Here is a 72,089-nt window from a genome sequence, read left to right on the forward strand (position 1 = left end):
GGGATTACAAGCGTGTGCCACCACTCCCGGCTAATTTTTGTATTTTTAGTAGAGACGGCGTTTCACCATGTTGGCCAGGCTGGTCTCAAACTCCTGACCTCAGGTAATCTGCCCGCCTTGGCCTCCCAAAGTGCTGGGATTACAGGCGTGAGCCACCAGTCCCGGCCAGTGCTTAGCTTTTTGGATGTGAATCCACTCAGTGGGTGAGTACCATAAAATAAATATCCTCCTGTTCTTCCATATCGGTCTCTCCGTTCCTCAGTTTGCTGCAACAATAGTATTCCCTTATCCTAATATTATTTTTATATATTAGGATATATCATACTACATATGATATATAAAATATTATATTAATAATATGTTATGTTAATATTATATAACATAATTATAAAATATATTTATTTACATTATTATTTAACAAGTTATATATTATTTACTTATATTATTAGGATATACTATATCCTTATATATTATTAGGATATACTATATATATTTTATATATATATATATGTATTCCGAATAATCTTGAGGATGCTTTTCCTCCTTCATTTTTTAACCCTAGCCTGCCTGTTCCCTTTCCCCACCAGCTGGTGCTCGGCTCCTCTCCACCTTCTCTCTCGTTTATTTCTAAATGAACTTTTCACAAAAGTGCAGGGCACTCCTAGTTTCGTTTATGCACATTTTAAGCACTATGTTGAGATTTATATGTAGCTGCTATTTTAATTTCCACATCACTTTCCATTTTTTTTTTCCTTCTCTACGTGCTCGACTTGAAACATTTCTGCAGCACAGGCTGAGGCTGGGCCCAGTTGGGGAGAGATTCGAGGCCGGATAAACCTAGAGGAGAGAAATTTCTTTCCTGACTGGGAATGCTCCGACCTTACAAGGGGGAGAAAAAGGTCTGCGACGGAGTTTCGCTCTTGTTGCCCAGGCTGGAGTGAAATGGTGCTATCTTGGCCCATTGCACCCTCCACCTCCCGGTTCAAGCGATTCTCCTGCCTCAGCCTCCCAAGTAGCTGGGATTACAGGCACCCGCCACCAAGCCCGGCTAATTGTTTTTTAAATGCTGGGATTACGGGTGTGAGCCACCGCGCGCGGCTAAGTTTTTTGAAGGAAATCATCCAAAAACATATCCTTTTGATGTCAGCAGAGTCTATAGTGATATACTCTTTTTATTCCTGATATTGGTAATTTGTGTCATCTCTCTAAAATTTCTCAGTCTTACTAGAGGTTTTCTTTTATTGATCTTCTAAAGGAACTAGCTTTTTATTTGTTTTTCTTTTTTTGTTTGTGTTCAGTTTCATTGAATTTTGCTCTTATTTGCTTTGGGTTTATTTTGCTTTTTTCCCCACCTGGGTTCTTCAAATAAAAGTTTAGATGACTGACTTGAGACTTTTTTTTTTTCTAATGTATGCAGTTAGTGGTATATATTTCTCTCTCAGTGTTTTTTTTAGGTTGTCTTGAAAATTTTGATATATTGTGCTTTCATTTTTATTCAGGTTAATTTATTTTTTGATAGCTACCAAGGCTTTCTCTTTGTCCTGTGTACTATTTAGTAGCGTGTTGTTCATTTTCCAAGTGTTTGGATATTTTTCTGTTGTCTTTCTGTGATTGACTTTTTTTTTTTTTTTTTTTTTTTTGAGACGGAGTCTTGCTCTGTCTCCTAGGCTGGAGTGCAGTGGCGCAATCTTGGCTCACTGCAAGCTCTGCCTCCCGGGTTCACGCCATTCTCCTGCCTCAGCCTCTCCGAGTAGCTGGGACTACAGGCGCCCGCCACCACGCCCGGCTAATTTTTTGTATTTTTTTAGTAGAGACGGGGTTTCACTGTGGTCTCGATGGGCGGATCACGAGGTCAGGAGATTGACTTTTAGTTTGATTTCATTGTGGTCAGGGATCATACTGTATGAGTTAATTCTTTTAAATTTGAGGTTTGTTTTATGGCCCAGGATATGTTCTATCTTGACCCGTGTTCTGTGTGTTCTGCTTTTCTTGTGTGGAGTCTTCTTTAAATGTTGACTGACTTCTGTTAGCTGAAGATGATTTTGAGTTTTTCAATATCCTCGCTGATTTTCTGTTTAGTCGTTCTATTGATTATTATGAGAGAAGTGTTGAAGTCTCTAATGTAATTGTGGATTTGTCTATTTTTTTAAAATTCTTTTTTTCTTTACATTATTTTCAACTCTGTTTGGTTTATACATATTTAGGATTGTTATGCCTTCTTGGTGGATTTTTAAATTTTTTCTTTGTTCTAAAGCTTATATTAGGCCAGACGTGGTAACTCACGCCTGTAATCCCAGCACCGTGGGATGCCGAGGTGGGTAGATCACCTGAGGTCAGGAGTTAGAGACCAGCATGGCCAACATGGTGAAACCCCATCTCTACTAAAAATACAAAAATTAGCCAGCCGTGGTGGTACATGCCTGTAATTCCAGCTACTTGGGAGGCTGAGGCAAGAGAATAACGGGAACCCTGGAGGCAGAGGTTGCAGTGAGCAGAGATTGTGCCATTGCACTCCAGTCTGAGTGACAAGAGTGAAACTCCATCTCAAAAAAAAAAAGATAAATAAATAAAGTTCATATTATATTAATATACTCATTTTTGCTTTCTTTTAATTAACATTTCAATGTTATATATTTTTATACTCTTAATTTCAACCTGTCTGTATAATTATATTTGAAATAAGTTTCTTCTAGACAGCATGTAGTTGGATTATATTTTCTAATCTACTCTGTTAATCTCTGTCTTTTAATTGGTACCTTTAGACCATTTACATTTGATGTAATTATTGATATGTTAGGGCTTAAATCTAGCAGTTTGTTTTCTATTTGTACCCTGTTACTGCCATTTTCTGGGGATATGTATGTATGTATGTATTTATTTATTAAAGCCTTCTTTGTGGACTACTTGTATACTTTTTAGAATTTCATTGTCATTTATCTGTAGCGTTTTTTTTTGTGTGTGGTTTTGTTTTTTTTGTTTTTTTTTTTTTTCTCCTGCCTCAGCCTCCCAAGTAGCTGGGATTACAGGCATGCGCCACCATACCCAGCTAATTTTTGTAGTTTTAGTAGAGACAGGGTTTCGCCATGTTGGCCAGGCTGGTCTCGAATTCCTGACCTCAGGTGATCCTCCTCAGCCTCCCAAAGTGCTGGCATTACAGGTGTGAGCCACCTTGCCCAGCCTATCTGTAGTGTTTTTAAATGATCTTTTTATATAACTCTTTTAGTGATTTGTCTGAGTATTACATGATATTTATTTAATTTATCACGGTGTACTGGTATCATTATTTTATCAGTTAAAGTGACGTGTGTCATCTTTGCCTTCCTTTTTGTCACTTTGCCTCTCTCACTTGTAATATAATTGTCTTAAATTATTTCTTCTACATACATTTAGAACCACATCGGACCATGTTATACTTTTTTTTTTTTTTTTTTTTTGAGAGAGTGTCTCACTCTGTTGCCCAGGCCTGAGTGTAGTGGCGTGATCTCGGCTCGCTGCAACCTCTGTTTCCCTGGTTCAAGTGATTCTCCCGCCTCAGCCTCCCGAGTACCTGGGACTACAGGTGTGTGCCACCACGCCCAGTTAATTTTTTGTATTTTTAGTAGAGACGGGGTTTCACCATGTTAGTCAGGTTGGTCTTGATATCCTCACATCATGATCTGCCCGCCTTGGCCTCCCAAAGTGGTAGGAATACAGGCCTGAGCCACCGTGCCCAGTCATGTTACACTTTTTGCTTCAAGTGTTAAACATAATTTAGAAAGCTCAAGAGGAAAAGGAAAATGTATTGTTTTTACCAATTTTTTTTTTTTTTTTTTTTTTGCTTACCGTATTCTTTCTTCTTTCCTGATGTCAATTATTTCTTCTTGTATCATTTCTTTTCCGTCTGGAGAAATTTAACTATTTTTTAAAGGATAATTCTTCTAGCAGCTAATTATCTTAGTTTTCTTTGCTCTGAAAATGTCTTGATTTCTTCTTCAGTTCTAAAGGATATTTTCTCTGGATATAGAATTCAGAATTAACAATTCTTTTCTTTCGGTCTTTGAAAACTGTTGTGCCACTCTTTCTGACTTCTATGATTTCTGATAAGGTACCCACTGTTACGCAAATTGGTTTTCTCTATAGGTAAGGTGTTTTGTCTCTTTTGTTGCTTTCAATATCTCTTTCTCCGTTTTTAGAGTTTAGAAATTTTGATTGATTTTGTTTTCGGTCAACCGTTGACGGAGACTCTTCTCTAAAAAATACATAAAAATGCAAATCTCCAGGTCAACAGTCTCTAAAATAGTTTACATTTCTGTATTCTGTTGTTTGGAAAACAACTTCACTAACGCAATCCCTTAGGGCTGGTAATTTCATGATGTAAATCATTCCACATTTGTAAAGCATAAAGTAGCAAAGTTTTAGTCACTGTACAAACAAGTATCTGAACTTCTTCCTGTGCTTAATTGGTATAAACTATCTAGGGCGGCAGTTCCCCACCTTTTTGGTACCAGCGACTGTTTCATGAAAGACAGTTTTTTTTCATGGATGAGGGAGCAGGGGTTGAGGGGGATAATTTTGGGATGATTCAAGCACATTAGATTTATTGTGCACTTTATATTGTTATTACATTGTAATATATAATGAAATAAGTATCCAACTCACCATAATGTAGAATCACTGGAAGCCTTGAGTTTGTTTTCCTGCAACTAGACAGTCCCATCTGGCAGTGACGGATTGTCAAGCATTAGATTCTCTTAAGGAGCCCACAATCTAGATCCCTTTCATGCGCAGTTCACAATAGGGTTTGGGCTTCTATGAGAATCTGACGCCTCCGCTAATCTGGGAGGAAGGGGTGTTCATGTTCAGGCGGTCGCAGTAGCGATGGGGAGTTGCTGTATAAGTACAGATGAAGCTTCGCTGGCTCTCCTGCCGCGCTGCCTTGTACCTGGTTCGTTTACTGGAGGTTGGGAACTCTTGATCTTGGGTAAAACAGATGAAGAATCCGCCTGAACAGGGACTTGAACCCTGGACCCTCAGATTAAAAGTCTGATGCTCTACCGACTGAGCTATCCAGGCCCTCGCTTACCGCGACCCATGCAGTGTCTAATCTAGATTTCTGCATTTGTTCCGTTCGTTTTATGTTTCATGTTGCAATTTGTAAATCACGTTACTTGAATTATCCTCATTTCGAAGACCCTGCTTAAGAGAGACATTATAATCGCTAGGAATATTTTCCTTTTCTCTTTTTAAACATCTCCTTTCTGTAGATTTTCGTAACCTGAGATGGGGCGTCTTCTACACAAAGCACTGCGGAGTTGCTAGATACAGAGGATTTCATTCTCGCCAATTACCTGCAACCTAAACTTCTCAAGGCCACAGTGGAGCTACTTTTGTTCGTATCCCTCAGCATTGTCCTGTATGTCTTTCTTGAAGCCTTTGTAGGCAGAGGGTAAGAGAGACGAAGGAGGAAGAATTTGAAGATGCAAGAGAACATTCCATAACGGACCCCTTTCTGTTGGTGGATGAAACTGCCAGCCAGGCATCACTTTGGCAAGTGGACCTCAGACCGGCGGTCTGGCTGGCCAGAGAGGGAAAACCGCGTGTAACAGTGTCTTTTGGTTTAGTATCTAGTGCCGCTTTTGCTGGTCACAGTCTAAAGATTTTAGAAATAGTGATGTTAAACGCAGCAAGCATTTTTCTGCCAGATATTCGTTCTCCAAACACAGATAGACAAAGGCAGTAATTAATAATGGAGCTTTTATTTCTTTTTTCTTGTTTTATTTTTAAAGATGTTTTTTCTTCGTCTATGGATTTTTTTAAATTTTTAATTTTTATGGATGCATAGTATATATATGTATATATATGATACATGGGATATTTTGATGCAGGCATACAATGTGTAATAATCATATTGGGATAAACGAAGCATCCATCACCTCACTCATCACCTCAACACCTTATCATTTCTTTGTTACAGACATTCCAGTTATAATCTTTATTTTTAAATGTACAATAAATTTTTGTTGACTATTATCACCCTGTTGTGCTATCAAATGATAGATCTTATTCATGCTAACTATATTTTCGTATCCATTAACCATCTCACTGCCCCCTCCAATACCCTTCCCAGCATCTGGTAACCATCATTCTACTCTCTGTCTCCATGAGTTCAATTGTTTTATTTTTGGCTTCCACAAATGAGAGAGAATATGTGAAGTTTTACTTTCTGTGTATAGCTTCAAATAATGTCCTCTAGTTTGTGGAGGAAAAGTTACATATTAAATTTGAACTCAATTGAACGTGGACACAAACAATGGTCACCAAATCCTGAACAGGTTGTATGAACCCCTTGAGGTGTTCATCCAGTGCTGTTTCGGAGAAATCTCTATTTCAATCTATTCTTATACCTTAGTTATTGAAAAACAACAGACAATCGCAAAAACAAGTTGACCTTTTCTTGTTCCTTGAGCCCAGTCGCGAAGGGCTCTCGTGAGCTTCATGAGACCTCTCCTTCTCTGTGCACAGACGAGTGGCCGACTCTGGAGTCCGGGCTGTTGCTTCCCGGTGTGGTGATGAATCCTTCATAGTCTGGTGAGTGTAAATATATATATATCTTTTCCTTTCTCCCCTTCCCATTGCAATTTGCTTATTATATCATTTGTTTATTATATCTGCATTGCCATTTACGTGGGATAAATGTTATTTACCCTTAAAGGTATTGTGTGTGTGTCTTTTCTTCTCCCCTCTCTCATTTCCCGCACAGAACATAGTTCCATCCACTTTGCAAATGACAAGATCTCATTCTTTTCATGGCTGAATAGTACGCCGTTGTGTACACGTACCACATTTACTTTATTCATTTATCTGTTGATGGGCACTTAGGATGCTTCCCAATCTTGGCTATTGTGAATAGTGCTGCAATAAAGATGACAGTGTAGATATATTTTTGATATACGAATTTCCTTTCTTTTGGGTATATGCCTAACAGGGGGATTGCTGGAATATATGGTAATATTTTTAGTTTTCTGAGGAACCTCCATACTATTCTCCAAAGCGGTTGTACTAATTTACATTCCACCAAGAGTGTACTAGGGTTCTTCTTTCTCCACGTCCTTGCCTGTCTTTTGGATGAAAGTCATTTTAGCTTGGGTGAGATAATATTTTATTTTGGTTTTGATTTGCATTTATTTGATGATCAATGATGTTGAGCACCTTTTCATATATTTGCCATTTTTATGTCTTCTTTTAAAAGACATATAGACAAAAGAATGGTAAATAGATACGTGAGTAGAAAATCTTTACTTGCTGAGTTTTCTTTATCCTTTCCTTTCACAGTAGCCCCCATCCCCAACACACACACACACACACACACACACACACACACACACACACGTCAGGTCAATAACCAGACCATAAGTGCTGCAAATCTTAGTTCTTTCTGTGTGTGTGAGTGAAAGTTTGTTGTACACTGGATCACACCTCACAGGAAATGCTGAGTTTTCCAAATTCTAAAGTTAAGAAGATTATTAGGGTCATGCATTATGGGTTTCTGTAAAATGGCTAAAGTAGCTACATTGGGAGATTCTTTGTCTAAAGGTCTAATACATCCCCCAATTTGATTCGGGGCTTGGAAAGTTGTCTGGTTTCATCTAAATAAATAAATAAATTCTATTTTTTCAAATCCCAATTATAGAAGCCTTTATCTACAGACACCCTCCTCCATTCATTTCTTCAGTGAAATTATCTAGACAGATTGATATAGAGAGATTAAGAATGTCATGCTTTCAAATCTCTCTTGGATTCCTCCCAAAATACTTTTGTTAGAAATATTTAAAAATTTTAAAGGAATCTTGCCTGGAACACATCAGATAAAAATCAAAAGGCATCAGAGAAAACACTGAAAGGCTTTGGAAAGGAAATGCTATCACTGGTATAAACAAACATTTTATACAATTTAATAGTTTCTTAGCATTATTCTTTCAAATCTCAGTGCCAATCCTTTCTAGCATCTTCCTGAAGAAAGAAATTTCAGGCTACTTTGGACACACTTTCTATAGGGTAGCCCTGCTCTGCAAAGAGCAGGAAAAAATAAATAAATAAATATAACAATAAATAAATAAATTTCGATGGTTTTGCTCAGTCTGCCAACCTTACTAACTGTGCCAATTTTACTATCTGCTGCCTATGTCTGCCAGTTAACTTTTCCTCCTCCAGACTGAACAAAAAATGCCCGTTTATTTAAATGTGTTAGATTTTGAGATTTTGGATTGCTGTTCTTTGGGCACAAAATCCACTAGTGAGAAGATGAGGAACCAAAACTGAGAACAATCTCAAAACATGTGAATAAGTTTGAGTCTGTTGAAACATAAGTCCTGGTAGTGTATCTTGCCCAAAGTGGAGTTGGATTCTTCAGCATTGACTAGAGCAAGTAGCCTCCCCAAACTGGATCACACCAGAAACCATTATTCAATATAATGCTCCTCATAGGACGCTTTCCAAGAAAGAAAGGGACTTAACTAAATCAGTTTCATAGGAAACAGCAGAAGACATTTCTTTGGTCTACCCAGACTCATCTAGTCCGGCCCCAGAACTAGCGTTCGGTGGTCTCAAACATGGGTCATTACTTAATAAATTAATGTACATGGGATATGCCATCCAAAATATGGCCTAAAACAATTCTTGAGTTTTGACTGGAGAAACCTGTAGAAAATGGTGTACAAGGGATCCAGGAGAAGTTTAGGGCTGAGAGATGCATCTCTCTGGGAAAAGGAGACAGGACTGGGCACTGGAAAAATGAAATAGTTTCTTCCCAGTAACTCGTCATTTCCCACGAAGCCAAGACGATGCGAAAACTGAGGGAATCTGTGATTGGTTTACTTTATTATCAACATACGGGACATAGCTGGGGAAAGGGTCACAAAAAATCGCCCCAGATTGTTTTCTGGATCAATCCAAAGGTGAGCTTAGAGCAAGCAATCTTTAGGCAAAATACTTGGGGCTTTTCTGACAAGGGGGAGCTTTTTTTTTTTTTAAATTTCAACTTTTATTTTAGATTCAGGGAGTACAGTGCAGGTTTGGGACAAGGGTGTATTGCGTGTTGCTGATGTCTGGGGTACGATTGAACCCGTCACCCATGTGGTGAGCATAATACCCAACAGGCAGTTTTTCAATCCTTTTCCCCCTCCCTACCTCCCACCTCTTAGAGTCTCCAGTGTCTTTTGTTCCAGGGGAGCTCTTGTTTGAGCTTACAGGCTTTTCTTCCTGGAGGAAGCACCATCGTATCTTTGAGACGGAAAAGGTTAAAATATATCAAACAATGATGTTCCGTCTTGCCGGGCGCGGTGGCTCACGCTTGTAATCCTAGCACTTTGGGAGGCCGAGGCGGGCGGTTCACGAGGTCAGGAGATCGAGACCACGGTGAAACCCCGTCTCTACTACAAATACAAAAAATTAGCCGGGCGTGGTGGCGGGCCCCTGTAGTCCCAGCTACTCGGAGAGGCTGAGGCGTGAACCCGGGAGGCGGAGCTTGCAGTGAGCCGAGATTGCGCCACTGCACTCCAGCCTGGGTGACAGAGCAAGACTCCGCCTCAAAAAAAAAAAAAAAAAAAAAATGATGCTCCGTCTTACGCAGTCATGTCCACTCCTTCATTACAGACTTGAGTTCTTGGCTCATATTTCTGTACCCGAACTTGCATTATCATTATTAGTAACTTAGAGAAGAGAGCCTTCAAAGAAGGCAAAGATGTCACTTCTGATCATCTCGCAGTTTATAATTCTAAGGAATTACTATTAAGAATTTTAGATGGAGTTTTATTCCTTCTGCGCACCTCCTCCCCCGCCTCTCCCCGCCCCCCCCCTTCAAGTTGTTAAATCTCCAATTACGAAGTTAAAGGTTTGAAAACAGAGACTCAGCGTTTCCCCACTACACTTCAGTCTTGATGTGTGCAAACCAGCGCCAGCGTACGGCCGCATGGCCTAATAGACAAGGTGTCTGAGTTCAGATCAGAAGATTGAGGGTTCGAGTCCCTTCGTGGTCGTGTCCTTACTATTGTCAGGAAATATCTTAACTTTCTGCACATCTCCTTGAGCTTTCTGCAAGCCGGTTTAAAAAAAAAAAGAGAGACTTTGGGAACTTGAAATGAGCGAAGAATATTGACAAAAAAAAAGCAAGAACTCGGTAAGCAACCTGTGTATTGACTATTAAAGTGCACTTTGTCTCTGGCATAGGTACTACCGGAGGCATTCGTAATTTGGAATGGGCTTGGTTTTTCAATTTATGGTGTTGTCCTACTGGTTTCATGAATTTAACAAACACAACACAAAATCACCCTTTTCTTTTTTTCTTCTTTTTTTTTTTTTTTTTGAGACCGAGTCTCGCACTGTCACCCAGGCAGGAGTGCAGTGGCACGATCTCCGCTCACTGAAAACTCCGCCTCTGGGGGTCAAGCGATTCTCCTGCCTCAGCCTCCCGAGTAGCTGGGATTACAGGCCCCCGCCATCACGCCTGGCTAATTTTTGTACTTTTTTAGTAGAGACAGGGTTTCATCATGTTGGCCAGGTTGGTCTCAAACTCCAGACCTCAGGTGATCCGCCCGTCTCGGCCTCCCAAAGTGCTGGGATTACAGGCGTGAACCACCGTGCCTGGCATTTTATTTATTTATTTATTTATTTATTTATTTATTTTTGAGTCTCACTCTGTCGCCCTGGCTGGAGTGCAGTGGCACAATCTCTGCTCATTGCAGTCTCCACCTCCAGGGTTCAAGCGATTCTCCTGCCTCAGCCTCCCGAGTAGCTAGGATTACAGGTGCCTGCCACCATGCCTGGCTGATTTTTGTATTGTTGGTAGAGAAGGGGTTTCACCGTGTTGGCCAGGCTGGTCTCGAACTCCTGACCTCAAGTGATCCGCCCGCCTTGACGTCCCAAAGTGCTGGGATTACAGGCGTGAGCCATCGCGCCCGGCAGAAAAGTACCATCTTAATAGTAAGGACTATCATAATAGTAGGAGTATTGGGTGCAGTGTATATGGGAACTCTAATATCTTCTAAATTTTTCTGTAAGTGTAAGACTGTTCGACAATTATACTCTATAAAATAAAAATGATTTTTTAAAAGATACACAGTCATGTGTTTAAAAAAACTTAGAGCAAAGATCTTGCCCTAGAAAGCAAATGCAACTCTAAAGGGGTTCTTGTACTGGTTAACATCCGCATTAAAGATGATGGTGACTTACAGGGCCTATGCCATTCTCTCTGATTTCTACGATTTCCTTTTTACTCTCAACACAAGCTTAAATAAAACAGTAAACAGAAAAAATAAAATCGTTCCAGACCTTGGTTAATAAAAGCAGAAACAAGGAGGAGAACGAGGAGGAGAAGGTGAAGGAGAAAGAAAAGATGAAAAAGAGGAAGAAGAGGAAGAAGTCACAATCAAGGAGAGTATATTGCCAAGAAAAGGAAGTTTCTATCAAAAACTTTCTTTGGACTCTCAAAACTCGAGAGTCAAACATTGTTAATAAATTTCCACGAAAATCTGAAGGTCACAAGTCCAAATCCTAGTAGGAAAAACTTTCATCAAAATGTACTGATAAAGGCTCAATTACAACAACCTGGAACGCATGTGGTTGGGACACTCACTCAAGCTCATAGTTTTGAAGGATGGCCAGAATTTAAAAACAAAGTGCTCAAAGAATGCACTATTATCACAGTAAGAGTTTGGCAACCCTATCAGCAAAATGAGCCAGGGCCCTCTAAGAAATCTCACAGGACACACATATTGCTGAGGAAAAGAGGTATTTACTCACAACTGAAAAAACAAAACTGAATGTATGTCTTGCTTGAGCAGGGGTGAACTACAAGCAGAATTCAGTCTCTTAGTAAACAAACAAAACAAGAAACAAAACAAAAAGACAGGATATGCATAGGAGTTTAATTAATTCTCAAGTGAAATTAAAGTCACATAAATCAGCCTTTTGGGTGGTTCAAAGTAGAGACGGGTGTGAATTGTTCCTAGACTGACGTACAAACAAATTTTTATTTATTTATTTATTTATTTATTTATTTATTTATTTATTTATTGAGATGGAGTCTCGCTCTATTGCTCAGGCTGGAGTGCAGTGGTGTGAACTGCGATCTCGGCTCACTGCAACCTCCGCCTCCCGGATTCAAGCGATTCTCCTGCCTCAGCCTCCTGAGTAGCTGGGACTACAGGCGCATGCCACCACGCCTGGCTAATTTTTTTGTAATTTTAGTACAGACGGGGTTTCACCATGTTAGCCAGGATGTTCTCAATCTCGTTCGTGATCCGCCAGCCTCGGCTTCCCAAAGTGCTGGGATTACAGGCGTGAGCCACCGCGCCCGGCCTTACAAATCTCTTTTACTTAGGAACTACTGAGTTAAGATAAATGTGGGTGCTAAATTCCAATTTGGCCCAGGCATGGTGGCTCAAGCCTGTAATCCCAACATTTTGGGAAGCTGAGACGGGCGGATCACCTCAGGTCAGGAGGTCAAGACCAGCCTGGCCAACATGGCGAAACCCCATCTCTACTAAAAACACAAGAATTAGCTGGGTGTGGTGGCGTGCGCCTGTAATCCCAGCTGCTCGGGTGGCTGAGACACAAGAATCACTTGAACCCGGGAGGTAGAGGTTGCAGTGAGCTGAGATCACGCCACTGCACCCCAGCCTGGGTGGCAGCGTGAGACACCAACTCAAAAAATAATAATAATAATGAAATAAATAAATTCCGATTTGTTTCGTGAATTCATGGTTAATTATGCAAAAGTGGAATATTCTATTCTTAATTGACTCAAATTAAAATTTCATTTAAATGTTAAGTTTTAAGATACCAAGATTGAGTGCTGATAGTATTGCTATTACTTGAGCACAAACTCCTGGACTCAGTTCTCCTGTCTTGGTCTCCCAAAATGCTAGGATTACAGGCGTGAGCCACTCTGGCTGTCCCTTCAGTAATTTTTTTAAAGTAAAGTTTATTTTATTTATTTTTTGAGTTGAGGTCTCGCCCTGTCACCCAGGCTGGAGTGCAGTGGCACTGCAAGCATGGCTCACTGCAGCCTCAAACTCCTAGGCCCAGGCAATCCTCCTGCCTCAGCCTCTGGCGTAGCTGGGACCACAGGTGTGCACCTCCATACCTGGCTAATTTTTCTATTTTTTTGTAGAGACAGGCTCTCACTATGTTAGCCAGGCTGGTCTCCAACTCCTGCACTCAGTTGATCCTCCTGCTTTGGCCTCCCAAAGCACTGGGATTTGAGGTGTGAGCCACTGCTCCTGACCAATAATTTTTTTATGATATTAATAAATTTATGGCCGGGTGCTGTGGCTCACGCCTGTAATCCCAGCACTTTGGAAGACCGAGGCGGGCGGATCACCTGGGGTCAGGAGTTCGAGACCAGCCCGACTAACATGGTGAAACCCTGTCTCTATTAAAAATACAAAAATTAGCCGGGCGTAGTGGCGGACGCCTGTAATCCCAGCTACTCGGTAGGCTGAGGCAGGAGAATCGCTTGATCCCGGTAGGCGGAGGTTGCAGTGGGCGGAGATCGCACCACTGCACTCCAGCCTGGGCGACAGAGCGAGAGTCCGTCTCAAAAAAAAAAAATAAATATAATAAAATTTATGTTTACCAAAATAATTTATCTACATTATGAGCAAAATATGTCTATGTTTTGACTTGACACTTTTTGCACTCTCAACACTGTGCAATCCTCCTCATATCTTAAGTCAGCGTTTTGTTCATCCACTTCACAGTAGGGCAGAAAAGAGCCTTGAAGGAATATCTCTCTGCAAATCCAACTTTCCCCTTTCAAATCTTGCTCTTCAGAAACCCGCTGAGACAAGAGAGTATATAAGTAGCAAAACGCACCGCAAATACTCTCCCGGTTGCTCCAGGAGAAAGCTGGGTTCAGTAGCCTGTTGAGTATGAATCAAAAAGAAGTATGGGAAAATGAAAAGTATCTACATCAGAGCAGGATCGTGATTCCTAAATTTCCGGACTAATGGCTTGATGCATTTCCAGCTGAGCTAGCCCGACGTACGATGGTTTTAGTGGGTATCCACTCTAACCCAAAACGTTCAGTCACTACTTAACCTTTTTTCTCATTCTTTCTCTTGTATTTTAAACCCAAACACGACAAAATAAACAAACAAACAAAAAGAAGCACAAACAAAACAGTTGCTGCCTGTATCAAAGCTGCAGGCTGCTCCCACATGAGAACTGACACAACGTCCCTTTCCTCAAACCTCCAATACTAGGGGCTACTGCTCCACGAATACTCAACCACACGCCATCAAAAATGCTCAGCCTGTTTCCTGCGATGGAGAGTGCAGTGAGGCACTCTCAGAGTCACAAAATCTTGGGCAACACGAGCCGTATCCTTCTGTGGGATATACACTTTGAAACCACTCACCTAGAGCCTTCTCTCTTCCCCAGGGCCTAGAGAAAGCTTGGCAGAGACGCGGCGCTTGGCTGCTTTCTTCCTCCACGCTTGTCCCAATACTATCCGTCTTTAAAGACGTATCCCGGATTTTTTTTCTGCCTTCTCCGCTACTGCTTCTCTCCTCCACTCAGTTTCATCCCTCCTGGCGCCAAGAGCCCTTCCTGCCTTTTCAAACCCTTCCCTTGCGTCCACTCCTCAGCTCATTTCAGTTCCCAGCCACTTGCCTTTCTAGTGTAGTAAGAACATAATCTGTAGATTAGGGACAAACTTCTCCGTACTCTCCCTTACGCCCCTGCCGGGTTTACAATGTTCTCCAAAATTTGCATCTGGATTAAACAGTCGCACCACATTTTGGCTAAAGACGGGAAGAGTCTACTTTCTGCACTTCAGGGACTGATGAAATTTTCTCACTTGTGCGGGTGTAGGGAGGGTTTTACAAATGCTGAATTGGTTTTCTCAGGTTGAGACCAGCTTCGTTTGTGCTTTCCTCCTTGCTCAAAAAATTTGCTCTGACAGAGTCTTTTGTCTTCGGCTTTTTTTTGTGTTGTCTTTAAAACCAGAGCTAGCCAGGCTTGGCGGCAAACATCTGTAATCCCAGCACTTTGGGAGGCCGAGGCGGGAGGATCGCTTAAACCCAGGAGTTCAAGACCAGCCTGGGCAACATAGGGAGAAGACAGACCCGCCCCCCCCTCCCCGCATCCCGTCTCTATAAAAAATCAAGAACAAAAAAACCCAGAGCTGTAGAGTTGCCGATGAAGCCGCTGCCACATTTCTAAATCCAGATGTTGGACGCAACCTTGTGCAAAACTGCTACCTTTGTCACTCTTTGTTTTTGTCAAGTGTTGTGAATTAACTTCTTGTATTTGCTTGTTTGGTTGTTTTTCAGGAGTTATTAACAACTTTATTGAAGTACAGTTGATATATGCAAAACCCCTACACACGTTGAATGTAAGCAATTTATGAGTGAGGACATATGCTTACATTTATAATGCTTTTCCACAATCAGGGTAATAAACACATTTATCAACTCCAAAAGTTTCTTTGTGTTCTTTCATGTGCATGGATGGTAAGAAGACTTAAACATGAGAGTTATCTTTTTTTTTTTTTTGAGATGGAGTCTCGCTCTGTCGCTCAGGCTAGAGTGCAGTGGCGCGATCTCGGCTCACTGCAAACTCCGGGTTCACGCCATTCTCCTGCCTCAGCCTCCCGAGTAGCTGGGACTACAGGCGCCCGCCATCGTGCCCGGCTAATTTTTTTAAAATATTTTTAGTAGAGACGGGGTTTCACCATGTTAGCCAGGCTGGTCTCGATTTCCTGACCTCGTGATCTGCCCGCCTCGGCCTCCCAAAGTGCTGGGATTACAGGCGTGAGCCACCGCGCCCGGCCGAGAGTTATCTTTTTAACAAATTTTTCAGTGTACATTACAGTATTGTTAACTGAAGGCACTATGTGGTGCAACAGATCTCTAGAACTTATTCATGTTTCATAACTAAAATTTTAACTCACCGAGGAACAGCTCCTCTGCCTCTGGTCCCTGACAATCACCATTCTGTTCTCTGCATTTGTGAGTTTGACTATTTTAGATACCTCTTATAAGTGGAATCATGAAATATTTGTCCTTCTGTGACTGGCTTATTTCACTTAGCATAATGTCCTCCAGGTTAATCATTCATGCTGGTGCAAATGGCAGAATTTCTTTTTTATAAAAGGCTGAATAATATTCCATTGTATGTATATACCACATTTTCTTTGTCCACTCATCTGTCAATGGACATTTGGATTGTTGCCTTCTCTTGGTTATTGTGAATAATGCTGCAGTGAACATGGGAGTGCATATGTTTCTTTGAGATTCTAATTTCGATTTTGGGGGGACTTATACCCAGAAGTGGGATTGCTGGATCATATGGTAGTTCTGTTTTTTTTTTTTTTCTTTTTTTCTTTTTTGAGACGGAGTCTCGCCCTTTCGCCCAGCCCAGAGTGCAGTGGCGCAATCTCGGCTCACTGCAAGCTCCGCCTCCCGGGTTCACGCCATTCTCTTGCCTCAGCCTCTCCGAGTAGCTAGGACTACAGGCGCCCGCCACCGCGCCCGGCTAATTTTTTGTATTTTTAGTAGAGACGGGGTTTCATCGTGGTCTCGATTTCCTGACCTCGTGATCCGCCCGCCTCGGCCTCCCAAAGTGCTGGGATTACAAGCGTGAGCCACCGCGCCCGGCCGGTAGTTCTGTTTTTATCTTTTGAGGAAACTCCATACTGTTTTCCATAGTGGTGGCATCATTTTACATACCAACAGTGTAGAAGGGTTCCAATTTCTCCACATCTTTGCTAACACTTATCTTTTGAGTTTTTTCTTTTTAATAAGAGACATCCTGATAGGTGTGAGGTGGTATCTATTGTGATTTTGATTTGCATTTCCTTGATGATCAGTGATGTTAAGAGCACCTCTTCACATACCTAGTGGCTATTTGTATGTCTTCTTTGGAGACATGTCTATTCAAGTCCTATGCTCATTTTAAAAATCAGGTTATTTGGGATTTTAAATTGTGTGTGTATGTGTGTGTGTGTGTTTGGCTATTGACTTGTAGCAGTTTAAAAAATTTATTTTATATATTAACCCCTTATCAGATAAATGATTTGCAAATATTTTCTCCCATTCCATATCTTGCCTTTTTCCTCTGTTGATTGTTTTCTTTGCTGTGAAGAAGCTTTTTAGTTTGCTATCGTCTCACTTATCCATTTGTGCTATTGTTGCCTGTGCTTTTGGTGTCATACTCAAGAAATCATTGCCTAGACCAGTGTCAAGAAGATTTCCCCCTGTTTTCTTCAAGGAATTTTACAGTTTAGGGGCTTAAGTTTAAGTTTTAAATTCGTTTTTAGTCGACTTTTGTGCATTAACGTCTTATCTCCTCACCTGGATCTACGTTTCCTCTGCAGCACTCACAGAACTAGTCTTTATATTCTCTGGCACTACCGTGTATGTCTGTGTGTGTGTGTGTGTGTTTGTGTGTTGGCAGCTTCTTAGGCAGAGAAGGTTTTTTTAAAAAGGAGAGAATCTGAAGACATACCAGAAGATTCAATCTTGGGACTTCGCTCCAGGTGGACGGAAGCTGACAAACAAAGTTGGCTAAAAGCAGTCCTTGAAATAGATGACGGCTGTGGGAGGATCCAAGAGTCTTTTGATCCAGAATGCCTTTCTCCTCTTGACATAGCGTCAAGACAAGATTCCATTCAGAAGTTTCAGAAACAGGAGTTAAACATAGCGGACTTTAACCTATCATGCCTTAAGCCCTCACCTTTAGATAACAGTATATAATAAATCAGTAAGAAAAGGCTACTGGAAGTAAAAAAAAGGCTACCTTGAGTGGGGGTGTAGCTCAGTGGTAGAGCGCATACTTAGCATGCATGAGGTCCTGGGTTCGATCCCCAGCACCTCCACGAGTGCATTTCCTTATGTTTGAACATTTCGTTTCGTTCTTTGAATACTTCGTTCCAGTCTTTTCTTTTTTCTTTGCGCATACCCTAGCTTGTGTTTTTCCTACTCACAGCAAAGGTAAGCCATTTGGTACTCATTCATTTGTACTATGGGTCCTAACACTCCTTCAGCCTCCCAATCTGACTTTGTACTATGGGTAACACTCCTTCAGCTTCCCAATCTGACTTCTTCAGCACAGCTTTATAGTCATTTACTGAAATAGAGAAGCTGCTTTTTCAAGATCCCCTGATGGTGAAGCAACAGGCATGCCGGCCATAAAAGGCTCGTTCTCCTAGACCATCCTGGCTAACATGGTGAAACCCTAACTGTACTAAAAATACAAAAAAAAAAAAAAAAATTATCCGGGCGTGGTGGCGGGCACCTGTAGTCCCAGCTCCTCGGGAGGCTGAGGCAGGAGAATTGTATGAACCCGGGAGGCTGAGCTTGCAGTGAGCCGAGATCGCTCCACTGCATTCCAGCCTGGGCGACTGAGCAAGACTCCGTCTCAAAAAAAAAAAAAAAGACTCGTTCTCCTTTGCTGCCGTTTCTCATTACTATTAAGAAATCAGGGGGAACAAAGAAAGAGAAGAAAAAAAAAATCGCTCTTGGAAAACATCCATTAGATTTCTCTCCTCCCTCCCACCCCTACTCCACCCATATCTGATAGACTACAGAACTTTCTTCATTCTCCCCTACATTTCCACCACTGGCAGAATCTTGGTTGGGCGGCAAAAGGTGGGTTCAATCACTAGTCATGGGAGCGCTGTGATCCCAGCTTTCTCTAAAGAAGGAATGCTCAGAATTTTTTCCGAACGAAAGACACTTCTGGCGAAACTCCGAGGCTTTCAAAATCCACGGTTGAGAATATTATTTTCAGAGATGGAAAAAGCTGCTGGTCGCTCTCAAAGCGGTGTCAGTCTTGGACAAAAAGGGTTATGTTTTCCTGTGGAAGAGAAGCTTGTAGTTCACTTCGCTTGGGAGGGAAAGACCTGGTTTCCTACAGCCAAAGAGGAGCTGAGGGGCCGGGCTCGGTGGCTCAGGCCAGTAATCCCAGTACACTGGGAGGCCGAGGTGGGCGGATCACCTGAGTTCAGGAGCTCGAGACCGTGGCGGAAACCCTGTCTCTACTACAAATAGGAAAATTAGCTGGGCGCGGTGGCGCTTGCCTGTAATCCCAGCTACTTGGGAGGCTGAGGCAGGAGAATCGCTTGAACCCGGGACGCAGAGGTTGCAGTGAGCCGAGATTGCGCCACTGCACTGCAGCCTGGGCGACAGGGCGAGACTCCGTCTCAAAACAAAACATTATAGAGGAGCCTAGGAGACATTGGCAATGCGGGCACTTTCAGGGCCATCCAAATCTTAGGCCTCCGTAAAGATCTGGCTTCAAGCTGTCTCCTTCGTCCCTTCTTCTTCTGCAACCACCTGCCTCCACCTATCTCCCCACTCGTTTTCTTCACCACCTCTTGTCACCTTAACCTCCACTTTCTCCCATTCCCGTTGATTCGGTTCCACAGCTTCCTCCTACCTAAACGTCCTCCAGCAGCTCAGCTCACTACAGTTCCTGCAGCTCCACTTTCTAGGTTGGCGTTCTCAAACCTGAATGATAATCATCTGAGGGAGATCTTTCGGTTGTAAAGATCCCCATCTTTCCCCCTATCCGGTGATTGTCGGTCCACTATGGAGCTGTAAGTTACAAACACTTATACCAGTGAAGTTCTCAGGGCAGTTCCTCAGGCTCAGGAAACACTGCTTTCCAGTCTAAAACCTTTTGACTCTTTATTGGAGGTTGTTTCTGGTTGGCTATGTTATAAATGTCGCCTTGCCTCTAAACGCCCATCTCAGTGACTTTCCAGCCACAACTGAGCCTCACTCCGTCAATTCTAGCGGGGATAGGGAGAGGAGACAAAAGTTGGGAAGGAACCAAGAAGTTGATACATAATTTATTCACATATTCAGGAAGATACAGATTTTGCACAAATAAGAAAAATATTAGAGAGAAAGGTAAAAGTAAAAGAGAAGACACAATGGTTTAGGATTACCTCCTAAAATTTATGTGGACATATTTGGACACCCCAAAATTTAACAACAGGAGGAAAGTGTCTATTATTTGTGCCATTGTGATGGTTGAGGTTTCACAATCTCTCCAGGAGCACGGGGTAAGAATAAGGAGGTTGTAACAGAAGTTTAAGTCCCTTAAACTTAAATGCCTCCTATGTGTTTCTTTGTAGGTCTCAGGAACGGAACTGCAGCGTCCCTGAGACAAAGCCACTGCTGAGTTTCCTGATCATGATGATCCACTGAAGAGTTTGCTAGAGCAGTAACTGTGACAGCATACACTTAGGTTTTTCTTTTTTCTTTCTTTTCCTTTCTTTCTCTCTTTCTTTCTTTCTTTCTTTCTTTCTTTCTTTCCTTCTTTCTTTCTTTTTCTCTTTCTTTCTTTTTTTTGAAACTGTTATTTCCCGTCAGTGTTATTTCCATGCTGTCTAAGAGCCTGTGCAAGAATAGCTTAAGACCGTTCAGTGGTTGCTTCTACCCATTCAGTGGCCTGAGCAGTTTGAGCTGCAGATCAGTCTTCAGTGTCAGGCTGAGTGCTCCAGTCTTCAGTAGGTAACTGCTGGATAGGCACAGAGGGCACCTGCAGGCCTTCAGACCTGTCTGCAACCTCAGGCTGAGTAGCAGTGAACTGAGGAGCTGGAGCAGTCCATTCACCCTGAAATTCCCCCTTGGTCACAGCCTTTTCAGCAGCAGCCTGCTTTTCTTTCTCAATCTCTTCGGGATCTCTGTAGAAGCAGGGATCAGGCATGACCTCCCACGGGTGTTCACGGGAAATGGTGCCATGTATGCGCCGAACTTCCGGGACCAGCATCAACCACATCAAACCCACTGAGTGAGCTCCTTTGTTGTTGCATGGAATGGCGATGTCCACATAGCACAGAGGAGAATCTATGTTACACAGAGCAATGGTAGGTAGGTTAACATAAGATGCCTCCACTAAAGGCTGGTGGTCAACCCTGGGGTCAGTAACCACAGGAAGCCGTGGCTCCTGGAAAGCTGCCTGGATCTGGTTAGTGAAGGTTCCAGGAGTGAAGCAGCCAGCAATTGGAGTGGCTCCAGTGGCAGCAGCAAACTTCAGCACGGCCCTCTGGCCAATATTCCTGGGGGATATAACACTGACATCAGCAGGGTTTTCAATGGCAGCAATGGCACGAGCTGCCAGCAGAAGCTTCTCTTAGGTCCTTTTCAGATTTATGATGTAGATGCCATCGCTTTTCCTTTTATAGATGTACTGTTCCATTTGGAAGGAAAGATTGGTGCCACCTAAGTGGGTTCTTGCTGCAAGGAACTTAAGGACATCCTTCTCCTTCATTTGCAGGACATCAAGGGCTCCGAACATTGTGAAAGTTTCCCTTCAAGTTACAGCGGGAATCCAGAACAACGCACTATGGACCCCTCTGTGGGTAGCGCGGAAAAGCACACATGGGTTTTCATTTGGAACTTGTTTTCTTCTTCCATCTGGATCTAGATTTCCCCAGACAACTTTTTGAGTTCTGCTCTTTTGTACCCTCCTCCTAGTATTTATAATTGGGTAGACGGCCAGAAACAGTGAAAATTCAGGGGCTCTTGTGCAATGGTGTGGGAAATCTGTGACAGGGTGGAGACTGCCTGGAGAAAGAGAAACACACTGGAGCTCCAACCTGAAGCCAAGTGAGTTAACGTTGGCCAGGCTTGTTTGTGTGTGAAGCTTTGAGGTAGTGGGTCTTAGCTATTCCCTTTTCCTGGAAAGGGGTCTCCAAAATATGGATTCCCTCATGGACTACAATGGCCAGAGTTCTACTGCTTCATGGAGATGTTTTGTCTTTCATCGTTCTTGATAGCTGCCTGAGAGATATGTTGAGGGCTCCACACCAAATACTGTAGGGTTATAAATAGCAAGAGGTAAAAGATGCCCTGAGAATCCATGCTTGACAAAATGGAAGGTGGTCCAAGCTGTTTTTCACTGATTTGGCAACTCCGTGGGCCAGTCAGGAGTCAAGGAAATGAGGGTCAAAGAGAAAGAAGGTCTATCATTTTGTCTTTGCCCAGAAATAATTCAGACAGCAGCATGACCATAACATACCTGATGGGGATAGCCCTGCCAGGGGACTCTGTGACTTAGCTGGTTAAAACCTCTGTCCTGGGTTTGGATCTCAGAGAAAACTGAGCCAGTGATTCATCCTTGCTCCCCCTCCTGCTCCTTAAGGAACTAGGAGGAGCACACTCTTAGTTTTTTCAAACAAAGAAAATTTGACGTTATATTTGGAATTTCAACTTCACATTTAAAACATCCTTTTCTAATACAAAAGGTAGCATGCAAAGGCTTTGACAAAGAAAACTGGTATCGGTTTTGATACATTCACCAACACACGATTTGTATGGAAAAGAAAGTGCAGAACAATGATATACCATAGTTTTTACTTACTCTTTAACAAGTGTTTCTTTCTAGAAATTCAAGCAACTTTATCTAGTCGTATTCCTCATCCACACATCTTTGGCCACACCTGCCTTTGGAGCCTTTGGTACAGTGATATGTGAAGTATTATTAATTCATTTAAAGATTCAAGAACAAAAAGCCCTGAAATTCATCGAGGAAATGTAGAAGGCAAATAATTTAAATACGCTATTTGGCAATGCTTCTGAGATTTTTACTTCAGCTAGATGCTTTGGTTTGAGGAATGGGGGGAGTTATTTGGTGTCTTCTATTACATATTTTATGTACATTTCCTGTGAAAGTCGATTTAATATGCAATAAAAATAACTGCTGCCAAAACCCAAGACCTAACTTTTTCTTCTTCTTCTTCTTTCCTCTTCTTCTTCTTCTTCTTCTTCTTCTTCTTCTTCTTCTTCTTCTTCTTCTTCTTCTTCTTCTTCTTCTTCTTCTTCTTCTTCTTCCTCTTCTTTTCTCCTTTTTTTTTTTTTTTTTTTGAAACAGAGTCTCTCTCTGTCGCCCAGGCTGGAGGGGTGCGATCTCGGCTCACCGCAACCTCCGCCTCCCGGGTTCAAGCGATTCTCCCGCCTCAGCCTCCCGAGTAGCTGGGATTACAGGCACCGGCCACCACGCCTGGCTAATAGTAGAGAAAAGGTTTACACCATGTTGGCCAGGCTGGTCTCGAACTCCTGACCTGAGGTGATCCACCCACCTGGGCCTCCCAAAGTGCTGGGATTACAGGCGTGAGCCACCGCACCCAGCCAAGACCTAACTTTTAAAACCTGTTGGTAGATTGCTTGCTGTAGGCTGTAAGCTATTGCAGCGAACGAGAGCTGTCTGTTTTCAGTCATCCAAATTATGTTTTAAGCGTTCGCGAGGCAAAGCGCTGAGTGCCACCTTACATTTAGACAACCTTTACCTACTAACTCACCCAGAAAAACTTGGGACCTAATGCCCAGCCCCTCTGTTGCTCACAATTCAATTCTCAGCGGCAGAGGAGCCTGTTGGAGGAGCCCCGAGGAGAGAGGCGTAAGGCAACCAGTGGGAAGATTTTCTGCTCCTCATTCTTGGACGACCTAATGCCCATAAAGCAGAGATGCAAGGAAAATTTTCTCTGAGCTGCCTATTTTTTCTTATTTCCATTCTTTTTCAGTCTCGCTCTTTAGCGATACTGCCAAACGGAATTCAAAGTGCATGGGTCTGTAATGTGACTGCAGGGTTCGTGCTTCCTGCCAAGGAGATCTTGATGGAAAATTTATCTATTTATGACTTTTTTTTTACGCTGGGCTACAAGTCGATATCTACATACAGTTAGAAATGATACCATGACCCACACACAGCTTTGATGTAAGCCTAGAAAATCTTAACATTAATCAACATAATTTAAAAGGTATTTGCGTCTGGAAAAAATATAAAGAACTCCTTGTGGAGTAGTTTGTGTCCTCCTTTCAATGTCTGCTTGTTTCACTCACGTTAGCAAGATATTCTTCTCAAGCTAAGTTTTATAAAAAGCCACAGATGACTGCCCGAATAAATAGCATAGTATTAAAAGCAGCACATTTAACACTCTCCTCTTTTTATAGGCGTAGGGGAAACGTGACAAACGCATGCAAAGAATGAGAAAGGAGAATGAAGAAAATGGACAACTGGAGGAGCCGGGGGTCGAACCCGGGGCCTCGTACATGCGAAGCACGCGCTCTACCACTGAGCTACACCCCCTGGCCGCAATAAGTTCTGTTGGCTTTTATATAAAATATCACTTTGTTTTCAGTTTGTTGGTTTCATTTTCTGTTGGTTGGAGAAAGATCGCTGGATTAAATTCCACTACTTTCGTGAAATCACTGAACTCGATACTGTTTGGCAGCTAACAGTATCCTGATATACTTATAACAGTGTACTAAAACACTAAGATTATAGTCCAAATGATGCAGTTTCTTATCCTCGGACTTTCCAGTTCCTCTTAGCCTGCTCCAAGCTCCATTCACAAGCAAACTGCATGAAAGCTACTTTCCTCCACCAGCAAACAGCACAAACTTCCAACATTGAGGACTGTTCAGTCATGGAGAAGGATCCCTGATTTTAGTCTAGACCTTTAGTCCAGAGCTCTTCCAATTGATCTATGTTTGTCACACTTCTACTTTCTCCCGCAATACTGACTCAAATGAAGTGCTCCTCAGTCCAGAGGCAGCCGTCGGCGAGTTGAATTCACACTGTATTTGTCGGACACTATGACAACATCTATTTTCCAGCTGACTCTCAATCCCCGTTAATGCATCCTAATTAATAGCTGTAGTCCCAGCTGCTCGGGAGGCTGAGGCAGGAGAATGGCATGAACCCAGGAGGCGGAGCTTGCAGTGAACCGAGATCAAGCCGCTGCACTCCAGCCTGGGCGACAGAGCGAGACCCCGTCTCATCAAAAAAAAAAAAAAAAAAAAAAAGAACCTAATAAATTTTTTCCCTTCTCACCATTCCTATTCAACTAATGATTTTTACAGCAAAAAAAAATTTTTTTTACATTACACATCTAGTATCCTGATGTAATACAATTGTATTTTGGCAGTTCTTTTTGATATTATCTTTCCTAAATTTAAGTCCTACATTTTGAATAATAAAAATTCTATGATGTTTCTTACATTAAAACTAGCTCCAAATTTCCCAATCACCTTCTGATCCACAATAAAGACTTGTTCTAGCTCTTAATAAAAAGAGGAATACTGAAAATAATTAGCAGTAATATGCTCCACACTTTAATTAGGTCAAAACAATTGTGACAATGGTCTGTGACAAATCCCACAATGTGAAAAACAAAAGAAAACAAAGCTCTATCAGTTCAAAAGAAAGAGGCTTATTCACCCTAGGTTAATTATGTACAAGTAAAACAATATTCATATAAACATGTTTCAGCAATTGTCTACCCTTTCCAGGTTGGACTGGGAATGTCCTAGAAGCAGATGCATTGTCATTTAGTCTGCAATTCAGTAACCTTTCTCGTGGTATAGCGATTAAACGAGATCCAGTTTAGTGATTTCAGAAATAGTGGGATTTATCTCAGTGGATTTTCTCCCGCCAACCATTATGTTTTGAAAATTAGAAATACTGACATTGATATATCAAGATATATCTCCAAGAGAGCTTAGCTATCACGAGAATGTTGCTCGGTGGTAGAATGCATACTTAAAACGTGTGCTGTCTTGGTTTCGTTTCCTGAAACTGTTGCTGTTCTTTAGCTACTCATCAACAGCCACCCCTTCTTTTCTCATACACTTTACTCTCATACATGATCCAAAGTACTCCCTTTAGTGCTACTCCATTTGTACGCCATAAACTTCTGCACAGCCCAGGGCAAAAGACTATGACAAAGACTAGATGGAAGAGGATAAAACAAAGGATTAATAGCTCATTCAAAATCATCGCTAGGAGACAGAAACCTGACCCCATATGAACAGAAATTAACCTTGGGTTCCAATTCTCCGCATCTTTAAAGATTATCAAAGACAAAAAGAAAAGAAAAACAAAGAACGCCACCACATTTTATTTTTTATTTTTATTTTTAAATTTTCTTTGCTGTGTCTGTCTCAACCAACAGGACGTGGAAGAGCAGAAAGTTTTTTGTTTGTTTGTTTTTTAATTCCCGTTACTTATCTTCTGTCTCCCTCCTCCACCTATCCATTCCACACTGCCAGGGAATTGGATTCAGCCATCATATGTAGGAGTCAATAAGTTCCAAGTCTTTCTTAGTGGGTAAATGCATTGTATAATAAAAGCACTTAAGAAACCTGAAAGCTAAAAAGTTGGAAACAATCGAAGTATTCAAAGAGAAGTTGAATACAATTTTCAGTCTACTGTAAGCTGAGATAGCTCGGTTGGGAGGGCATCAGCCTGAAGATCTAAAGGAGACTGGTTCAATTCTGGGTTTTGGCAACTTTTCCTTTTCAGAGACTCTACCAGCGATCTACCTTTGCAGTCTTAAAATTTCATATGAACTGCATCTCTTAATTTATATAGTAATTGATATTCGGGGGAGCAAAAGAGCATGGCACATAAGCAAAGGAATTTCGTGTCTGACTTCCTTTGCTTCTCCGTATATAATAAAGCAATCACAATGCCCCATGAATTTTGATGTGTGAAATAAAGAAGGACTGTAAAATTCATTTTGATACTTACAATTTTATTTTATTTTTTCTTAAGTAGAGTGACATTAGACAGAAAATGAAAAATACCATGACAGGCCGAAAAAAGAGCGACTGAAAGGGAAAAGCTTTGTATTTTAGCACTTTTGATGGCAGTTGACCCTGCTTTTTGAATACAGGACCCTGTATTTTCATTTTACACTGGGCCTGTAAATTATGTAGCTGGCTTTCATCAATATTAAATCGACATTCATAGTACATATAATTGTAGTATCTATAATCGGCATTCATAATTACAGATTATTAATTCATAGTTGACATTTTACAAATTTGGAGAATTGAAGACATTCTAACTCTTCACACGCCTATAGTTGAATTATAATCCCAAGAGCGCTGGCCAGTACTGTATTAAAATCCACGCCTACAGTATACGTTTCCTCTCTAAACTTCAATTCGTTGTTCTTAACTCTATATAAAATTGGAATACTTGAAACGACATTGCACAGAAAATCCCAATGGAAGCTATGGCTTGTATTTTTTTAAAGCAAACAAAAATTGGGCAGTATATTATAATTATTGTCCTGCTCTTTGCTATTTTCATGTAGTCTTAGGTTGGGAGGATGTACAGTTTCAGTTCGTTTCCAAAGCCTTTGGATGTCACCTGTTATGTCCAAAATCAGGGGCGGAGGATCCCCGAAGGTAGACAGGAACGACAGAAAAATCTCAAGTTTTAATAGAGTTGGCAGGAAGACACACTCATTTTGCCAACAAAGGCCCCGCTGGGAGTCGAACCCAGGATCTCCTGTTTACTAGACAGGCGCTTTAACCAACTAAGCCACAGAGCCCACGGAAGCTACTTTTGGTTTCCTTCTATCAGAGTATACCTTGGTATCTGTGGTAGAATTTAGATTTTCCTTTTCATTAAAAAAAAGTTGTTCATTTCTTGGATTTTTATTTGGCCTTTGATTCCACTCACAGCCACTCAAGACAGTGAATAACAGCTTTGATGGAAGCACTGATTTGCCAGTCTTTTTCTCTTGCTCTTCATAACCTCACTGTAGTTGGCTTGGAGCCTTGTTGCCTCATGGGAACTCAAGCCGAGGGAAAAATTCAAGCAAGATCAAAGGAGAAGGGACTATGAGTAAATATTTTTATTTCAGGCTCATTTTAGGCTTTCTAAGGCATTTGACTTAATGTTTAGATTGTGCTTCTGTGACAGAAGGGAAATGCCACAAGTTCTTTCACTTTAAAAGTCAACCCCTGGAAATGAGCTCAAGTAGTTCCTATGATTTACCAATCATATTTTCCTTTTTTCTAGGGAACATTACAGCTCTTGATCTACACTCATAAAGAGATGGACGACAAGGAAGACAGGAGGGAGGAAAACAGAGCCTTCTGGAGCTTTAGCGACTATATAAGGACAATTGTCCTATATTAGGACAACAGCTACCAAATGAGTTAGTGGAATATATATGTGTGTCCCAGCTAGACTGATAGATTCATGCAGCTCAGTTGATAAGCATTCAAACTATTAATGTAAGGAATGAAGACTCGAGTCTCTGTCACCGGTATTTTTTTTTTTTTTTTTTTTTTTGAGATGGAGTCTCACTCTATTGCCCAGGCTGGAGAACAGTTGCACAATCCTGGTTCATTGCAACCTCCGCCTCCCGGGTTCAAGAAATTCTCCTGCCTCAGCCTACCGAGTAACTGGGATTACAGGCATGCACCATGACACCTGGCTAATTTTCGTGTTTTCGGTAGAGACGAGGGTTTCACTATGTTGGCCAGGCTGGTCTCAAACTCCTGACTCAGGTGATCCACCTGCTTCGGCCTCCCAAAGTACTGGGATTACAGGCATGAGCCACTGTGCACGGCCTAGAGTACAGTATTTTCTAAGAGGTTGAAAAACAATAATTCATTGCAACCTGAAGCTAAATCTGCTAAGATATGTTACAGCTAGTGATGGCAAAATTATGAGAAGGAAAGAAAGAGGTTTAGCTGAACAAGTTTAAAAAACTTGTGATAAATGTAAGCCTATTGTTATTTATTATATTATTCATTAAGAGATAATTTGTGGAAAATATTTGATGGTATCAGGTGTTACTGAGCAGTGGACTTAATTTGCTGTGGTGGACAGCCATCATCACTTTCACAAATTTTTGACGGAAATTAGAAGCTGAAGGTCCTGACAAGATGGATCACACAGCAGTTTAATAACTTAACGCTGACAAGTTGTGTGTGTGTGTGTGTGTGTGTGTGTTTGTTTAACTCAGGGCTGAGATGGAAATTTTTTTTGAAGGGGAAGAACTGCCCTCAATTACTATGATCAAACACTGACTGGCTTTGGAAGTTAGCTTTTGTTTCAGATTGGATAATGCTTTTTAATAAATTCAGCCCAAAATTACAAGGCAAAACAATGTTTATGTATAAAACCTGTACTGCAGTAAAGTCATTTTGATGACAGCTAACACTGCTAGAATCATAGTAATATCAAGCTGCCTTATGCACTGCTTGTGCTGTCAAAAGTTAAAAGAAGCAATTCTCCAATCCCACAGAAATTTTCAGCGGATATATTCTCCTAACTCGAACTACAGTACCAACAGTGTGTTAAAAACTTAATGCAAGTGCAAAAGCAATTTTCATATTTCAAAATCTACTTAATTATGCAATTAAGGAGCTTCACACTAAGCCTCACTTTAAGTGACTAATTTGCAATGTAATGACATGCTAAAAGCAAACGTAAAGAGATGAACCTACTAGAATCCATAAATGTCTTCCATGCAATGAATATGCCCCAAATCATATACTCACAGATTAATATTAGCCATTTGGCATCTCCTATCTTTATGAAAAGATATTTTCAAAGATGAAATAAATAAAATTGCACTACAGGTCATTAACAGATGAGCATTAGCAAATGACTTTGACAATAGGAAATGCTTACTTTGAGCCCCCATCTGTAATAATAATAATAATTATTATTATTATTTAATTTTTCTCATAATAATTATACTCAGTATTGTGTTTTGAATTTCATCAATAAGTATGAGTGGACTTTTTTTCTCCCTTGTTATATAAGTACCTACATAATATGCTTGATTTGGCCATTTGACTTGTAAATCCTAAAATATTTACTACTTGGCCATTTACAGAAAAAGGTCTCTCTCAGGTATATTTTATTAGAGCACTAATCCCATTCATGAAGATTCCACCTTTATCACCTAATCACCTTCCAAAGGCCCTAAAGACTAACCTAATAATATTGATGATTAGGTTTCAATATATGAATTTTCAGTGATGGGGTCAGTCACAAACATTCAGATTACAGTAGGAGTATATTTAAAAGCCTGGAAAACACAATTAATTTTGCACAAGCTTACTTTGACAAAGATTCCCTAGGTTGATCTCCAATAATTTCTATCTCCTAGTGTTCAAGTATTTGCGTAATACTCTTCCCTTGAGTGTGAATGGGACTTGTGACTTACTTCTAACCAATAGAATATGGCAAAGGTAAAGGGATACCACTTCCATAATTACATAAATATGTATATAAAACATACAATATATTGTTTATATTATTTATATACATACATTATTATAATCTATAATAATAGGTGTATATAAGCCATTTTATATATAGATATGTAAGCAATTTTAAATATATGTACACACACAAATATATATTCAAAATAGAGCACAAAAACCCTGCCTAAGTCATTGACGATAAGGACAGCACTTGGGGTGGAGAAGATTCAGAGATTGAATCTGCAGTGAAAAAGAAGAAAATGACAATGGGAGATGATAGGAACAGAAGAGAGAGAGTCTGATTTATTTGACAGGCTTGAGTCTCAGGGGAATGACAACAGCATTCACTCCAAAAGGACCTGTAAGCAGCAACTGACGTCTCTATTAGAGAGGGGAGAAGTCTTTAATACAATTCATTTATGCTGCAGATTTCAGGAACATGCTCCTATAATATGTGCTTGGCTGAATTACCAGACATTAGGGTGGATGGTCTTTCTGGAAAAGTGGAGGGAGTGTTTCCTGTGGAAAATGTAACTTTGATGCTACATAAAGCTGGTGGCACGGAATGGCTTGGTGTGGCACTTTTTGCATGGAAAAGACAATTCCCACTTACTTTGGATGGAGCACGTGTTCTAGAGCTCGTGTAATTTAGTTCACAGAACAACTGGTGATTTTTTGTGACTCAAAGTTGTCCAAATTTGTGGGGTAGGAGAGATGCAGATTTCTTTCCTTTTTTTTTTTTTTTTTAGACGGAGTTTCACTCTTGTTGCCCAGGCTGGAGTACAATGGAACGATCTCAGCTCACCGCAACCTCCGCCTCCCAGGCAATTCTTCAGCCTCAGCCTCCCGAGTAGCTAGGATTACAGGCATGCACTACCACACCTGGGTATTTTTAGTAGAGACGGGATTTCTCCATGTTGGTCAGGCTGGTCTCAAACTCCCGACCTCAGGTGATCTGCCTGTTTCAGCCTCCCAAAGTGCTGGGATTACAGACGGGAGCCACCGCGCCTGACCTGAGATGCAGGTTTCCTAAACTCCTTTATTGAAACATTACAGTGGCCTCTGACTTTATGTGACCACTTGGCTTCTTCTAAAAACTGGCGAATTATTTGCAACAAGCACTAAATTAACACAAACCAGACTAGTCATCTTTTCTGAGACCAATGTCCTTTTCTCATGTTTCGTGGAAATATCCTTAGACAAGTTTAAATTTTAACTGGGCTTATTTGAGCAAAGAACAACAAAATGAAACATAGCAAAACAAAACAAAAACGATTGAAGAATCAGGCAACCCTACAAACCAGAGCAGGTTCAGAGAATGCCAACCAATAACATGGCCTAACAGCATTTACGGGAAACAGAAGTACAGTGGAGACAACCTCATTGGTTACAGCTTACTTTGTTAACTGGTTACAGAGCCTCCAGCAGGTAATTAAAGCTCAGCTACTGTATTTCAACTCCATATTAGTTTGATCTGTGAGGCTTAGTGGAGGAGCCCAGTCCGAATCAATGGCCTCCTAGACATTTTATTCAACAGATACAATAGCCTTTATCTTTCCTTCAAACCTCTTGCCTTATGCACTCAGGTCTCCCTCTATAATATTTTCTCCTGGTTTAAGTGAAACACAAAAACTATTTTCTGTCATAAACTGGATTGTGTGATCAAATTTATGTTGATTCATCAAAGTTATTATTAGGACTGCAAATTTAGACTACTGGGAGGGAAAATGTAGAAATATCCCACAAACACAAGGCGATTGTCCTAACTCAGTGCAGAGGGTGTGTCTGTGCCACCTGTTCATGTGGTGATGTGTCTGTGCCCTCCTCTGTTGTCTCCATAAATGCTTAGGACTTCCACTCCATTTCTCTTTTTGCAGCCTTTTCAAAAGGTGGTGCTCTCTCAACAATACCCAGAGTCTGACCTCAGCACAGGTAGAAGACAAAGGAGTTTTTCTGCACTCTCGCTTCTTTCACTTCAGGATTCAAACCGGGCAGGACAGGGTAGCAAGCCTTTGCGGTGAATAAGCATCTCCTGCCTCCTCAGTTCAAAACTGGCATTGTTGAACACCTACTTTTCTATCTCTTAGGAGAGGGTAAAGAAACAAGAAAACGGCTTGTTTCTTTGTTGGGGATGATCTCTTCTATACTTGTCATCAGGGCCAGCTTCACGGGTCTGTGACCAGTGCGGTTCACAGGATTTTGGGCTCCACATATTGTGTAACAAAGTCTTGCTTTTCATTTACTGGGTTCTTCATCCCACAGGATGCTGCTTTTTCCAAAGTACTCGAGCAGGCTGACTTTTTAAAAATGCTCCAGCCTTGCCGGGCGGGGCGGCACATGCCTGTAATCCCAGCACTTTGGGAGGCCAAGGTGGGCGGACCACGATGTCAGGAGATCGAGACCACCCTGGCTAACACAGTGAAACCCTGTCTCTACTAAAAATACAAAAATTTGGCGGGGTGTGGTGGCACGCGCCTGTGGTCCCAGCTACTCGGGAGGCTGAGGCAGGAGAATCGCTTGAACCCGGGAGGCGGAGGTTGCCGGGAGCCGAGATCGCGCCATTGCACTCCAGCCTGGGTAACAAGAGCGAAACTCCGTTAAAACAAAACAAAACAAACAAACCAACAACAACAACAACAAAAAAAAAAAACAACTGCAGCATCCTAATATTAATATTAAACTTTCCGCCAAATCCAAGAACGAACCCTGTTGAACTAATTCCTGATACTAGTCTGAGGTGCACGAAAGATGAGGTGGAAGTGTGGTTAAGTGTCTAAGGAGATCCTTTTCAAGTTAAGGTGATTTTCCTGCCCTCAGAACTTTAATTTTTCCCACTACATTTTTATGAAGTATAAGACTGTAGCCAACATAGCAGTGATTGCTCAGAGTGGGTAGAGAGAGTATGTGAGTAACAAAAATGTCAACAAGTAACTTTGGTAGGGTCAGGGAAGCATTGGGAAGATGTTGGTAAAAGAATACAAAATTACAGTTAGAAGAAGTTCAAGAAATCTATTGCACAACATGATGACCATAGGTAAAAACAATACAATGTATTGAAACACGATGAGATTTTAAAGAGTTGTCACTACAAAAATGATAACTATGTGAGGTAGTGCATATGGTAATTAGCTCGATTTAGCTACTCCACAATGCATGCGTGTGTGTGTGTGTAACATTTTATTTTTTATTTGTATTTTAAATTGACAAGTAAAATTACGTTTTTATCATTTGAGATATGTATCTCAAAATAGTATGTTGTACATAATAAAAACGTAATTTTACTTGTCAATTTAAAATTTAAAATACAAATAGAATATGTTATATAGCACTTTTTTTAGGACAGGATATTAGCATAGATTATCTTCTTGTAAGTCAAGATGGTTTTGAAAACCTAAACTCACGGCGAGGAAACCCGCCATATTCATTGGTGGTGGTGCACAACGTAGTATCAACTAGCTGGAGATACCGGGGATTGAACCGGGGCCTTGGGCATGCTAAGCACTTGCTCTGTCACTGAGCTACACCCCCATTGCAGTGACTTTTTTTGTTCTAAACATTGTAATTTAATCTTTCTCTTGCTTGTGAGTTTTGAGATCTGAGTGGCTTTCCTTCTGTTTTCTTTGAAGCCACCAATATCAGTGGCTACTTTGTCAAAAACAAAAATTAAACTGTATGCATGCTTTCCAATGTGCAGTTTGTCTATCTCATTTATTGATCTAAAAGAAGTTTTAGCAACTTAATCCTCGACCAAAAAATTAACTGAATTACTAAAGAGGTGAGTGAGTGAAGAGGTGGCCAAGGTGAGAGTACCCCTAACTTTTTCTCTGAGGGTGGAAAGAATGTTGTGGTATCTGTTGTGGAACTTGGGGCTTCCAAACTTAAGTTTAAACTGAGAGCCTAGTGGCCAAAACAGGTCAATCAGACACTTGGATTAAATATCTAAAACTCCATGTATTTTGGCTAGAGTGGGACCCCAATAAGTTTATCGTGAGTTCATTTACACAAAAGTCTAGGGCCATTTTGTGTGACTTTCAATGTTGCCTAAAAGATTGGTGGGCAATAAGATGTAAGAAACCAGCTGGGCGCAGTGGCTCACGCTTGTAATCCCAGCACTTTGGGAGGCAGAGGCGAGCAGATCACCTGAGGTTGGGAGTTCAAGACCAGCCTGACCAACATGGGGAAACCCCATCTCTACTAAAAACACAAAATTAGCCGGGGTGGTGGCACATGCCTGTAACCCCAGCTACTTGGGAGGCTGAGGCAGGAGAATCGCTTGAACCCCAGGAGACGGAGGTTGCAGTGAGTGAAGGTCATGCCATTGCACTCCAGCCTGGGCAACAAAAGCGAAACTCCATCTCAAAAAAAAAAAAAAAAAAAAAAAGATGTAAGAAACCACAAACTCTTGAAGTAGGGCAAATGTAGTACGCTCTCTCTCTCTCTCTCCCCTTTCTTTCTTGCCTTCTTCTCTGGCTTCGTTATTTGAATTAGCAGGGAGACTTGGGGACAGCTTCTTCTTCTGTAGCATACATCAAGCACTGATCATCCACTTCTAAGGCTTCCAGAGTATGGCAGACAAAAGCTGAGGAAACAAAAATGTGTCTCATGTTTTTAGCATAGATGAGCTTTCATTTAATTGACATTACCTGAACATCTTGTTTTCTTCATTATAGGGGCTATATATTGCTTTCCTCCCTAAACTAGAGAAATTGGAAATCGGCATTTCTATTTTTTTGTTTTGTTTCGTTTTATAGGCTTTTATTGGTTTTAAAGTTTTTCACAAATCCAAGATTTAGTGCTCTTAAACTGAATCATAATGTGTTTTCCAGGTGAGTGATAGTTGAGGTACATTTACTACCAGGTGTAGGGAAGTTTGAGTTTTGAAGGCACTGAAATTAACTGGGCTTCTCAAGGGCAAGTTGGAATCCTACTTATGGAATCCAAGGTCGAGTTCTGACTGTGGTCAATATGACCCTGAATGCTTGAGGTAGCTGGAGATAACATGTGGATAATGTAATAACAACGGGTTGCATTAAATGAGCACATCACTCCTTTGATAAACCAACTTTTTAAGCGGTGAAATAATTGGCCACATAGCTCACAGCCAACATGTAGCAGGACAAGTTTCAAAGCCAGACAGATTTCCTCCAAAGCACTTGCTCCAGGTATTTTCTTTAGAGACAAAAATCCTGAATTCAAAAGACAGTTTGAATTCATTTTCAACTTTTGGATTCATTTTCAGTCCAGAAACTATCTCTTCATGTTATTTATTGTTAAACACACTGTTTCTGGCTAATTCTATGTTTCCTACCATGAGTAAAAGGTAGCAACATGGTTATTACTCACCATACCACGGCTCTTTGGAACTCTTTGTGTTGAAACAATATGGATCTTCCTGCCTGTACAGTTCCCAAATGCCTTTTGTTGGATGCTGACTGCATCCTTACTCATGAAGCTGCATCAGCTTTCTTTCCACCTGTAAATGCTGGCTTCCAACTTCTCTTTACAAGGTTATTACTCTGACTGTGTTAATATAATGACCACAAATGTAAGTCATATCCAGAGTATGTAGGAAAATGTGTACAGGTTAACTTTTTTTTTTTCTTTTTTTGAGAGAGTCTCTGTCACCCAGGCTGGAGTGCAGTGGTGCAGTCTCAGTTCACTGCAGCCTCTGCCTCCCGGGTTCACGTGATTCTCCTGACTCAGCCTCTCGAGTAGCTGGGACTACAGGTGTGCACCCCATGCCTGCCTAATTTTTTTTGTATTTTTAGTAGAGACAGGGTTTCTCCATGTTGGCCAGGCTGGTCTTGAACTCCTGACCTCATGTGATCCACCTGCCTTGGCCTCCCAAAGTGCAAGGATTACAGGCATGAGTCACCGCGCCTGGCCAGGTTAACTTTTTCAGTCAAGATAAATTTACAATTTGGAATTTAATAGCATAAATGTAGAATAACACATTTAGCAATATGTTCTTCTGAACTGTTTAGAGTGTAATCATTGGATTCGTAAAATGTGATTTCTTCATTGGCAGATGTAGCCTCTCCAATAATTTTTATATTTTTCATTTCAAACCTATTCCTGAATCTGTGTAACCATCCCCTACTTGCAATATATGGGTTGGTGTCAATCATTTCAGAGGATCCCTTGATGAAGTCTTCATATGGGCTCAGTGTTTTCTGGTATAACATGTTGCCATCAAGTAGATTAAGTGTTCTGTTTACGTGTTTCACCCGCACATTTACTGTCTTTTTAATGTTAACTATGCACTTATCACACACTGTAGCAGTAACTTCTGCAAAACTAGCACAAATTTCTTTTCTGTTCTTTACAATTTCATGGATAGAAGATTTATTCTTACGATAGCTCTTGGCAACCTGTGATATGAATTTGTTTCTGTTTCCTTATTAAATAGAGAACTTTCTCTTTTTCACTTAAAGATAGCACTTTAGGGCTTCTCTTTGGCATACCCAAACTGCCAGCATCACTACTCTTGCACTTTGGGGCCTTTATTGAGTAAAATAAGGGTTATTTGAACACAAGCAATGTGAGGACAGTAGCTCAGATAACTCAGATGGCTACTGACTGACTAACCAGTGGGTGGCTTACTACACAGCGTGGATATGCTGGACAAATAGAGGATTTACTTCCCAGGCGGGATGAAGCAGATGAGGCGAGATTTCATCACGCTGCTCACAACAGGGAAATTGAAAACTTATGAATTGCTTATTTCTGGAATTTTTCATGTAATAATCTCAGATCGCAGTTGACTGTGGGCAAGCAACAAAGGATGAAAGGGCATTACTGCTATTCATTTTAATTCCAAGGGCCTTGGTTCTTCCTAATCCCACGCTTCGATGCAGCATTATTTAGACATACCACACAAAACGTGGACCTTAGGCTACTTTTGAGTTGGTTGCCACTTACAAAGCAAGTCGTGCTGTCTTACGCCCAAGGGCCCCTGCTCTGGGCGACTAGGCAAATGAGCATAATACATGGAGGCGCTGGGGATTGAACCCAGGGCCTCGTGCATGCTAAGCACGCGCTCTACCACTGAGCTACACCCCCTGAAAGCTGTTTCTTCTACTATATTTTATAACTGGCTGTCACTATTATCTGCTAGAGTTCTACGATTTAAACCGAGGACAAAGTCTACTCTATTCAACTCTACCGTTTCTGAAACCCTCAAGTTCTATTCTGGACGGAAAGATCCCTTTAGTGCTACTAGGATCTTTCATAATGGCGGACCCTCCAAGGACTGTTCCTAGGGAACTTCCCAAATGGCAGCTTTTGCCCACCACCAAGGAGAATCCCAGGTAGAAATATTATCTTAAACAATCAATTTCCTACTTTTCTGTCTACAGTGCTCCCAGAAAAGCATAAACGGTGCTGCCAGGGAATACTAAAACCAGTAATAGGAGAGCTACTCAGGGAACGTAGGTCCAAGAGAGGAGATAAGACTGGAGGGGAATTAATTCACAGTAACAGCGTGAAATGAAGAGCAAAGCATCTGTCAGTCACAACTCTCCCAAGCCGCTGCGCCCAGCGTCTACGGAAGCGTGGAAGCGGCATTCTGTCCAAGAAGCTGCTCACTGGCTGAGATCCCTAGAGAGCGAAGACCAGAAAGAAAACAGCTCCAGGCGACTTTCACCTCTTTCAGGCAAAATCCTTTCACAGTGAGGTGAACACAAAGAAAGCAAGAGGAACGAATTTGCTCTTTTTAAGACCTCCTTGAGCCTGGACAGGTCCTCAGACCCTGTGTTCCTGGAGCACAAAAGGTAAGGGTTTCCTGCCTTTATTCAACATGCGTGCCACAGTCAACCCAGACAAGTGTTTTGGAGACAATGGGGGTTGGGGGCAAGAATGTACGTAATTTAAGAACTCCCCCAGGTGACTGAAAATCAGCACGGTTCAGTTACAAGTGGAATGTCTGAGAACGGAAGAGAACTGAAGAGGAGGACGAGAAGAAGGAAGGAGATAGAGAGTGGAGGGTATTATGGGCGAGAGTGGGGAAAGGGGAAGAGATGAAGCAGCGAAAGACGAAGAAGAACAAGAGGACGAGAAGACAAGAAGCGGGTTCAGGCAGGGGACTTGAAACACCATCAGCATTTAAATAGGGAGGGAGACTGGACGTATCCAAGTTCCCCTATCTGTCGCGTTTTCACCAGGCCCACGGCAAGACAGAAGGTTCCACTCTTCTAAACAAAGTAGGCTGAAAACGTAGGTCCTGCACGAAGATTTGGTTTGGTTTGTTCTAGATTGTCGAGGGTTAAGAGCAATTCGTTGCTCTTTTCCTTTCTGGATAAACAGGTTGAGCCCTTCACAGGCGTTCGTGTGGCTGAATTTTTGTGCAATAGGTACTGGGAATGGCAGTTTTTAAATTTTTTTTTTTTTTTTTTTGAGACGGAGTCTCGCTCTATCGCCCAGACTGGAGTGCAGTGGCGCGATCTCAGCTCACTGTAAGCTCCGCCTCCGGGGTTCACGCCATTCTCCTGTCTCAGCCTCCCGAGTAGCTGGGATTATAGGCCCGACTAATTTTTCTTTTTCTTTTTCTTTTTTTTTTTTTTTCAGTAGAGACGGGTTTCGCTATGTTGGTCAGGCTGGTCTCGAACTCCTGACCTCGTGATCCGCCCGCCTCGGCCTCCCAGCATGCTGGGATTATAGGCGTGGGGAATGGCAGTTTTCTAAAGAACATCTTGAAAGCCACGCCCGGACTGTTTTGGTGTTCTTTACTTGCATCCTGCACTTGTCTTAGCTGGAGTCAGAAGAGAAACAATTTGAACAGAGAAAATATGTTTGCCATAGCGTTGTAGAACCACACTATTGTCTGCCTCATCTCATAGGGATTAATTAATGGGCTGAAGATGAGGGACCATTCTGACAGGTGTGTAATGACATCTCATTATGGTTTTATTTTGCATTTTCCTAATAGTTAATGATGCTGAACATCTTTCCATGTGCTTCTTTGCTATCTGTATATTTTCTTTGGTAAAATATTTCTTTATATCATGTTTTAATTAATTTTTTTGTTTTTTACTGTTGAGATCGGAAGTTATATTCTAGTTCTTTATATATTGATACTAGGCCCTTATCAAATGTGTGGATTTATGTTTGCCACTTTCTTATTTGATTTCCATTTGTTCTCTCTGGTGTTTTTGTTGTAGCATTAGTTGTTCCATTATCCTTTTTCTACCTTTTTTTGGATGTCTTTGATGATTTTTGTATTCCATTTTAACTTAATCATTGGCTTTTTCTCTAAGTCTTGTTACTTTGGTGATTGCTCTGTGATTTAGTGATTACAATATGCACACCATCCACTTAGACTTCATAAAAGTCCAGCACCAATATAGGATCTTTACCCCTTCACCAACTTTGTTATAGTTTTCAAATGTATTACACCGACACATGGACAATTCCACTAGATAACACCCATATATATTTAAAATAACCTAGGAGAAAAAAATTATTTTATATTATCACAGATATTTATCATTTCAGTGGCTCTTCCTTCACTCCTGAAGATCCAAGTTTCCCTATGGTATCATTTTCTTTTAGCCCGAAGAATTTTCTCAGTATTTCTTGCACAGAAGATTTGATGGTAATGCATTCTTGTAGCTTCCCTTCTTTGAGAATACCTTTATTTTCTCCTCATTTCTGGATTGTCTCCCTAGATACTGAATTCTGGATTAATATTTCCTTTATCATTTTAAAGATGTTGTTCCATTGTCTTTTGACTATCATAGTTCCTGAAAGAAAAATCCATATATTTGGATCGTGGTCTCCATTTTAAAATTGTGTTATTTTCTGTAGTTGTTTCCAAGATTATTTTTTGTTTGTTTTTAAGATAGGGTCTCACTTTGTCACTCAGGCTGGAGTGCAATGGTGCGGTCACAGCTTGTTCCAGCCTCGATCTTCTGGGCTCAAATGATCCTCCCACCTCAGCATGCCTCTCTGCCTTCTGTGGCTGGGACTACGGACATGCACTACCGTGCCTGGCTAAGACAGCTTCCTTCCTTCCTTCCTTCCTTCCTTCCTTCCTTCCTTCCTTCCTTCCTTCCTTCTTTCCTTCCTTTCCCTTCCTTCCTTCCTCTTTTTTTTTGAGATGGAGTCTCACTATGTTGCCCAGGCAGGTCTCAATCTCCTGAGTACATTGATCCTCTTGCCTCAGCCTCCCAAAGTGCTGGGATTACAGGCGTGAGCCACCATGCCCAGCTCCAAGATTTTTAGAAAAGCTTTTATTTTCAGCAGCTGGATGATAATGTGTCTAATTCGTTTTTTAAATTTTGATTGGAAGTTTCTTGAATCTGTAAATTCACATCTTATTTTTGTCATTATTTATGTAAATATTTCTCTACACCAATCTTTTTTCTCCTGAGACTCCAATGACATCTATTTTAGATTATTTGATATTATTCTACAGGACCTTGAATTCATTGTTTTCAGTCTTTTTTTTTCTATCTCTTCCCATTAAATTGAATGGTTTCTATTGATCTATCTTTAAGTTAACTGATTTTTTTTCTCTACATCTCCACTGAGTCTATCCATTGAACTTTTAATTTCAGATATTATATTTCAGGTCTAGAATTTCCAGTTCATTTCTTTTTTAATACTTTCTATTTCTTTTTGTTTTTTTGAGACAGGGTCTTACTCCAAGGCCCAGGCTGAAGTACAGTGGTATGTTCATAGCTCACTGCAGCCTTGAACTCCTGAGCTCAAGCAGTCCTCCCATCTCAGTCACCTGAGTAGCTGGGACTATAGGTGCATACCACCACACCTAGCTTTTTTTTTTTTTTTTTTTAACCTTTGACAACAGATATCTCTAGCTGTGTTGCCCAAGCTGCTCTCAAATTCTTGATCACAAGCAATCCCCACCCTGAGCCCCCGTAAAGTGCTGGGATTACAGTTGTCAGCCACCATGCCTGACCAGTTTCTATTTCTTTTAATAAAAGTTTTTACATTTTGGTTCATTAAAGTATGCTTGGCATAGAGCACAGTTAAAATAGACACTAGAAAGTCCTCATCTGATAATTTCAAGATCTGAGTCACCTTGGATTTGCCATCTATTGATTGTATTTTGTCTTGAAGATTGAATATATCCCCCTGGATCTTTGTATTTTGAGAAATTTTTTATTGTGATGATTTTGTGGAGAATGCTTGATTTATTTATTTGTTTTTAGCAGGTAACTTACCTGATTAGTTCAGACTGAAAGTTTTATGTCTCAGCCAGGCATGGTGGCTCAAGCCTGTAATCCCAGCACTTTGGGAGGCAGAGGCGGGCAGATCACAAGATCAGGAGATTGAGACCATCCTGGCTAAAACGGTGAAACCCCTCTCTACTAGAAATACTAAAAATACAAAAATACAAAAATTAATTAGCTGGGCATGGTAGTGGGCACCTGTAGGCCCAACTACTTGGGAGGCTGAGGCAGGAGAATGGCGTTAACCTGGGAGGCAGAGCTTGCAGTGAGCGGAGATCGTGCCACTGCACTCCAGCCTGGGCAATAGAGCAAGACTCTGTCTAAAAAAAAAAAAAGTTTTATTTTCAAAGCTTTTGTTATGCTGCTTCAGGTCTTCCCTTGAGCATGTCCCACTTGGTATTAGTCTGAGATGGAGGTCTTCGTATAAATATACTTTTAGTTTGGAAAGAATTTGTTATGCTGTTCTGGTTCTGTCTATAGCATGCACAGCTCAGAGCTAAGCCCAAGACATATGTGGCTTTATATACAGATTTTAGGGAGTCCTTTCTTCAGTCTTTCAGGATTCTCCTTAACTCTTCAGACTTTTCTCAACTTTTCCTTGATAATTTGGCTAGAAATATGTAGTTTCTGTCACAGTTTCTGTTGCCTACACAACTGCTTCATGATTGGGGCTCACTCTCAGTAAAGAGCTGTGAGAAAAATACTAAAAATAAAAAAACTCATCTTTAATTCTTTGCGGGTCACCCTTCCAAGTTTTTATTGCCTCCATAATCTAATTGCTTTTGTTTGCTTGGTAAGTTTGGCGGGGGTGGGAGTGTGTGTGTGTGTCCCCTCTCCCCATAATTTTTGCTATAATCAGCAAGATATATTGTGATGGGATTATGCAAACATAGAAAACCTGGAATCTTCTGCTTGTAAAGTTTTACTTTTAGTTCTTGAAATGTTGGGCTTGATTGTTAGAGCTCCCAAGGGAAAAATGCTTTCACCAGAGGCCAACAAAGGAACGGTTCCATTAAACCAGAAGTTGAGAATGACACTTTACCGCTTTGGCATTTTTGTGCCAATAAACCAGCAGGCAAGGAAGGGGCTTACTCTATTGCTCATGGTGATTGATCCTGATATCAACTTAAATTGGGATGTTACTACACAAATGGGGTTATGAAGGAATATGTCTGGAATTTAAGGGGGTTTTTAGCAGTGCCTTTCAGTAATATCATCCACTGTGATTAAAGTCAATCAAAAACTAGAGCAATCTTTTGTACAGAGCACTGCTAAATGTCATAAACTCTCTAGGAGTGAAGGTTTGCTTTGCCCCACCACGCAAAGAGCCTTAACCTGCTGAGGTACTTGCTGAAAGCAAAGAGAATATGGAGTGAAAGAGATAATTACAAATACCAATCAGCTGCAGATACAAGTACTGTAATAGTTATGAGCATTCTTTCTTTGTGTGTTTATCATAACCAGTCTTTTTTCTTTCCTTTTCTGGCTCACCCACTGTATTAGTTTCCTAGGGCTGCTATAACAAATTATCACAAACTCAGTAGCTTAAAACAATGGAAATTTATTCTTTCATAGTTCTGGAGGCAAGCAGTGTGAAATCAAGGTATGAACAGGGTCATATTTTCTCTGAGACTCTGAGTAGAATCCTTCCTTGCCTTGTCTTAGCTTCTGGTGGTGGCCATCAATATTTTGTATTCTCTGGCTTGTAGCAGCATCACTCCAATCTCTGCCTCTCTGGTCACATGGCATTCTCACAGTGTCTTTGTATACAAATTTCTCTCTTCTTGCAAGGACATCAGTCATATTGGATTAGAGTCCACCTTAATAATCTTATCTTAACTTGATTACGTCTGCACAGACTCTATTTCCAAATAAGGTCACATTCTGAGGTTCCAAGAAGTTTATGATTTGGGGGGAAGGGCACTATTAACCCAGTACAACTACCATCTAACATAAGATATATTAGTACTAGTTACATTTATATCCCTGAATTTAAGTAACTGTATATCAAAAGGGGAGTGGAATAAACATCACCAAAAGAGGGTTCTATGGATTTTGTTTTTGTTTGGAAGGTAAGTACGGTTTAAAGATGTGTGTGGGGGGCTGAGCAAGTTGCAATACATAAGTCTTTGTCAGCATAGGCAATGGTTGAAAACAGGAACAGAAAATACAGGAAATTAGAACCCAGGCTTGTCCAGTCAAAAAAAAAAAAAAAAAAAGAAAGGAAAAAAGAAAATACAGGAAAGTTTGGAGACACAGGAGGAAGAGGAGAAAAAGAAGCGAAAAAGGAATAATAAATAAAAAAGAAAGAACAGGGAGAACTCCACAATATAAATGGGAGAATTATTTACCACTGAAGAAAAATAGATTTATAAGAAGCCAGGTAACACTGAAGAAGCTCTGGAGGCAGAATAAAGAAGCTCCGATGGTAAGGAAATCATCCCAGCATTTTTGAGACTTGAAGCCCTAATTCCTCAGTCCCTAAAGAAGAATTATAAATCCAGACTAAAGAAATTAGTTGCAATTATGTTTTTGCTGCGTTACTTGAAGGGAATCTTATGCAACTATTGTTTCCCTTCAAGAAGAATAAAAAACAGTAGCTGTGCACATTATCTTCCATTCATTCAATCAAAGATAAGTATCAGCAATGTATAAGGGGGCAATTATCGGGTTAATCTCTTGATTCAAAGATGTGGATGAAATAATCCCTGACCTCAAGGAGTTAGAACTGGAGAAGATCAGAAAGTAAATACATCAAAACCCGCAAGACTATTTGATAACTTACTATTCTCTGGTCCTACCAGCTGCAGTGTGCAGCCATTACATAAGATACAAAATTGAGAGAAACAAGACAATTGGAAATGGGAGTCAAAAAGGGGTCACTAATGTTAACAAAACCCTGACAAATAAAGCAGGGGAAAACCATGAAGAGAGGATTCTCATGCTTGTATGCCTAATAACAAAAACTATCACAAAAGACTGTGAAAACCACAACCTTGCAATCTTACACACAAAAAATATGTCTACAAGGACATCTGCCTAGCAACTGCCTGTCCAACCTTGGACTAGTGTCACCCTTGTTATTAATATTTGCAGCCAAAGATAATTATTTCAAAAACAATTTTGTAGCCCTCCTCAATTTTTCTTTAAAAACTTTTGTCTTTCTTTACCTCCCTGAAGACATACATCATTTACTATGGCATGCCTATTCCCACTGCAATGCTCTGTTCACAAATAAACATATTTTCTTTTAGAGAACCTCTCTCTGTTATTTAGGTTGACACATGGAAAGTCTCAGGGTGGAATATTCTGTTGGGTCTTCAGTCTCTTACTCACTACAATTTCTTTTTTGTTTCTTTTTTCTCTTTTCTCTTTCTTTCTCTTTTTTTTTTTTTTTTTCACAGTATAGACCAATCTATCCAGTCTTTCTTGGCCATTTTGTCCATATCCATGTGTTAAAAAATATTATCTATCTAGAAATAATTTCCACCTTTGCTTTCTATATCATGCCCTTTCTTCTTCAGCAGCAATCAACAAAGTCCAAAAAAACTTCTTGAAAAATTAAGAAGCATCTCAACATCAACATGTGCAAAATAAAAATTATTGTCTCCCATTTCCACTTTCACATGTGTAGGTGGCTCAAAATTAAAAATAAAAAGAAGCTTTAGACCAGTGACAGGATCTGGGAGAGGACTTACTTGGCAGGTAAGATTGAGCAGGGGCCAGGCACTGTGTCTTACACCTGGGAGGCCAAGATGAGTGGATCACTTGAGGTCAGGAGTTCGAGACCAGCCTGCTCAACATGGTGAAACTTTGTCTCTACTAAAAATACAAAAATTAGGCCGTGTGCGGTGGCTCACGCCTGTAATCCCAGCACTTTGGGAGGCCGAGGCGGGCAGATCACGAGGTCAGGAGGTCGAGACCATCCTGGCTAACATGGTGAAACCCCATCTCTACTAAAAATACAAAAAAAAAAAATTAGCTGGGCGCGGTGGCGGGTGCCTGTAGTCCCAGCTACTCAGGAGGCTGAGGCAGGAGAATGGTGTGAACCCGGGAGGCGGAGCTTGCAGTGAGCCAAGATCGCGCCACTGCACTCCAGGCTGGGTGACAGAGCGAGACTCCGTCTCAAAAAAAAAAAAAAAAAAACAAAAAAACAAAAAAAACTGGACCTGCATGTCTGTAGTCCCAGCTACTTGGGAGGCTGAGGCAGGAGAATTGCTTGAGCCGGTAAAGTGGAGGTTGCAGTGCACTGAGATTGTGCCACTGTACTCCAGACTGGGCAGCAGAGCAAGACTCTGTCAAAAATAAAACAAAAAAAAGAGCAAAAATGGTGTCATATGCTTTAGAATTTATTATCCTTTCTTTAACATAGGTGTGAGAAAGGATCTAGGAAAAGATTATTGAAATGGACTTTAACAGAATAGACATTTACTTTTAAATGTTACACTTTCACAAAACCATGTAAAATACAAAACTAGAGAATATGAAACAAGAAATTGCAACAGTGATGGGGCTGTGGCTTGATGGTAGAGCTTTTCTCTTGCAAGTGTGAGGTCTCAGATTTGATCCCTGGGAGCGCCAGTGCTGCTTTCTTTTTCCACAACTCTGACAATGTGGAATTGGCACCCTCCTTTATTCCCCCTTTTCCCCTCATTATTTTCTGCTCCCTGGCAAAGTAAAACAAAATGCAATGGGTTGCCACTACACAGAGTTATTGGGACAACACAAGAAAAGCATGAGTGCAAAGCACCAAGTAGCCAACAGATTAATCAGCTTTTTAAAAATTTATCTGGTCTAGGCTGGGTGCAGTGGCTCATGCCTGTAATCCCAGCACTTTAGGAGGCCGAGATGGATGTATCACTTGAGGTCAGGAGTTCAAGACCAGCCTGGCCAACATGGTGAAACCCTGTCTCTACTAAAAATACAAAAATTAGTCAGGCGTGGTGGTGGATGCTTATAATCCCAGCTACTCGGGAGGCTGAGGTGGGAGAATTGCTTGAATCCAGGAGATGGAGGTTGCAGTGAACTGAGATCCCACCACTGCACTTCAGCCTGGGTGACCAAGAGATACTCCATCTCAAAAAATAAATAAATAAATAAAAGAAAAGAAAGGAAAAATTTACCTGGTCTACCATTTAGCAATAGTACTGAAGAGAAAGAAAGACTATGAAATGAGGAAAAAGAAGCTCATAGGCAGAAAATATGCCACTCTTTCCTGATCCTCTGTCCTTTCTGTCTTTGCTGTCATTCTCCATTTTTATCTACACAAACTTCATTGCAGACTTTATCTCATGGGTCAGACATTTTCACCATCATTATCAGTGAATTACGTGCATATCACATGGCAAAACCATGCCACTTCTTTTCATTTTAAAGTGGATTATGTCTAAGTAACAATACACAGAGTTTTTAGAAGGCACCCTAATCTCTGAGTCAGAAACTCTGCAGACATGACATCTCTTATCCTGAGTTTTGCATTTTCATGAGGCTATGAAGGAGAGGTCCTCTAGAGAGTGGCTAGCATGAGCGCTCAAAATTATTCATTCTTATCAGAACATATAAGATTTTTGAGTATTGTTCCAATTTTCATTGTGAGCTGTCAATTTTCTGATTGGGAATTAAGTGTTTTTCCATTTAACTTCATGGGTTCTTCATGCTCAATTTTCCTTAATGCCAATACAAAGCCTAATGCCACATAACAATGGGACGGATTTTGTTTCTTACTTTTAATTCAAAAGGTAATCAACCTAACAACAACAAAAAACCTGGCAGAGATTCTGCTTATCTTTCTGTACTTACTAGCTAGATAGAAGACTAATCAAGCTACTTGGAAGTCTCCTTAAGTAAATCCCTCACTCACTAAATCCAGTATAACTCCAAATCCCCTATCAATCTACATTCTTCCTTGTTCTCTTAAATCTGTTTTTCCACTTTCATGCCTATAGTCACTCTTCCGGTAACCCATCGAATTCTCGTAAGTCTTCAAAGTTGGCTTCTGCCTACAGTGGTAGAATAGAGTAGAAAATTGCTGGGTTGCATCTGTTTAAACCATGGAGTTCTTATTTTACTGCAACCTTGGTTTTGCTCCCTCAAACTCTCGACTTTTAGAATCCAGTTGAGCAAACAGGAGGATATATGGAAGGATGTGCTCACTATAAATACTTAGTTTCCTAAGAGAAAGCCAGGTTTCAGTTTACCTCTATCTAAAAGTTAGAAATACATAAGTGACATAAAAGATTAGCTTTACCAAGGGTTTAAATCCTGAAATCTCACATTAAAAGACTAAACCTCCACCAAATGGGCTATGCCCTTTCATAGTTAAAGAGCTTCTTGAAATCTTTGTCAAGTGAATATTTTAAAAATTATACTCTAACCTGTTTGCCTTATATTTTCTCTTTCATTTCAAGTTTCCACACTATTTTTTCTTTTTTTTTTTGAGTCGGAGTTGCCCTTTTGTCGCCCAGGCTGGAATGCAATGGTGCGATCTCGGCTCACCGCCACCTCCACCTCCCGGGTTCAAGTGATTCTCCTGCCTCAGCCTCCTGAGTAGCTGGGATTACAGGCGTGTGCCACCACACCCGGCTCATTTTGTATTTTTAGTAGAGATGGGGGTTTCTCCATGTTGGTCAGCCTGGTCTTGAACTCCCAACCTCAGGTGATCTGCCCGCCTTGGCTCCCAAAGTGCCGGGATTACAGGAGCGAGCCACCGGGCCCAGCCCTCCACACTGTATTTTGCTTACACACATACCTGAGATGCTCAAGCCAAAATCAGCCATAAATTCCACTTCTATAATTAACATTGATTGCAGTGTAACCACTCACACTTTGCACACTGTGGTTCTTATGGAAGCCACCAATAACAGTGGCTCCTGCACCATGCACCTTCAAATCAGCTACACGCATGCCCTCCAAAGTGCTCATAGTGTTTGTCCAGTGACAGAAAAAGGCAGCGAGGCATTGTCAAAGCCATAGCAATTTTAGACTAAACAAGTCAGATCTTCCTGTCGGACAAATGTCTTTAGTGTTTTTTCTTCCAGAAGAAAGGGGACCTTGTATAGATAAGAACTTGTGCTCTAGTGATAACAAGAAAGATATAGACCTTTGGATATATCTTGTCTACTATATGTTCACTTCACCTCCTCTTCTATGAAATTTTCCTAAAAAATTAACTCAATACAGGCTCTGGGTGCTTGACTTCCTAGGCTATTGGTTCTCAAAGCTGACTGATTACTGGAATCATCTGGGAAGCTTTAAAATCATGTACGTTACTGGCTGCTTCTGCTAGAAGGTGCCCTAGGGTTTTCTTCAAAGCTCGTGTGAGGGTTGACAGTCACACAAAAATATTGGCAAAACTCACAGGGACTACTCTTCTTGTCTTATGTGACAAAGTTGGAGGACTTCTCTAGGCCTAAAGAGGTTTCACAAGGATCTGGATTTTTTTTTTGAGATGGAGTTTCACTCTTGTCCCCCAGGCTGGAGTGCAATGGCAAGATCTTGGCTCACTGCAACCTCTGCCTCCCAGGTTCAAGCAATTCTCCTGCCTCAAATTCTCCTGCCTCAGCCTCCCTAGTAGCTGGGATTACAGGCACGCGCCACAACACCTGGCTAATTTTTGTATTTTTAGTAGAGGTGGTGTTTCACCATGTTGGCTAGGCTGGTCTCCAACTCCTGACCTCATAATCCACCTGCCTCAGCCTCCCAAAGTGCTGGGATTACAGGCGTGAACCACCGTGCCCAGCAGATCGATCGATCTATCTACTTATCTATCTATCTATTTTTTTTTTTACAAAGACATTATAAAGACTTAATGTTCCAGCTCACATATTGTTTCTTTTCCACTTTCCTTATTCTGGAGAGAATTTTATCCAAATGAGGCTTTATAATACATTGCAGCTTTTCCCTTCCTTTACTCTTTCCGTTTCTTTCTATGGGGCCTCCTTAACTAGAGCTGAAGCATCCATTAACTGGGTCCAGGCCAGGGGTTGCTAGAACAGTGACTGTGAAACACTGTTGTTGCTCTTCATTTATAGCCAGGCTTTGAGATAAATTTTTTCCTCTTCTGTCTTATCTACCCAACATTAGCCTATATTTTGAGATTGGCACTCATGTCACTCATTTTGTCATACTTCATTTCTCAGCAAGTATTATTAATTTATTGCACTTCTGTCTTTCCCGCTTACCTGGATCTAAATCCCCTGAGGTAACACATTGCTAATATTCTTTATGTCCTTCTGCACTGTCTTCTTCTTTTTGTCCTTCTGCATTGCCTTCTTTTTTTTTTTTTTTGAGATGGAGTTTTGCTCTGTCGTCCAGGCTGGGGAGCAGTGGCATGTTCTTGGCTCGCTGCAACATCTGCCTCCCAGGTTCAAGTGATTCTCATGCCTCAGCCTCCCAAGTAGCTGGGACTACTGGCATGTGCCAATGCACCTCACTAATTTTTGTATTTTTAGTAGAGGTGGGGTTTCGCCATGTTGGCCGGGCCAGTCTCCAACTCCTGACCTCTGGAGATCTGCCGGCCTTGGCCTCCCAAAGTGCTGGGATTACAGGCATGAGCCACTGTGCCCAGCCTGCACTCTTTTGTCTTTTTTGATACTTTGTAGACAACATGGAAGTTGAAAGAAAATAATATTGAAAAGAAGTAAATATCTCAACTTGGGATTCTCCTCGATGAGTTGAAGCTGATGCTCTGTAGTATGTTGGTGAGCAGACCTTGGAGTGGCCTGACTGGAGTGAGAAAATTGGAGGAGGAAGATCTTAGTAAACAAAACTGTTTTTTGGTCTAGCATTCCATTACTTTTCATGGCATAGCTGCAAAAAGGGACTGGTCTAGGATTTTCTGAAATAGTGAAGATGAATACAGTAAACTGTCCTACCAACCACTAGATATCCAGAAATTGGGACAATCATCAGTTTTAGAGGATTTACTGAAATGTAGGGTCAATTGGGGTATATAGCTTGGTGGTAGAGCACCGGTTAACTAAGCATGCAGGTGAGTCCAGGTTTATTCCTTCAATACTGCTTTTCTCTTACTTCTTCAAAGCTGTACTTAAATAACACACCCCTGTTGCATCAGCATAAGACAAGAAGAATTGAGAGAGAAATATCCCCCTCACTCAGGATCTCCCGAAAGGAGAGGAACAATCATGTCACCACCACATTAGTAAGCTCTCATTCTTTTCATTCCATTACACAGTTTCCTGAGGAACAACCATGAAAAAGAACGATCAAGGAAAAGAAAAAGAGGCCCTTAGCAATCTTTGTTAACAAATCTTTTTGTGGTTGTTCCTGTGTGAAGCCTGAGGAGCCGAAACTCACCCACTGATTTTTCTCTCCCCTCACTTCTCTTCCACGCACACAGATGGCAGTAGTTTCAATCAGTTACCAAATGTGGCAGGTTATTGATCCCAACTTCTGAGTGAGGGATCAAGGGAAAGACATCTCTCAAATAATGCAGCGCTTTTGAAACTCAATAGCTGAGATAATTACTAGTGTCAGTGAAGGTAGAGGTGTAGCTGACATAACTCAGTTGGGAGAGCCTCCGATTAAAGGTCTAAAACTCCCATATCCCTCCTCAGAGTGTGAAATCAATGATTTGTTTCAGCAGCACGTTGCCTGATCACAAACATCCTCCTGCACTCACTTTTCAAGGAAATCTTCTAGAGGGCTAAGGCGAGGAGAATCAAAACTGGGTGCCTTAAACGTTCCTTGCCTTTGCCAGTGAACACTTATTTTTCAGTGTTTTGAGTCTTTAAAAGGAAAACTTGCTTGATATAACTTTCGTCAATGTTACACAACAGCTCTTGGATGAAGAAGCAGCCCAAAGCTTTGATATGAATATGTACATCCTTGGCCTTATATGCTAAGCTGAAAGCTTGCCGTGAACAAAGGGCTCTGCTCATTCCTAGACAATTCCATTCTATTTGCTTTGCCATATCCAGGACCTGCTCGCATTTTCCAATCCCCCAGTGGCACTGCTTGAAGGTTTCAGGGCCTCTTTGACATTTTCTTTCAAATATGTACATATATAGCAGAATTCCTCCTTGTGTCCGTGGGTTCTCAAAAGGAAGGCAGTTGGAAATTCTCTCCGCTGCCCTGCGTCTGACCTTGCCCTATTTATTCCCTAAGTCTGGGTGGGAGGGAATATGTCACTCCATTTAAAGTTGATGGAGTTTTGAAGTCGCTGTTTTAAAACCCCTTTGTGGATATGATAATCGTCAAGCGAGAAATAGAGATGGGGTGTGGAATCAGAGCAGGACAATCTCAGAACCTGGGACTCACGAAAAGAGCTGGAAAATGGATGTTGGCAGAGCCTCCGACCCAGCATGGTGTGAAGTTCAAGGAAAGCCCGCGGCTGCCTCTGGACTGAAAAAGCACTTTTTTCTGAGTCATTATCGCTGCTATATATGTTGGAGACTTGAGACTGTCTCAGGACTTCCCTGGTGGAGGCAAGAAACTCTCACCAAGTCGCTGGCGAGTGGACCTTGGAGCAAGTTATCAGGAATGGGAAGGTCCTAGAATTAAAAATGGTGCTATTCAGACTAAAATCTGTTACTCGTCTAATGAAGCCACTACACAGTATCCAGTCTTGTAACTTCAGAGATAATGAAATGTAATCCAGTGGACTTTCTCTAGCTAACTCTTACGTTAAAAAACTATAACAAAACAAAACCAACAAGAAAAACAGCAACAACATTTTATAAAAGAACCCAGGAAGTGTGAGGGGCAAGGGGGTGTAGCTCAGTAGTAGAGCGTGTGCTTCGCATGTGCGAGGTCCCTGGTTCAACCCCTGACACCTCCGTTTTTTCCTTCAGCCAATCCGTCCTCTTTCATTATGGACCTCCATTGACTTCGAAGAAGCAGATCTCAGGTCTGTTTGGGTGAGTGACTGGAAGAACTTGGATAACCCAAACCGCGTCTCTTAAGGAATGCGGAGCTTGTCAATGTGAACTTTGAAAACTCATTTGCGGCCTGGTGCGGTGGCTCACTCCTGTAATCCCAGCACTTTGGGAAGCCGAGGCGGGTGGATCACGAGGTCAGGAGATCGAGATCATCCTGGCTAACACGGTGAAACCCCGTCTCTACTAAAAATAAAAAAAAATTAGCCAGGAGCGGTGGCGGGCGCCTGCAGTCCCAGCTACTCCGGAGGCTGAGGCAGGAGAATGGCATGAACCCGGGATGCAGAGCTTGCAGTGAGCCGAGATCGCGCCACTGCACTCTAGCCTGGGTGACAGAGCGAGACTCCGTCTCAAAAAAAAAAAAAAAAAAAAGAAAAAAGAAAAAGAAAAAGAAAACTCATTTGCAAGTTTGAGGGCCAGATGCTATCAGCATGCAGGGAGAATTAGATTTGGTAGGGGCTTAGGCTTAAAGTCTTAAAAGTTTTCTTCTTGACGCCGGATTTTGGCAGAGTGATTAGTCTGGTAGATAGTAAGTAGATTCTCATTGAATATTTTGACAGGCTGTGTTATCACATACTTAGTTGAAATAAAATTGCAAGAGTATTAGTGGGTGATGTGTTAAAATTTCTTCTCTACTATGTTTCTTACACTTGCCTTCTGAAAAATCAAGTTTCTTGTGTTTACAGTTGTACAATCAGAAAGTAGATTCGTGAGTTAACAACACACCAAAGATCCCTGCGGTAGATGCAGCCAAAGGGGCAGTGTGTGTGTGTGTGTGTGTGTGTGTGTGTGTGTGTGTGTGTGTGTTGGCGGGTGGGGAACAGTTTAAGCATAGACAGATGCCTAAGTTTCTTGAGTTTCCTAAAAATAAACACTGGCCGTATAAACAAGGGGCCAGTAAAAATGATAAGACGAAGAACTACTTTGTTTCTAAACATAGTCCTACACTGGAGGAATGTACTAAAATCAGTTCCATTTTTGTTTCCTTTTGAATGCTAGTTCATGTATCAAAGAGGGGGACAAAAAGTGAAAATTTCAAGCTGGAATTCTGCTGAGAGCTTGCATCTGGAGCTCTGGATTTTCCCGTGTCTAGGGAGAAGGCCTTTGAAGTGAGGGTAGCAGGAAGACTGGAAATGCATTGATATAGATTTCTGGAAAACAAAATAAAACTTGGCCTTAGACCGATTTTGGACCCTGGGATTCATTGCTTCTGCTTCACACATCTTCCTACCTGTCAGGTTGCTCCAAGGTCCGCTCCACAACCGACTCCCTGGCGGGCACTTCCATTCACAAAGCCCCAGGAATGAAGGATTTTCTTGCCTCTTCAAGTTGCCCCTTTCCCTCAACTTCTTCTGCCTAAGGACACCAAAGGTAACACAGAAAGGAAATCAAAGAAGTCAAGTTAAATGCTGCTTGGGGAACTCTAGGTCCTTACGGAGGATGTAAAACAGAAGCGTAAAGAATTCACAAAACCTGGCCTGAAATGCAGAGCGACAGCGTGTCTGGCAAATTTGCGGTGGTTACACGGCCAGGACAGACAGCTGCTTTTCCGTCGCCGAAGCTCTGATCTGAAAGAGAGCAGGCGGCGTAGGGAGGAGGAGGGAGAATGCTGCAGTCGGATACATAGCCTCTTTCAGATAGGATTCTCTCTGGAATCAGGAGAGGGCAAGGGAGAAGGTGTGTGGACTGGGACAAGATCTATGCAAGGAACTAACACTTTGTACGCCTGGTGAGCGTCTCAAACGTGATCTGACACAGCTCGAAGGGTCGAAGCCGTCATCGTCTCGCCACTGTTTTTGGTGACAGTCAACCCAGACCTGAGTTTTGGATGACGACCGAAAGCACAGTCCAGACGGGGCCGGGCAGTTAAGTTACATCATTTGGAAAGCTCCCTAGATTCGAAATCCGGCAGATTTGGGAAATCCTGGCCTGGAAAATCAAGAATTCAAGCTGGATGGAGTGGGCTGAGTTATTGGGAAGTCGTCGCCTAGGAGGAGGCAGTGGGGAGACCAGAAGGGAAAGGGTGAAGGGATGGGTGGTTGGAGAGAGGGGTGAGGCGAGGTTGGGGTTAGCAAAACAGCACGTACAGGATTTGGATGGATGAGTAAGTAGGACGTGTCCAAGCTCTGCACGTTTTCTCTGAGTCCTCTAGGTACGAAAAAATATCAGTCTTGTGTGTTTGAAAGGAAGTGGGCCAAAACCTTTCGTCCCCTAGTAAGATACCATTCCTTTTTACACATACTGTCGGCTTTTGAGAGCGTCTTTGGGCTGTTTCCAGAACTGAACTCTTCGGCAGCATACCCGCGTGGCTAGGTTTTGTTTGATGTGTAGTAGCGGCTGGTATTGGTGGCTTTCGAAAAAAGCCAGATGGTTGTGGTGGGAGTAGGTTGGTGAGTGTAGAAATGGGATTTGCCGGCTGTTTTTGGTTTGAGCACGTGAGGTGGTTCTGCGAGCGATTGTTTTCGTTTGGAATGGAAGACAAAGTTGACGATAACTGAATGTATTTCTGTGTACTTAAGCTATGAGGGGAAAATTACTGTCGTGAGTCCGGGTAGCTCAGTCGGTGGAGCTCTCAGACTTTTAGCCTGAGGATTCAGGGTTCAAGCCCTTGCTGGGGCATGAGGCCTTGGCCTTCTGCTGATCAGTGTTTTATATACCAAAAAAGGATTTTAATTCACCTTGCTCCATTCTGGACATTTGAATTCGAGCTGTTAGGCCAGAAAAATCATGGCTGAAGCCATCAATGAGAGGTTTCTGGTGCTTGGGATTTTGTTTAAAGGCAAAAATTAAGGAAAGCCCGGGCGCGGTGGCTCACGCCTCTAATCCCAGTACTTTGGGAGGCCGAAGTGGGCAGATCGCTTGAACCCAGGTGAAGGGGTGGCCTGCCCCTCCACACCTGTGGGTGTTTCTTGTCAGGTGGGACGAGAGACTGAGAAAAGAAATAAGAGACAGAAACAAAGTATAGAGAAAGAAAAGTGGGCCCGGGGCACTGGCGCTCACAGGCTGGCACTGGTCTCTCAGTTCCCTCAGTATTGATTGATCATTATCTCTACTGTCTCAGAGAGGGGGATGTGGCAGGACGATAGGGTAATAGTGGGGAGAGGGTCAGCAGGAAAACATGTGAACAAAGGTCTCTGTGTCATAAATAAGTTTAAGAAAACGTGCTGTGCTTTGATGTGCACGTACAAAAACATCTCGTACACAAACATCTCTCGGTGCATTAAAGAGCAGTATTGCTGCTAGCATGTCTCACCTCCAGCCTTAAGGCTGTTTTCTCCAACTCAGTAAATAGGACATACAATCAGGTTTTACACCGAGACATTCTATTGCCCAGGGACGAGCAGGAGACAGATGCCTTCCTCTGATCATAACTGCAAAAAGGCCTTCCACTTTTACTACACAGACCCTTTACGGGTGTCGGGCTGGGGGACGGTCAGGTCTTTCCCTTCCCACGAGGCCATATCTCAGGCTATCACATGGGGAGAAACCTTGGACAATACCTGGCTTTCCTAGGCAGAGGTCCCTGCAGTGTACTGTGTCCCTGGGTACTTCAGATTAGAGAATGATGATGACTTTTAACAAGCATACTGCCTTCAAGCACTTTTTTAACAAAGCACATCCTGCATAGCCCTAAATCCATTAAACCTTGAGTCAACACAGCACATGTCTCTGGAAGCACAGGGTTGGGGCTAGGGTTACAGATTAACAGCATCTCAAGGCAGAATAATTTCTCTTAGTACAGAATAAAATGGAGTCTCTTATGTCTACTACTTTCTACATGGATGCAGTAACAGTCTGATCTCTCTTTTCCCCACATTTCCCCCTTTTCTTTTCAACAAAACCGACATCGTCATCATGGCCCATTCATCATGGACTGTTCTCCATGGTCACTGTTTCTTTGGAGCTGTTGGGTACACCTGCAGACTAACAACAGACAGAACAGACACACAAAGATTAATATGAAATTTATAATATTAGTACTTCCGATGGTCTTAACCCAAGTGACAGGGTTAAGATTTGCGAGACCATCAGCAACTCCCGCGATTGTCTCAGTTCCTGCTACCAAATTTAAATGGGCTTTTGATGCTTCAAAAATTTGTTATTTTAATTTGGAAATATCTAAAGTGAGATTATCTTCTCTTCCCTGTAGATGGCATCTAACCATGTCCCAGTGATGTTCAGACTCACTATAAACTCGGGGTGTAATACAAAAATCTGACCTATTCCAGTCACACTGTAACTGGAAATGATGTTCCAAGCTCATGAGCCCATCTCCCATCCAAATGACAGTTTGTCTAAGATCACTAATTTGATTTGCCAATTTTTGATCAATACCAGATTGTGAATTCCACAATCTTGTAGAATTCTTTTGCCAATCGTTAACAAAGTTTACTGTCTGAACAGAAGAGTGCAATGCAACTCCTGCCACAGCGGCCGTAGTTGTGACTGCACATAATCCGCACTGCATTTAAATAACACTGCAATTAAAGTAAAAATGAATCTTTTGGATCTATTTAGAATGCCTTTTAATACTTCAGTCAAAATATGGACAGATGGCGAGGCCTCCCACGGTTGGTCCATGGACATAGGGATCCACACGACTTCTCCTTCTCTCACTAGCAGAATACGGTACTGCCAATTAAAAGTCGAATCAATGCAAGTAAACAGTCTGCAATTTTCACAGGTTATAGTTTGGGAGTCTGGTTTAATAACTATATTTCCTACAAATAGCATATAAGGGGGCTTTACACAACTTTGCAAAGGAACCGTTAGACTGGAATTTAGGTTGATAGTATAAAATGGCTTACGATCTCTTGTTTTTATAGCTTGATTTCTAGACCGAATTCTAAAGTGGTATGAGGCCACATTAAGCCTCCATAATTCTGGATGTTCAGGACCAGAAAGAGGACTTATTATTTTTGGTCTTGGAGTACAGATTTCTTTTTCTCCCCATTCCCAACGGTAGAAAGACTGTAACTTTTCATGCTTATGTTTGTCTAAACTTTCTGTTAAGTCACTATTAACAGTTGGACTCACTTGTGCACTGGGACACGATTGAGTTTGTCCTGTGCAATTGTGGTAGAACTGACCTCGAGGTGCCCAATCTATAATAGTTCTGAATTCATCGTTTTGTATTATCACCGCTCTATTGGCCACACATTCTTCCCAAACTAAAACTTCTGTGTATTTTGATACTTTGGAAATTTCCTTGGGGCAAGGTTTCGCTTTAGGCCTAAATTTTAATGATCTTTGATAAGAAAAGTCCTGTAAATAATTTACCTGTGGCCTGAGTGACATTCCACTTACCATGTGATAAGTAAATCTACTGGTGGTACTGACAGTAGGTACTTCTACCAACCAATTCTGGATTGCAGGCATTAAACATCCTGGTGCTCTCCCTAGGCAAATAGGAGGATAACAATACCCGGTGGAAAGATTTATCATCATTCCTTCTTCCTCAGGTTTGGCAGGGCAATAATCATCTGTGGGGCCAGGTACCCATACACTATTATTAACATATAATTCAGTAGGATTATCCATCCATGTGACTGCCCGAATTAAGGGTGGGAAAGGCACATAGGCCCAGTAGGTATAATTAGCTGCAGCTGCTCCTGCAGGCATGGGGAGACTTACCACCGTTGATACAATCATCAAAGCTGCAAGCAGCATACTCTCTGGAGTTTATGTCTCCTTTGTGCTCTTTAGACATTTTGAAGCTAACTGCGTCAGCTTGTTTAATTGTGCCCAAGGCAGCGGCTCCGCCTTCTTGGTGGATGGCAACTTCATCTGTTCTTCTGACATCACCATTCTGTTCATCTTGTGAGTCGATGGTGCTCAATTGGGGTGTTTCCGTCTCCATGGAGGCGCTTTTCTTTGCATCTCCAATGGGTTCATTGTATAACTTCAAATATTTAGTTGGTATCCAAACAGGAAGCTGATTTTCTCCTGGTGAAACACAAGCAAAACCTCTCCCGACGTTACCACCTGCCCTATTTCCCGTGTCTTATTTTTGTTGTCTTTCCACCAAATCAGTTTTCCTTCATGCGGGCTGTTCTTTTTACCAGTAAGATGTTGTTCTGCAGAAGTAGTAGTCTGATTTCTATAAGTGTTTAAAACATTTAAAGTATAGAGTGCTAGATTAAGTTGCATCTGAGGAATGGTACACTCCTTACTGTCTCCCACTTCTTTTTGTTTAACTAATTGAGTTTTGAGTGTTCTATTAGTTCTTTCAACTATGGCCTGTCCTTGGGAATTACAGGGAATTCCTGTTGTATGTGTAATTTTCCACTGATTAAAGAATTTTTGGATTTTGGAAAGCTTTACTACAGTATCCTGGTCCATTGTCAGTTTTAATTTTTTCTGGAACTCCCATTACAGCAAAACAAGATAATAAATGTTTTTTAACATGGGAAGTACTTTCTCCTGTCTGGTAGGTTGCCCATATGAAATGTGAATAAGTATCAACTATTCCATGAATATATGATAATCTTCCAAATGAAGGTACATGCGTGACATCCATTTGCCATAACGCATTAGGACACAGACCTCTGGGATTAACTCCTGCCTCTTGAGTGGGCAGGTGTAGGAGTTGACACTGGGTGCAATGTTGTACAATATTTTTTGCCTGTTTCCATGTGACATCAAATTTGTTTTTAATCCTGCTGCATTTACATAAGTCAAAGCATGAAGTTCTTGTGCTTTTATGAATGCAGATGATACCAGTAAGTCAGCTTGTTCATTTGCTTTAGTTAAAGGCCCTGGTAAATTAGTGTGTGCTCGAATATGAGTAATATAAAATGGGAAATTTCTTTTTCTTACAGTTTCTTGTAAGAAATTGAACGGCTGGTTTAACTGATCATCCGTGCTATATTTAATTAGAGCTGTCTCGACATCCCTTGTAGCCTGTACTACATATGCAGAATCGGATACAATATTAATAGGTTGATCAAAATCTTGCAGCACTGTAATGACTGCAACCAACTCTGCTCTTTGAACCGATTGATATTGAGTTTTGATTACTCGCTCTTTTGGCCCTGTGTAAGCCGCTTTTCCATTGCTGGAACCATCCGTAAACACTGTCAGAGCATTTTCTAAAGATTCATGTCTGGTAATTTTAGGTAAAATCCAAGTAGTCAACTTTAAAAACTGGAAGATTTTTGTTTTTGGGTAATGATTATCAATAATTCCCATAAAATCAGCAAGACCAATCTGCCATGCACCAGAATTAATGAAGCCTTGTCTAACTTGTTCCTTGGTTAAGGAGACAACTATTTTGTCTGGGTCATTTCCACACAATTTTATTATTTGTAATCTTGCCTGACCAATTAATGTAGCTATTTGATCCAAGTAAAATGTAAAAGTCTTAATTGTACTGTGAAGAAGGAATGACCAATCCACAAGATCAGTATTTTGAACAATGATGCCTGCTGGAGAATGTGCTGTAGCAAAAATCAAAAGTTGGAGTGGGGCTAAGGGATCTGAAGGGGTGGCCTGCCCCTCCACACCTGTGGGCATTTCTTGTCAGGTGGGACGAGAAGCTAAGAAAAGAAATAAGACACAGAGACAAAGTATAGAGAAAGAAAAGTGGGCCCAGGGGACCGGCGCTCAGCATACGGAGGACCCGCGCCACCAGTACTGGTCTCTGAGTTCCGTCAGTATTTATTGATCACTATCTCTATCATCTCGGAGAAGGGGATGTGGCAGGACTATATGGTAATTGTGGGGAGAGGGTCAGCAGGAAAACATGTGAACAAAGATCTCTGTGTCATAAATAAGTTTAAGGGAAAGTGCTGTGCCTTGATGTGCACATAGGCCAGATTTATGTTTGACTTTACACAAACATCTCGGTGCATTAAGGAGCAGTATTGCCGCCAGCATGTCTCACCTCCAGCCATAAGTCGGTTTTCTCTATCTCAGTAACTAGAACATATGATTGGGTTTTACACGGAGACATTCCATTCCCAGGGAGGAACAGGAGACAGATGCCTTCTTCTTACCTCAACTGCAAAGAGGCCTTCCTCTTTTACTTATCCTCCTCAGCACAGACCCTTTACGGGTGTAGGGCTGGGGGAGAGTCAGGTCTTTCCCTTCCCACAAGGCCATATCTCAGGCTATCACATGGGGTAAACCTTGGACAATACCTGGCTTTCCTAGGCAGAGGTCCCTGCGGGCTTCTGCAGTGTATTGTGTCCCTGGGTACTTGAGATTAGAGAATGGTGATGACTTTTAACAAGCATATTGCCTTCAAGCACTTTTTTAACAAAGCAAATCCTGCACAGGCCTAAATTCATCAAACCTTGAGGCAACACAGCACATGTCTCTGCAAGCACAGGGTTGGGGCTAGGGTTACAGATTAACAGCATCTCAAGGCAGAAGAATTTCTCTTAGTACAGGACAAAATGGAGTCTCTTATGTCTACTTCTTTCTACACAGACACACAGTCTGATCTCTCTTTCTTTTCCCCACAGGGATCTATTCTATTTATTCGCGCTGACTGAATTTTTTCTTCCACTAATTTAATTTCTTTTGTTGTCTCTGGGGTTAGTATTCTTTTACTATTTAAGTCTGGGTCTCCTCTTAAGATAGAGAACAAATTTGACATGGCATAAGTAGGAATGCCTAGAGTTGGCGTAATCCAATTAATATCTCCTAGCAATTTTTGAAAGTTATTTAATGTTTTTAATGTGTCTTTTCTTATTTCTGTTTTTTGTGGCTTAATTTTTCTATTTTCTATCTGCATCCCTAAATAATGAAAAGGAGTAGAGGTCTGAATCTTATCAGATGCTATTGCCAGTCCTGCGTTGGCAACCGCTGCTTGCAGAAATGTATAACAGTCAATTAATTTGTCTCTCATTTCTGCAGCACATAAAATATCATCAACATAATGAATGATACAACAGTCTGAAAACTTATCTCTAACTGGTTGAAGAGCTTGACCTACGAAAGTCTGACAAATAGACTATTAAGCATTCCCTGAGGTAACACTTTCCACTGAAACCTGGTGGCTGGTTCTTTATTATTTATGGCTGTTATAGTAAAGGCGAATTTTTCAAAATCCTGCTCCTCCAGAGGACTGGCAAAAAAGCAATCCTTCAGATCAATTATAATTAAAGGCCAGTCTTTTGGGATCATGGCCGGAGAGGGCAACCCGGGTTGGAGATGCCCCATGGGTTGAATTAGGGCATTTATGGCCCTGAAGTCAGTTAACATACGCCATCTGCCAGATATTTTCTGAATTACAAACACAGGAGAATTCCAAGGCGAGAATGAGAGAATGAAGGCTCAATATGTCCTTTTTCTAATTGCTCCTTTCTTAATAAATGTAAAGCCTCCAGTTTTTGTTTTGGTAGTGGCCACTGATTTACCCATACTGCTTTTTCTGTTTTCCAAGTTAATGGAATGGGTTTAGGAGGCTCTACAGTGGTCGCCCCTAAAAAGGACACCCTATTCCTTTTCTTTCTTGATTTTTCTCAGTCTCAATTGGGACTTTAATGCCATTTTCATTTTTTCCTAGTCCCTTTCCTGGTATATATCCATTTTAGTTATGATTTTTTGACTTGTGGGGCTGTATAATGGAGCAGGCATAGTGATTTCTGCACCCCATTGTTGTAATAAATCTTGACCCCACAGATTAACAGGAATTGAAGTAATCATTGGCTGAACAGTACTTTCTTGATAATTCGGACCTAACCAATGCAAAATCATAGTACTCTGATACTCTTCTTAGGCAGTGCCTACGCCGACAAGTCCTGTAACAGCCTTTTGTTTAGGCCAATTTTTTGGCCACTGACTTAAAGCAATGATAGAGACATCTGCTCCAGTGTCTACTAACCCTTCAAACTGTTTTCCTTGAATAATGGCCTTACACACAGGTCTGCTCTCTGAGACTTGACTTGCCCAATATGCAGCGTTTCCTGCCGGATCAGTGCTTCCAAACCCTCCTGTTCTTTTTATCTCACTGTTTCCAACCTTAATATAAGGCCTGAGTAATAATTGAACAATCCTGTCTCCTGGATTGGCACTCCAAGGAATTGAGGAGCTAATAACCAATTGAATTTCACCTTTATAGTCTGAATCAACCACACCAGTATGAATGTGAACTCCCTTTAGATTTAGACCGGATCTTCCTAAGATTAGTCCTGCAGTCCCCTCAGGCAGTGGGCCATATACCCCTGTGGGGATTTTTTGTGGGGGCTCCCCTGGAAGCAGAGAGACTGCTTGTATAGTACATAAATCTACTGCATTGCCACTTGTGACGCAGGGGCGGGGGCGGGGGGTGGAAATTGCTGTATTGTGGTAACTGGCTCCTTTGCTGAGGCACTTGTGACAGTGGGGGTTGTTGTCCGTGAAAACCCTGAGGAAAAAAGGGCTGAATTGGGAATGCTCCAGTTTGTTGTGGGGCCTGAGGCTGGCCCCTCTTCTCATTTCCCCACAATGGTTGCCCACTTTTATCAAATTTAGAATGACATTGATTAGCCCAATATTTTCCTTTTTTACATCTTGGACATAAGTCAGGTGGCTCTATCTGTTGTTGTTATAGCTTGAATATTTTGTTTATTTGAGGCTGGGCAATTTTTTTAGATGACCAATTTGTCCATGATTATAAAATTTTCCCCCAAATGTTCTAACTTGTCCTCCTAAAGCAACTCCCGTTATTGCTTGAGCCATAAGCATAGCTTTAGGCATAGCTCCTCCAATTCCATCACAGGCTTTTATATACTATGAGATTACATCTGATCCTGCTGGGACCTTTCCTTTTAATGGCTTAATGGCTGATTGACACTCAGGATTGGCGTTTTCATATGCTATCAACTCCACTATGACCTTACAGGCATTCTCATCGGTGATTGACTTTTGAGCAGCATCTTGGAGCCTTGCCACAAAATCAGGGTAGGGCTCTTTAGAGCCTTGTCTTATTGTATTGAATGAGGTAAAGGCAGTTCCTGGGTCTTGGATTTATTTCCCAGGCTCTAAGGCAGATAGCTCTAACTTGCTCAATGGCCTCATTTTGCATTATTGCTTGTTGATTGGTAGTGCTCCATTTTTGACCTGTTCCTAATAGTGGATCTGCATCTATGTTAACTGGAGGATTGGCAGCCCTATTTTTTCGGACCTGTTCTTGTGCCCCATCAATCCACCAAGCCTTAAATTGTAAAAATTGAGAGGGTGAGAGTGGTGATTTGGCCAAAATCTCCCAATCATTAGGAATGAGTCTCTGTCCGTGAGCAGTGGAATCTAATAATGTTCTCATATAAGGGGAGTTGGGTCCATACTGTTTTACTCCCTCTTTCATATCTTTTAGCATTTTTATCGAAAAGGACTCATATCTGGCCTCAGCTAGGGCAGGCGCTCCCTCTTGGGCCCCTGCTCCAGGTGGTATCAGTTTTAATATTACTAGGAATTGCCACGCCTCAGTATCTCCTTGTTTTCTTGCCTTAGCAATAATTTTATGTAATGCACCATGTTGTCCACTAGGTGGTGCTGTAGGATTAAGTCTCATAGTGGGCGGCTGAGGATATAGAGCCCTGCCCTGTGGTGCTGGAAGCATTCCTGGCTGTCCATACTGATTTTCTGGGGGCGGCCGATACTGAAGTTCGGCTGGCGGCCAGTATTGATAGGCTGGCGGTTGGGTCATATTTTCTACCGGCTGATATTGTGGATACTGTATCTGGATTGGCATTGCCATGGCAGAGACTTTATCTTTTTCTATTTGATATTCTTTTGGGGTTTGTATTTGTCTAACCTGCATTTGAAGTTGTAATGTTACAGGCATCTGAACTGCTGGAAGAGGAGTTGGCCATCGTGGTTTAGACTCTGATGGCCCCCCTAATTCTGGACCTTTTTCTTCTAATTTTAATGTTTCAGGATATATTACCTCCTATAATTGATTATAGTCAACATTTTGCCTTGACCGAGTCATTACCGGCTCTGCTACATATTTACAATGTGAACTTTCCATTCCTTTCCGAGATTCTATCCCAGCCTCTTCTTCACAATCTATTACGCAGCTTTCAGGGGCATCAGAAACTGAAATGCTATCTTCTCTTATTTGAAACGGTTCTGAAGCTACTTTAATAATGACTCAATCATTCCATACTGTAAGTGGGATGATTTTACCCTCCCTATTGTTTGTTTTAATTCTTTGCCAATTTTTTCCCAATCTTTTAGATCTAAGTTTCCCTGTTCTAGAAGCCATGGGCAGAATTGTTCTATTGTTTGAAATAGCGTGATTAGATTTTTTGTAGAGACTCTAACTCCCCCTCTTTTTAAAAGAATTTTAATAGAGCTGAGATAAAAGGCATATTTACTTTTAGTTGGTCCCGTTGTTACCCTAGGTTCTTCCGAGCACACAAGCTTACCGCAAGGCTAACGGTAGATGTACTCGGGAATCTCTCGTCGACTTGTCCTCAATGACTACGCTCTAGCGTACCTTCACCCTAGAGAAAAGCACCCACGTTGGGCACCAGATGAAGGGGTGACCTGCCCCTCCACAGCTGTGGGCGTTTCTCATCGGGGGGAAAAGAGACTGAGAAAAGAAATAAGAGACAAAGTATAGAGAAAGAAAAGTGGGCCCAGGGGACCGGCGCTCAGCATACTGAGGACCCGCGCAGGCACTGGTCTCTGAGTTCCCTCAGTATTTATTGATCATTATCTCTACCATCTCCGAGAGGAGGATGTGGCACGAAGATAGGGTAATAGTGGGGAGAGGGTCAGCAGGAAAACATGTGAACAAAGGTCTCTGTGTCATAAATAAGTTTAAGAAAATGTGCTGTGCTTCGATATGCAGGTACACAAACATCTCGGTGCATTAAAGAGCAGTATTGCTGCTAGCACGTCTCACCTCCAGCCTTAAGGCTGTTTTCTCCTATCTCAGTAAATAGAACATGCAATCGGGTTTTACACTGAGACATTCTATTCCCCAGGGATGAGTAGGAGACAGATGCCTTCCTCTTATCACAACTGCAAAGAAGCCTCCCTCTTTTACTAATCCTCCTCAGCACAGACTCTTTGTGGGTGTCGGGGCTCAGGAAGGTCAGGTCTTTCCCTTCCCACGAGGCCATATCTCAGGCTATCATATTGGGGAGAAACCTTGGACAATACCTGGCTTTCAGTGTATTGTGTCCCTGGGTACTTGAGATTAGAGAATGGTGATGTCTTTTAACAAGCATACTGCCTTCAAGCACTTTTTTTAACAAAGAACATCCTGCATAGCCCTAATATATATGTACATATAAACCCAGTCTTTATCCTGTTGTAGGTAGTGGTACCTTTTACCACACTATAGGAAAGGAATGCTCTCCTGTTTGTTGTTAGGTTTTCTTTTTGTTTTGTAGGCATTGGATGGGGCCAGAACGGGGGCAGGAGCCTGGGTTTAAACCTGATTAATTTAAGATGCCTACAAATTTAAGATTCGGTCTTGTGAATGTATTTGGTAAGCACAGTCTAACAACTCTGAGACTGAAACTCTGCATGAATCTCTGACTGGGATTCTTATTAATTATGTAGCCACAGAGGAGAGGAACAGTAGGGAGAGTGAGAATTGAAAGGGTTAATTGTGATGTGAAGATTGGGAGCTCATTCATGGTATTCATGGAAAACCTTATGGTAAGCTACAGTAATCTTGGCTCTGTATTCATTCTGGATAGCATAATGTTCTTGGAACCTACTTAGAAATCCCAGGAAATTATTAGAAATCCAGGTGAGGTTATTGCTATCTGCATTTTGCCCTCCGCAGCCCTTATGAGACTCTTTTCATGTTCAGAGACATCGCATGAAGTGGTTTTGAACCTGGAAGGATCCCACTTGTCTGGCAAAGGTCTCTTGGTTGATCCAAAAGTCTCATCAGACTGCTAGAATGTGAGAATAGAAAATAGAGAAATGACAGGTCTCACCAAGGGAGACAACTAAGGTGGTGTCACACCCACAGGTGTGCAGGCATCTATGTGTAGGGTGGGGAGATGGAGCAGGTTTTAACTTGGCTTGTAGAGCGCAACTAGCGTGATGTCTAGTGCCCCTGGTAAATGATTACTTTCCATTGTGACTAGAGCAAACTGTATTCAAAGTAGACTCGTATATTCCTCATATGGAAGATTTTTTTCCCTGTCTGCCCCTGGCTGTATCTCCAAAATTATTTAATAATTTTTTTGTGGCAAGGTCCAGTCTTTGAATAGCATTATTGAAACATCTATTCAATGGGAAGTTGTGGGATTAACTCATAAATTACAGAATGTTCTGAGAAACCCAACATTTTACTCAGAAGACAGAACATAACCATGCTTAATATACAGTATTCAGGAAACCCTAAAACATATGTAGCATATGTCTAACCCATCTGTGTCATAAGAGAAAATAGAAGCCCATTGGGTGCTGTTCTGGAAGGAGTCACATAATCATTGTACCCACCAAGCATGATGTTCTTTGATATAATAAAAATCCTCTTACATGGTGCTGGTTTTTGTTTTTGTTTGTTTGTTTGTTTTGTTTTGTTTTTCAGATAGAGCCTCACTCTGTCACCCAGGCTGGAGTGCAGTGGCATGATCTTGGCTCACTGAAACCTGCTTCTCCTGGGTTCAAGTGATTCTCCTGACTCAGCCTCCCGAGTAGCTGGGACGACAGGTGTGCACCACCACGCCCAGCTAATTTTTGTATTTTCACTAGAGACAGGGTTTCAGCATGTTGGGCAGGCTAGTCTCAAACTCCTGACCTCAAGTTATCTGCCTGCCTAGGCCTCCCAAACTGCTGGAATTACAGGCGTGAGTCACCGTGCCAGGCCAACATGGTCCTGTTTTACAGATATAGAAAGAATAATGAAATATGCTCCAAAATTTACCCTATCTCACCAACTTTTAAATGGCATTAGATTACCTACCCAGATTATAAGACTGCAAATCATGGGTCTTTTTCTCATAACATTATACTATACTCACACATACTCATACACAATTTAGTGCTTCTCTTTAATTTCAAGTGTTGTGTTAGATATTGAAGACAGCGTTCAATTAGACAGAAAATAAATATAATACTATAGGTCATTTTTTTTTACAAGTTTTACAGAAGTCTTTTAGTCCAGGCCCATTGTAGGCATTGCAAAGGTTATTTGTTTAATGATGCTTCAAATTTTCATTTAGCATCTTTGACAAAAAATTCCACTATATATCATAGATTAATTGCCAGAAGTTAAGCCAAGTAGCTTCTATCATTTCTGCAATTTGGCATGAAAAGGGACCAGAAGAAACACAGCAATCATGAAGGGACCAAATCTAAGGAACATGATGGCTTTTCAATTAAGACACATGGTTGTCCTGTGCCAGAGTTGCTCTCACTTCTTTTATACAGTGGAGAGTGTAAGGACAACTTTGTTACTTGCTTTAACAATCAATTTTTTTTTCAAGAATCTCTTATAATAAAGTAATATTTACCAATATTGAAGGAAAAAATAAAACACTTTCTAAAATATTTGAAAACTATTACCTACAAGTAATGAACTGGGAAAGAAGAGAAGGCAATATGGTTCTTCAAGGTCACTCTTCCTGAAATCATTGGTCATGGTGATGAGAATTGGGGTGGAAAAACCTGAGGCAGGAACTATGGTTTATCATAAGAAATTAAATTTGCTTATATTCTTCATGATATTTCACTCAATGTTTACTTTCTTATTAGGGCTTATTTAGGAAAATATTTCAGAACCCGTCTCCTACTTATTTACCAATCAGAGAAAATAAATGTGGTGATTTTACCAAATGCTCCTATATACATACACACATTCATGTAGATAATATGTATTACAGTATATATATAAATTATGTGCACATGCAAATACACACACAATCACCCATCATGAGTTATCATTCATCCATACACTTTCCATGGATTATCTAATTTAATTCCAACAAGTTATGAGTAAATACTGAGCTCAAGATTGAAATCAGATTTTGTCTTACTTTAGAGACTCTAATATTTTATAATTATATAATTGATAACAAAAGTCACTTCTTAAAGTTGATAGTTATTTCTGTTTTATATGTTAGCTAAGAAAAATAGCAAGATAATATAATTTCTTTAGCATGGCAAATTATGTACATTTAAAACCATAGTCATTATCTTACTGAAAATAATAATTTGGGACTAATAGAATATAGAGTGAGCTCAAATAACTTAATGGGGAAAAAATCAAATAATCCGATTGAAAAATGGGCAAAAGATCTGAGTAGACAATTCTCAAAAGAAGACATACAAATGGCCACGAGGTATATTAAAAATGTTCTTCAGATGTTGGAGTGCTCTTAAAAAATGAAAAAATGCTCAACATCACTAATCATCAGAGAAATGCAAATCAAAACTATGAGACATCATCTCACTCCAGTTAAAATGGCTTTTATCCAAAAGACTGGCAATATCAAATGCTGGTGAAGATGTGGAGAAAGGGAAAATCCTTGTACACTGTTGATGGGAATGTAAATTAGTACAAACACTATAGAGAACACTATGAAGCTTCTTTGAAAACTAAAAATAGAACTACCACATGATCTGGCAATCTCACTGCTAGGTATATATCCAAAAGAAAGGAAATCAGCATATCAAAAAGATATCTGCACTTCCATGTTTATTGCAGCACTATTACAATAGCACTTCCGTGTTTATTGCAGCACTATTTACAACCTAAGTGTCCATCAGTGGATAAATGGAAAAAGAAAATGTGGTACATATGCATAGTGAAATATTATTCAGCTGTAAAAAAGAATGAAATCCTGTCATTTGCAATAACATGGATGGAACTGGAGTACCTTATGTTAAGTGAAATAAGCCAGGCACAGAAAGACAAATTTCGAACATTCTCACTCATAGGTGGGAGCTAAAAATTAAAACAATTGAACTCACGGAGATAGAGAGAAGAATGGTGATTAGCAGAAGCTGGGAAGGGTAGTAGGGAGGGGGTTCTAAAGTAGGGATGGTTAAATGGGTGCAAAAATATAGTTTGATAACACAATAAGGTGACTGTAGTCAACAATAATTTATTGTATATTTTTAAATAATTAAAAGAGTGGAATTGAAATGTTCCTAACACTAATGATAAATGTTCGAGGTGATGAATACCCAAATTACCCTGAAATGATTATTATATATTGTATGCCTGTATCAAAACAACACATATACCACATATATCCACCTATTATATACCCACAAAAATTAAAAATTAAAAAAACAAATTAAAAAAAGAATAATTTGTCCACCCAAAGTCAGGACAAACAGCAATAATAAAGGAAAAAAAAAACAGCATCGATATAGAAAAAATTACAATTTTTTTGTTAAAAAATGCAAAATTACGTTTATGTTCTGATAATATAATTTTCTATATCAAGAAAGGAATAGATGCAACAAAAAAGCCCATATTAAAAAGTTCATACAAAGGCTAAGTAGGAAATAAATGTATACCAATGTATTAGTTATCTGTTGCTACATAATAAATTACCCTGTCTTTTGTGAGCCAGTCTCTGAAGTTGTACAACTCATTTGCCTCATTCTAATCAATCACTCATAAGAACAGTATTACACATTAAAACAACACTGATTATGAAGCAAGATTGGCCATCAGCTGATAATAAAGCTGAGTAATGAATAGATGGGAATTCATTATAATTTTTTTTGCTTTTTTTTTTTTGGAGACAGAGTCTTGATCTCTCGCCCAGGCTGGAGTGCAGTGGCGCAATCTCGGGTCACTGCAACCTCCGCCTCCTGGATTCAAGCGATTCTCCTTCCTCAAATCCCCTAGTAGCTGAGACCACAGGCATGCGCTACCATGCCTGGCTAATTTTTGTATTTTAGGTAGAGATGGGGTTTCTCCACGTTTGCCAGGCTTGTCTTGAACTCCTGACCTCAAGTGATCTGCTCGCTTCAGCCTCCCAATGTGCTAGGAATACAGTTGTGAGCCACTGCACCCGGCCTTTTTGCTCCTTTATATGTTAAAATAGTCTCCGATAAAGAGGAAAAGAAAGGAAAAACTACACTGATTGCTTCACAAGAAGAAACGAACAATCCAAATAGGCCTATATCAATTAGAGAAATTGAATCAATAATCAATAACCGTCTAAAACAGAAAGGATTAGGATCAGGTAGGTTCATTGGTGAACTCTAACAAATATTTTAGGAAGAAACTCTACCAATCCTTTCATTATTTAGTGAAAATAGAAGCAGAGAGAATAATTCCCAACTCATTCTATGAAGCCAGCATTATATCCTAATACCGAAACCAAAGACATTACAAAAGAAAGCTACAGTGCAATATCTCTCATGAACATAGAAGCAAAAATCCTCAACAAAATATTAGCAAACTGAAAGCATAAAGTATAAAAGGAGGTCGGTTGGGGAGTCAGGGGGCTTAGGGAAACTCTGTACTTCCTCTGTTTTGCTGTGAACCTTAAACTGCTCTTTTAAAAAAAAGATTAATATTAAAAAGTAAATTAACGAATATCAGGTTCATTTTCTGTGTTGTGTAATATTCCAATTTAATAAACTAAGGCAGCCCAGCTGTTTTTATCATCTACTGAAGAGCCAGATTTTCTTCTCAAATTGTTCAGTAATAAGAAGATCCTTCCCTCATGGGGAAGTTTCCATGTCAGTGATCATGTAGTTTTCCATAGTCTCTGCATCCTCACCATTTTTTTGTTTTGTTTCGTTTTTGAGCCCGGGTCTCACTCTGTGGCCCAGGCGGGAATGCAGTGGCACGATCATGGCTTACTGCATATCCACTTCCCAGGCATTGTCCCACCTCAACCTCCTTGGTAGCTGGGACCACAGGCATGTATCACCACGCCCAGCTAATTACTATTATTATTATTATTATTATTATTATTATTATTATTATTTTGTAGAGATGAGGCAGAGTATCACTTTGTTACCCAGACTGGTCTTGAACTCCTGGGCTCAAGCAATTCTTCTTCTTTATCCTCCTAGTGCTAGAATTACAGGCATGAGCCAACACACTTGGCCTCACCGCCATTTTAAAAGGCAAACTGAAAGAGGTTTCTACGTTTCAAGGAAGCCACTGTGAAAGCAGAGGGAGCAAAAGATGTTAAAATACCTTAATTATCTCCCAAGTAGCCAGGGCTGAGATTTGGACCTGGATTATGACCCTGTTTTATGGCAGCATTTTTGACACTCTAGAAGCAGGGTCCGTAGCAGTAGCCAAGCAGTACTGGATCTCTCACATTTTTTATGAGGAGATGCAGCTTTATGGACTGGTCAATCCTAATCGTTGTTGTTTTTTTTGTTTGTTTGTTTGTTTGTTTGTTTTTTTTTTGAGACGGAGTCTTGCTCCGTCTCCCAGGCTGGAGTGCAGTGGCACGATCTCAGCTCACTGCAAGCTCCGCCTCCCAAGTTCACGCCGTTCTCCTGCCTCAGCCTCCCGAGTAGCTGGGACTACAGGCGCCGGCCACCACACCCGGCTAATGTTTTGTATTTTTAGTAGAGACGGGGTTTCACCGTGTTAGCCAGGATGGTCTCGATCTCCTGATCTCGTGATCCGCCCGCCTCGGCCTCCCAAAATGCTGGGATTACAGGCGTGAGCCACTGCGCCGGCCCCTAATCGTTCTTACTAGCATACAATGGGAAACAGTTTCCTTTTGCCTTTTCCTCCTCCGTCAATAGGCAGCAGGCAGAGACTGCGGATGTAATGGCACACCTTGCATGCTTCCATGTCACTGTCCTGAGTCCATGAAGGTTTCATTCCTTTTTTCCTTTTTTTTTTTTTTTTTAGTCTTTATTTTTTTAGAGCAGTTTTAGGTTCACAGAAAAACTGAGTGGAAGGTACAGAAATTTCCTATATATCCCTGTCCTCACACAGGCAGAGCCTATTCCACCAACAGTATCCTGCACCAAAGTGGTACATTTGTTATAACTGATAAGCCTATATAGACACAGCATTATCACCCAAAGTCCATAGTTCACTGTAGGGTTCCCTCTTGGTGTTGTGTAATTGATGGGTTTTGACA

At 41.2% G+C, this 72,089-nt stretch overlaps 5 non-coding genes and 2 pseudogenes across 5 annotated transcripts; 1 reads left to right on the forward strand and 6 right to left on the reverse strand.

The window, feature by feature from the left end:
- Positions 1 to 4,979: 4,979 nt before the first annotated feature.
- TRNAK-UUU (transfer RNA lysine (anticodon UUU)) lies at positions 4,980 to 5,052 on the reverse strand. Its single transcript has one exon. It is a non-coding gene; the product is annotated as a tRNA-Lys (tRNA).
- A 12,733-nt stretch (positions 5,053 to 17,785) lies between these two features.
- Positions 17,786 to 17,857, forward strand: TRNAA-AGC (transfer RNA alanine (anticodon AGC)). Its single transcript has one exon. It is a non-coding gene; the product is annotated as a tRNA-Ala (tRNA).
- A 2,566-nt stretch (positions 17,858 to 20,423) lies between these two features.
- Positions 20,424 to 21,288, reverse strand: LOC129472881 (small ribosomal subunit protein uS2-like; annotated as a pseudogene).
- A 2,718-nt stretch (positions 21,289 to 24,006) lies between these two features.
- TRNAA-CGC (transfer RNA alanine (anticodon CGC)) lies at positions 24,007 to 24,078 on the reverse strand. Its single transcript has one exon. It is a non-coding gene; the product is annotated as a tRNA-Ala (tRNA).
- A 3,182-nt stretch (positions 24,079 to 27,260) lies between these two features.
- On the reverse strand, positions 27,261 to 27,334 carry TRNAT-AGU (transfer RNA threonine (anticodon AGU)). Its single transcript has one exon. It is a non-coding gene; the product is annotated as a tRNA-Thr (tRNA).
- A 9,670-nt stretch (positions 27,335 to 37,004) lies between these two features.
- Positions 37,005 to 37,076, reverse strand: TRNAA-AGC (transfer RNA alanine (anticodon AGC)). Its single transcript has one exon. It is a non-coding gene; the product is annotated as a tRNA-Ala (tRNA).
- Positions 37,077 to 62,336: 25,260 nt separating this feature from the next.
- On the reverse strand, positions 62,337 to 71,098 carry LOC129473159 (endogenous retrovirus group K member 8 Gag polyprotein-like; annotated as a pseudogene).
- Positions 71,099 to 72,089: the final 991 nt, after the last annotated feature.

Source organism: Symphalangus syndactylus, chromosome 23 (assembly GCF_028878055.3).
Source record: "Symphalangus syndactylus isolate Jambi chromosome 23, NHGRI_mSymSyn1-v2.1_pri, whole genome shotgun sequence".
In the NCBI taxonomy this organism is placed as follows: Eukaryota; Metazoa; Chordata; class Mammalia; order Primates; family Hylobatidae; genus Symphalangus; species Symphalangus syndactylus.